Here is a 72,089-nt window from a genome sequence, read left to right on the forward strand (position 1 = left end):
GATGTTCTGAACTGATGGTTCAGATATTCTTTGTTATGTACGTGGATGTGAGAACTGGATGTGTGTAGCATTCATTTTAGATTCCTAGCATTCATGTGTGGTATTAATCTCCCCCTAATGCCTGGAATTGTCCTCAAAGTGTTATCAACATACAGGCTTGTGTGCAAAATCTGCATTAGAGACCTAAAGTATTATATGAATGACGGATAATAATACCTTTTGTGTGGGTCTCCAATACCCATGATGTATGTTGAGGTGGTGATATCGGTATGTGCAAAACATAACCGACACATAGATGGGAAATATTTTGGTTGTAGCCATGTTTCCATGTACTAACTGCAACGGATGGAGTCGTATGATTGCAGTTTTATGAATTTAGATTTATGTGGTGTGTAAGTCCGCATATTACCAATTTGATGTTGATAAATGCAATTCTATTTGATGATCATGCAAATGAGTTATCTCAACAAGAGATTCATTTAAGCCATAATTGGTATGAACATAGGGACTTAGTGATTTAGTTCTCAAAACCAAATAATTCCATATGAATGGATTTGATCCTATGTCCAGGTAACGTTTGCTCTTAGTTGAAAAATTAGAGCAATGAATTTGGTAAAATTGTGATGCCTTATGATCAATAAGGGACATATTTTGGACTATTTGCAAATGCATTCATGAGCACTTTGGTTGAATATGGCCAACTTATCTTGAATGCATTCAAGAAATTTAGTGGCTCATTATTTAGAATTTTAAGGTAAGAGGGCCTTAAAATTAATTCCCTTGTGACACGTGCGGTGCACAAAATTTGAGGATTTAGGAAATCTATTCTATGACCAATAGAATTGATAATAATTTTTCTCATCATCCATGAGTTAGAATGACCAAGGCTATCATGCCAATTCTTGATATAATCAAGATTGAAAAATTATTTTATATGCAACATGTCATACGTGATTAATGTATGTACACATAACATATCCCCATATGATATGAAAAGAATTTTATGAATATTGAACTTCCATGTCCATTGTACCAAGTTGCGTGTTGATATTTCATCATTACTCTTAGTAATAAGTTTTGATACGAAACCATACAAATGGATTGCATGAAATCATATGTTGGGTATTTGTAGAATACATGAGTGCATTTACGATTAAAAATTGAATACCCGTGAGAAGAGTATATATCTCCCATAATTATGATAGTAGTTATATGATCCACTAAATAAAATTACTTTTCTTTCTGATTGGATCCCAAATAAATACCATGTATGTGGTACATGATATTAATGATGGACAATATACTACACGTAGTAGTATAGTATTGAATTAATGATAATTCCATGAATTATATGAAAAACTTATGGAGATCTAATTTATTGAAGTGAGCTTCAAATTGCTTGCCTTGAACTCACTTTCCTCCAATAGAGTGGAGGTATTTTTTGAACCAAATATTTGATTTGGAAATCATGTATACATGAATGTACAACCACACTTGAGACAAACATGAGATTTATCATTATGATCACTTTTAAGGAAAGTGACATTTTTATATATGGGATCCATTGTGTTGTAAATTCCATGAACTGAATGTTCTATTCTTTGTTGATAACTCTATTGGGAGTGTTGGTGCTAGAAATCGGTCAACCGAATCCAAGCGTCCGACACACGACCCGGGAGAATCTGCTTAGCTCCTGTTCGGGTGATTGCCCTGGTGCGGTTTGCGCGGCGTGCCAGCCAATCTGACCTGTTGATTGGCAAGGAAGAATACATGTCAGGTTCAGAAATCACGATCGGCTAAGTTTCCGATCATCGAGAGAGCTTATCAGCGAATCGGCCGATTTGCCTTAATAAAGGGATCGGCTATAAAGCAGCCGATCACTGTAGCCTTGTAGACAGAAAACTACTGGAGTAATCGATACAAAGCTATGATAACAACACTAGGAACAGATCTAATCGGCAATAGATGAAGTTGACAGCAAAACGCAAAGAAAGCCGACACTACCGATTCCTAGCTGGATAACTGGTGATAAAACTAGAAAAACAGGCAAAACCCTATGATTCTAGTAAATATCGATAACTAGTGAATAAATCTAAACGAAACAACAGTGATACGCCCGAAGTTAAAGCTTAGATGTTACTCGATAAGCAGAACTTACAGAATCGGCCGGAGATCAAACTGATGCAGCCCTGCCAACCCGCACGAACTCGTGAAAAAGAGGAAAGTATTGGCGAAGTCGCCTGCTCGAAAGTAAGTACGAGGAAAAAGTAGTTTGTTGTATTGATTGGTTGATGATTACAGATTTACAAAGGTAGCTGTTTATAGCCCCGTACAGATGACTTCTTAACCGACTAGAATTCTATCCCTAATTTAAACAGAAAACGAATATTCACAAGCACGATTCGTGCTAAGTTGGTTACTCCACGCTTCGTGGGCTGATCTCCTCCTCATCCTTTTATTCCTTTCCAAGCCCATACAGGCCCAATTAACCCATCCTCCTAATCGGCCGATTCCTCATCGGCAAAAGGCTACCGATTAGGACTTCGGCACGTTCGACCCGAAGCGAGACAGAAGTTACCGGCCGATCTCACACTGTAGCACCATTCGACCGATTCCCAACTGTGGTTCTCCGATTCCCTCTCTTCTTGGCACCGATTTTACTAGTGACGAAATCTGGCGTCAACACATGCCCCCCAGTTTCGGAGTAAAACATAGTCTTTTACTTCGAAATTCTTTATAATCTCCCCTCCGAAACGGCCGCAGTGAAAATATCCTTCTGTTTTGCGGTCTTCTAGCTGATGATTGCAATCTTTTCGAAATGGGCGCCCACGACAGCCACTACTCCCGAAAAACTCGAAACGCCGGCATGGTGAAAATTCCGTTTTTACCCTCCTTCAGGCATCCTTTAAATAGCACTTCACCCCGCACTTCATCTTCAAGCTCACGTCTCTCTTTCCAAGCGCGCGCGCCCTCTTCTCTCTTCAGCATCTTTCCCTTGCCGCCGAAGCCTTCTAGCGCCATCCTCCTGTTACTTTTCCCCTTCTCTTCCAATGGCGGCTCCTTCCGACAGCTCTCCAGCGCGTGACGTTCCAGAGGTAGCACCTCCGGCGGTAGTGGCGACGGCCGTTGCTCCGTCCACAGAAGAAGGAGCTTCATCGAAGATCCCAATGGCGATCCCCATCGCGGTCCCATCGTCCGCATCTGCACCGGCGACCACGCCGATCACTCAGAACTTCATCCCAGAGGTAAATACCGAATCCTTCTTCTATCGGCAATGCATTTACTTTAGATTTGTTTCTTACTTTTTTACACTCCCCTTTCCTTTTTTAGGCAGTTAGGCATCGCATTACCATCCCTCTTACGGGAAATCCCGGCCTTGTTTGTCTCGGACCTATGGGGAACCCAGATCCAATAGATCTTATCAATTTGGAAACCCACAGGATACCCTTCAAACTGTCCGACATGGACTTAGATCAATGGTTGGGTACTTTTAGGTCCTAGCCGAATGAAACCCCAGGTTGGAGGGAATGGTACCAACGGGTAGCCGCGTCGAAAAGCGTCTCATGGGAGGAGCTCAAAATCGGCCAGTGCATCAACCTGTCCTTGTCCCAGATGGAGAAAAATGAGCCGTAAGTAATAGCGGCTTCTTATTTTTGGTCTGATGCACTTAATGCCTTCTTATTTGGGCACGGACCTATGACCCCAACACTGGCCGATGTGGTCCTGTTGACCGGCCTTGACATTTCTTCCCCGGACACACCTTTCCACCTTTTAGCCGTAACGTCACATCGGCTAGACACAAGGGGAATCGGCGGGTGGAAGGGATTCATCAGAAGCAATAAAAGAATCGGGTCTGTCGAGAATAGGGAACATACGGCCTTCCTGATGATGTGGTTAGAAAAACATTTCTTTTGTGGAAGAGCCGCTGGCCCGTCAACCAATACCCAGGCTTTAGCTGAAGCCCTGTCCAGGGGAAACCATGTCCCTCTTGGGAAACATTTGCTAGGGGCGGCGTACCACATGCTTCATCAAATCGGCATCAGACTATCCAAGGGAGAGCCGATTGGAAATCCAGGCGGACCCTGGTGGTTCATCAACTTGTGGCTGAACCTTTACATGAGCAAGATCACTCAGCAGAGGGTAGACCGTATGATGTTCCCCAACATCGAATCGGCAGAAGACCCTACCGAATGCCGCCGATGCATGTCCTTTGGTGAAGCGGCATCAGCTTTCCCAGGTTGCATGTATTCTGCTACAAAGGTAGCCGAGTACTTTCGATGCTTCTATAATGGCTTTAATGAAGATGCAACCATTTGCTTTCCTTATCAGCGGGATGACCCGGTCTTTGAACTCCCAACCTGCTTTGATTCGACCACTGGCCGATTTGATGAAGAGCTCTATGATGAGTTAATCAAGCCAGGAATCTTGCCAGCCAACTTCTTCTCGGGGAAGGATGCTCCTACGTATGAGTTCTACAACCCTTCCGTTGCAGCATGTCAGTTCGGCATGGGTCAGCTGCCGATTCAAGTGTATTTTGCTGGCCAAATCAAGTTTAGAGATGAGCTCACATCTGGCCTGGATTATAGTCGGTTACGAGACCGAATTCCGGACTCCAGTACCATTGACCTGAACAACTGGCTAGTAGCTCCCTTTGCCGTCCAGCTGTTCAAACTCTGGTGGGCCGATTGGAAGCAATTTCTCTTCTGCAATTCGGCATCGGCATACTGCAACCTCCTGGACCCAGCCAACACCGACCCAAACACTGAGGTACTTTCCTTAGCCGATTTTAATTCCTCTTAACGTGACTGAGCACTAATGATTTTACTATTTCTTCAGGCCGAGAATCGAACTCTTCCAACACACAGCCGGAGCGGACGGCTAATAGAGAGTCATCCATACACCACTTATCCTCTTATTGGCTATGATGCTCCGTCCGTAGACGTGATTGCTGGCCGATCGAAACAAGTCCAGAAGAGGATCATCAAGAAGACCAGTCGCCGAGTCCGAGCTCGTATAGAATCGGCGGATCCTCCTGTGCCCGTATCGGCAGAGACTCCGGCCGCACCACCCTCTCAGGTCATCCAAGATGCCGATACTCAAGCCGTCGTGCAAGCTGGGGCAGCCGCCGCGTCATTGTTATTGGAGGCCGTTCAGGTAAACCTAAGTTTTATCCCTCCCGATTGTTGTTCTGATATTAACCCTTCTTATCTTTAGACTGCACAGAGCACACCTGTGGACATACAACAATCGGCAGCAACCCAACCGGCCATCGGCGCACCCCCGCTTCCATCCATCGAGGTATAGTACTATTTTACCGATTTTCCTTGGTATTTGCATAATGTACTTATTCAATCACCGCGCCGATCGTTGTGGAATCTTCTTCATCTGATGAACCCATGGCGCAGGCCCCTGAGCAAGGCGTGACGGCTTCCCAAGTGCAACATGAAGAAATTCGCTTCAAAGCGGTAAGTTATGTTCCGGCTTCTACTCAGCCGATTTGCTTTTACTCCCGGCCGATTTATTCTTCCTTTTTATTATCTCCAGGAACAAGACACCCCCGACAATAGCCTCTTTTCTTTTGCGGTCGCCCTTTCCGACGATGAAGAAGTTGCTTCTCGCCAAGTTGCCTTGAGCTCCGTTCCTGATGACGTTCGAGCCAAACTTGCTAGTATCCGATCCCTCCTTCAAGGGGACATCGGCCGACTAGTAGAAGACGCTTCACCGATTCGGCAGCTCTTTAGTGACGTCAGCGGACGAGTACCAGAAGAGGCAGAGGAGGCCCTGGCGCCGGCAGCCTTCATCGAGTCTATGAGGATCCCGGTCTTCAGAGCCCTTCGTCACATGGCCGATCGCGCCAAGCTGGCCAAGACTCGTGAGGAAGAGGACGCGTTCAAGCGTCAAGCTCAAGAGGCGCATCGGCGCATCCATTTTCTGGAGGATTCCCGCCCGGGGATCATCGGTGAGATAGACCGCCTCAAGCGTCGGAGGGCGGAGCTCGCCAAGGAGATGGAGCAAGTGACCAAGGCAATCAGTGCCGAAGAGAAAAGGCTCCAAGAACTCCCTTCTGTCATTGCCGATTTGACACGGGAGAGGCAGCGCTTCGCACATGAGGCCCTAAAACTCCACTGCAGTGCATCAGAAGTCCCCGGATCGGCGGATGAAGACCAACGAGTCCTTGACTCTGCCGATCAGATCCGGCGTCGGGCAATCACGGCTATCGATACCCTTCTGGGTAACCTGTAAAACACTGACTATTTTGTACGAACATTTACTACCTACTTTGACCGTCCTTCGCGACGCCCTTTCTATTTATTGCCTTTCTTATTTCCGATGGGACGTAGCCTTACCAAATTTCCACGCACCTTTTTCCTATAAATACCGGCCTAGGCACTTCCTTCCGAACGTACCAGTTTGGCTTTCGGTTTTCATTTCCTTATTCCTCTCGTCGGCGCGGCTTTCCGTCATGTCTTCATCGGCTTCCTCTTCTTCTGTCAACCAGGTGAAATCTTGGTCTTGATTTCCCTTTCTCTTTTTAGATCCTAGGAAGAAGATGTCCCTTCTTATTTCTTTTTTGTTTCAGCCTCAACGTCTTAACCCTGGGCTCATACGCGCCATCGAGCTCATACACTCCGAGGACCCATTGTTGTCAGAGGACAAGGAGCTGATCAGGGCTCATCGTGATGAACTCCGAGACCATGTCACCGCGGAGGCCCGCGTGGTTTTGGAGTTTGTGGAGAGTAATGGTAGTCGGCAATCTTCAACCGACAGGAGTCATCCGCTTGCTCCGCGAGTCGTTCTTGAAGACGCTGCGGCGGGAACTTCGCGCCCGCCCATGGATCGGAGCCATCCTCTCCCTCGTCAAGTTGAAGTGGAGGCTTCCATGAAGGAAATAGAAGAAGAATACCTCCGCATCATGAACGAGTTGGAATGGAATGGGAAGGCGCACAAGAAGAAGAATAATTAGTTTTTTGTATTTTTTGTTCTAAGGGCGACTAATGTTTTGTCGGCCATGTAACCCATCGCCCGTACCGAATGAATACAATCGGCCGATTTGGACGACTATGTGTTTGAACCGTTTTGTATCGGCTATGTGTGATCTTGTTACGGTTAATTCCTTATGCTCCGACCCATATACTGGGGTAGTATCTTTTTAAGTACCTTCCGTTCAGAGCTCTAGTAAATTCTTCTCCTTCTATTGTCTCCAAAATGTAAGCATTCCCTGGAGCGCATCTGCCGATTTTATACGGCCCTTCCCATGTAGGGGACCATTTTCCGAATTTAGGATCTTTCGACCCAATCGGCAATACTAACTTCCATACCAAGTCTCCAGGGGAGAATTGTTTGACTTTGACCTTCTTATCGTACCACCTGGCTACTTTCTTTTTGTTTTCTTCAATGCTTATCAGAGCCCTCAATCGTTGGCCAGCCAAATTGTCAAGTTCCCTTTTCATAAGCGATGAGTAGTCATCGGCCGTTAACTGGTCCTGGAGCGAAATACGCCTCGATCCCGCCCTTGATTCCCATGGTAGTACTGCATCGTGACCGTACACCAACTGGTAGGGAGACAGCTTGGTAGCTCCATGACAAGCCATCCTGTACGCCCATAGGGCCTCAGTCAAACATAGATGCCACTTCTTTGGCTGTTCCTCGATTTTCCTTTTGATCAACTTGATTATCCCTTTGTTGGAGGATTCTGCCTGACCATTGGCTTGGGCGTAATACGGAGAAGAATTCAACAGTTTGATTCCCATATCGGTTGTAAATTCCTCAAATTCCCCCGATGTGAACATTGTTCCCTGATCGATTGTTATAGTCTGAGGGATACCGAATCGGTAGACGATGTGATCTCTTACGAAGTCGGCCATGATAGCCGATGTCACGGCTCTTAACGGGATTGCCTCTACCCATTTGGTAAAGTAATCAGTAGCCACCAGAATAAATTTGTGCCCTTTGCTTGATGGTGGGTAAATTTGGCCGATAAGGTCTATTCCCCATCCCCTGAACGGCCATGGCTTAATGATAGGATTCATGGCCGATGCGGGTGCCCGCTGGACATTTCCAAACTTTTGACAATCCTGACAACCCTTATAATATTTGAAACAGTCTTCGAGGATCGTTGGCCAATAGTACCCATTATTCCTGATCATCCATTTCATCTTATGGGCCGATTGGTGTGCTCCACATACCCCCTCATGGATTTCTCCCATTAGAGTCTTGGCCTCCTCTGTCCCAAGGCATTTGAGAAGAACTCCGTCGATCGTTCGGTAGAACAGGTCATCTTCGAGCAGTACGTATTTAGTAGCATGAAAACGTACTCGTCGTTCCACCTTTTTAGACGGATCCTTCAGGTAGTCGGCAATTTCTTTACGCCAGTCATCGGCCGTGAGTTCTAGAGCCATAGCGCCTAGAATTGGCCGATATCCAGATGCGTGCTGGGCGAGTTTGTTGGCATCTTCGTTGCGGTCCCTTGGGATGTGCTCGATTATTGCCGATCTGAATTCTTTTAAGAATTGTAAGCAATCTTCGTAATAAATTCTTAATACGTCATCTTTGCATTCGGACCTTCCGGTCAGTTGATCCACAATAAGCATGGAGTCTCCGAAGATTTCAACAGAATCGGCCTTGACTTCCCTTAATAGTTGTAGGCCTTTTAATACAGCTCGGTACTCCGCTTGATTGTTAGTAGCGGCGGTTTCTATCGGTAGAGAAAAATCATAGCTTGCCCCCCGAGGCGATATGAGAATGATGCTGATTCCTGATCCGACCCCACACGATGACCCATCGAAATATAATGTCCAAGGTGCAGGCTCTACGAGGGCAATCTCCAGTCCGCAGTGCTGGGCGACGAAATCGGCCATGACCTGACCTTTGACGGCTTTTGCCGATTCATACCGCAGGTCAAACTCTGACAAAGCTAAGATCCATTTGCCGATTCGGCCTTTCAAGATCGGCAGTGATAACATGTATTTTACTACGTCGTCTTTGCATACGACCACGCACTCTGCCGACAGTAGATAGTGCCTGAGTTTGGTGCATGAAAAGTAAAGACATAGGCACAAACGCTCCACCGGAGGATATCTTGTTTCAGCGTCCAAAAGTCTTGTACTGACATAATAAATTACCCGTTCCTTGCCTTCGAACTCCTGGACTAAAGCCGACCCAATAGCTTTTTCATCGGCTGATAAGTATAGTTTAAACGGCTTACCAGTTTGAGGAGGAACCAATACTGGTGGCGAGATCAAGTATTGCTTGATATCTTCCAATGCTTTGCGCTGCTCCTCCCCCCATATGAATTCCTGGTCAGGCTTTAACTGCAACAGTGGTGTGAACGCCTGAATCCGCCCAGATAGATTAGATATGAATCTTCTGATGAAATTCACCTTGCCGATTAAAGACTGCAATTCGGTTTTGTTTTGCGGGGCTATGACTTTGTTGATGGCCGCTATGGTTTTCCGATTGATCTCTATTCCTCGTTCGTGCACCATGAATCCTAAGAACTGTCCGGCGGACACGCCGAAAGCACATTTATTGGGGTTCATCTTAAGACCGTGTTTCTTGGTGCACTCTAGCACTTTCCGCAAATCGGCTAGATGCTCTTCGTGACCTTTGGACTTGACTACGACGTCATCGATGTAGATCTCTACCAGAATACCAATGAGTTTGTGAAATATGTAATTCATGGCTCTCTGATATGTAGCGCCAGCGTTCTTCAAGCCAAAAGTCATTACCACCCACTCGAACAAGCCAAGGTGACCTGGGCATCTGAAGGCCGTTTTAGGTATGTCCTCTTCGGCCATAAGTATTTGATTGTATCCAGCGTTCCCGTCCATGAAGCTAATGATTTTGTGCCCCGCGGCAGCGTCGATCAGTACATCGGCCGTCGGCATGGGGTAACCATCCATCGGTGTGGCCTGATTAAGGTTCCTGAAATCAACGCAAACGCGTAGCTTGCCATTCTTCTTGTACACTGGTACAATGTTGGAGATCCATTCGGCATAACGGCATTGCCGAATAAATTTTGCTTCGATTAGCCGAGTTATTTCAGCTTTTATGTCTGGCAGAATCTTAGGATTGCAGCGCCGTGCGGGCTGTTGGTACGGCCGATACCCTGGTTTTATGGGTAGCCGATGTTCAACAATAGATCGGTCTAAACCGGGCATCTCATGATACTCCCAAGCAAAACAATCCTTAAATTCCTTTAACAAATTTGTCAATTTACACTTGTATTCTGGGTCTAAATTTGCACTAATATAAGTCGGCCTTGGTTTGGTACTATCGCCTAAATCTATCATTTCTAATGAATCGGCCGACGTGAAACCGTGCCCTAGCTTCCCATCTTCTCGTGCGAACTGATCCATCTATTCTGAGTCTTCGGAGCCGACTGCTCGGATCGGCTGTAGGCCAAAATCGGTGACCTTCAGGAAATCGGTCTCCCATACTCTGCCGGATATGCACCTGACAGTTTCGCAGCTCCACTTCTGCGTGTCGGCTGTCGCGATGCTGTATGCGGAATCGGCTTTGACCACCTCGATGTTATCGCCGACCCATTGTATGAGACATTGATGCATTGTTGATGGAATACAACAATTTGGATGTATCCAATCCCGGCCGAGTAGCATGTTGTAGGATCCCTTGCCATTAATAATAAAGAAGGTGGTAGGAAGGGTCTTACTGCCGATGGTGAGTTCGACGCAGAGAGCGCCGCGAGCGGTTGACACGTTGCCCTCGAAGTCCTTGAGCATCATGTCTGTCTTGGTCAAGTCGTCATCGCTTTTTCCAAGCTTCCGGAGCACGGCGTATGGCATGATGTTGACTGCAGCTCCTCCATCCACCATCAGTCTAGTGAGGGGGCGGCCGTCAACATGCCCTTTAAGGAACAGCGCCTTCATGTGTTGTCGTTCGTCATCTTTGGGCCTCTCGAATGTGGCCATCATTGGCTCCAAAGCCAACTGTGCTGTCTGTTATTCTATTGCCGATACATCCTGTTGATCGGCGGGAGTCATGAATTCCATCGGCAGTATGAAAACCATGCCGATCTCGGCTGCCGATTCGTCACCCGCCGATTCGTCGTCCCCTTTATCGTTTCTTTTGGGGCGCCACACCCGAGGCCTTCCTTCCTTCTTGTCTATCGTGCTCTGTTGTTCCTCTTCTTGCTGTTCCCATTGGCGGAGACGTTGGATTCTTCATTTTTGAGACTTGGTCAATCCATCGGGACACCACCTGGGGTTTATTGGTCTGCCCCCTGACTTGGCGCGTTCCCACTCCGGTTCGCGTCCTAACAGGTTTTCGTCTGTCACCCGAGCATCGGCCATCTCTTCGAGCCGGCTGTGAATGTTGGCTTTGTTTTCTGACCGGTCATGCCGATCAGTCCTGCCCCCCTGCCTATCATGGCGTCTATCTTCCGACCGATCATATCGGTCACTTCTGCCCCCCAGCCGATCACGTACGGGAGGGCGCTGGTCATCTTGGTTGCGCCAATTCCTGCTGATCGGTTCTGGCCTTCCGTCTCTGGAGCGGGACCTGTTGAATGGCCGATTGCTACGATATGGACCGTTGCAATCTGGGCAATTATCGGCCGAAGGTAGCCTGAGGTTGTTTTCCCAACAGTGGATGAAAAATGGGCACCTCCAGTGATCCTCGTGTCTTCGCATTGCTTCTTCCCGGGACCTTGAGCGTTCATGCTGACGTTGGTATTTTTGGAGCAGGAACTGGGAAGTAATGCATGGCTCTTCTGATTCACCATCATCATCCTCCATCCGCCGCTTCCCTTTGACGTCTTCAGGCGTAGCTTGATTTCTGGGGTCGACGGCGCCACTCTTTTTAGCCGATTCGGACGTCAGCACTTTTGTTTGGAGTGAATTCTTCCCCGTGTCAACCATGTTGGTGGGGAAGGGGTGCTGGTCGATCTTCATTGGCTTGGCCGGTTTTGTCGGCACTTCAAATTTAAGTCTGCCCTGCTCAATGGCCGACTGTATCTGCTGCCTGAAGATTTTGCACTCATTAGTATCATGGGATGTGGCGTTGTGCCACTTGCAGTACTTCATCTTTTTTAGTTGTTCGGCAGAAGGTATTGTATGATATGGCGAGAGTTTGATCTGTCCTTCCTGGAGGAGAAGATCGAAGATTTTATCGGCCTTAGTCGTGTCAAAACCGAACACCTCCGGCTCCTTTTTGCCGAAAGGGCATGATATCGGCTTCTTTCCTTTGATCCACTCTGCAAGTCCGACTTCAACATCTTCCTCATCCTCTAACTCTTCCAGGAACGTCACTTTCTTCTGGAAATTCCTCCGTGGATCGAAGGAACGTACCTCCTGTCCAGACAATCGGTGGACAATCTGGCTCAAACTCTCGAACTCCTGTGAGGCGTATCTTTCTTTGATGTGGGGCAGAAGGCCTTGAAAAGCTATATCGGCCAACTGCGCGTCGTTTAGAGCCAAGGAGTAGCACCTGTTCCTGATTTCCCGAAACCTCTGTATATACGAGGATATCGGCTCGTCACTTCTTTGCCTGAGGCTGGTCAAATCAGACAGCTTCATCTCATGCACCCCGGCGTAGAAGTATTTGTGGAACTGTCTTTCTAAATCGGCCCACATGATAATCGAGTTTGGCGGCAATGTCGTGAACCACTGAAAGGCCGAACCAGACAAAGATGATGAGAACAACCGTACTCGTAGAGCGTCCTGCGTAGCTGCCTCTCCACATTGGATGATAAATCTGTTCACATGTTCTACGGTCGAAGTGTCATCCATCCCCGAAAACTTGGTGAAGTCAGGAACTTTATACCGATGGGGAAACGGCAATAGGTCATATGTAGACGGGTACGGTGTTCTGTAAGTGTAAGTTTGTACCTTCGGCTTTAAGCCGAATTATTCTTGCTTCACCTCCGCAATACGTGCCGACCAATCTGGCTGTTGCTGGTGAACCGTTGGCTGAGGCACGTGCTGGTAAATCGGAGGTGGAATAAACGGAGGCTGATTGAAAACAGGAGGTATCTGAGTGAAAGCCGGCTGTGTAGTAAAGGTTGGCTGTTTGAATGAGCCACTTGTTTCATCATATAGCATGAGCTCTGCTGTCTTGTTGACCTCCGGAGCGACAGGCTGGTATGGCGGTACGGTTGGTCGAATGGCTGCCTGGAAAGATGCCTGGAATGGAGGGTTTCCTTGACTGGCCGATTGATTCTGACCGGCCGTAGTTGAGGGTGCCCCCTAGGGTGATGGGCTAACTGGAGGGAATGGTGCAGAGGACAGTTGGATGGAGCCATATCCCATAGGAGTTGATGATGAGGAAGCACCTGAACTCCCGACAGAAAATTGGATCGGCTGTGAAACCGAATTTGAATAATTCTGGTTTGGTGGAATCGGCTGAAAATATGCCGGTCCCCTGTATCCTTGAGGTATCCCACCAGCGAAGGAATTGACAACGGCGTTGTGCACCATATTTGAAAGTACTGGGGATTGATCAACGAAGGCATGATAAATGAACTGTTGGATCATATCGGACATTTTGTCCGAATCCTCAGAAATTGTGATCTGGCGGGGAGCAGGGAATGGATTCTTCTTGATAGTTTCCCCGCTTCTGGAGCGACTGAAAGATTTTAGGCAAGCTTTTCGGAACTGCGTCGTATACTTATCCAATTCTTCCTTCTGGTCGTCCTTCAGATCTGCTTCCGTCACCTCGATGACGTTATCTTCGGAGACTTCAGCAGCTTTCGACATGATCGCGGTTGTATTGGTCCCACTGGGCGTGCCAAAAGTGTGTTGGCGCTAGAAATCGGTCAACCGAATCCCAGCGTCCGACACACGACCCGGGAGAATCTGCTTAGCTCCTGTTCGGGTGATTGCCCTGGTGCGGTTTGCGCGGCGTGCCAGCCAATCTTACCTGTTGATTGGCAAGGAAGAATACGTGTCAGGTTCAGAAATCACGATCGGCTAAGCTTCCGATCATCGAGAGAGCTTATCAGCGAATCGGCCGATTTGCCTTAATAAAGGGATCGGCTATAAAGCAGCCGATCACTGTAGCCTTGTAGACAGAAAACTACTGGAGTAATCAATACAAAGCTATGATAACAACACTAGGAACAGATCTAATCGGCAATAGATGAAGTTGACAGCAAAACGCAAAGAAAGCCGACACTACCGATTCCTAGCTGGATAACTGGTGATAAAACTAGAAAAACAGGCAAAACCCTATGATTCTAGTAAATATCGATAACTAGTGAATAAATCTAAACGAAACAACAGCGATACGCCCGAAGTTAAAGCTTAGATGTTACTCGATAAGCGGAACTTACAGAATCGGCCGGAGATCAAACTGATGCAGCCCTGCCAACCCGCACGAACTCGTGAAAAAGAGGAAAGTATTGGCGAAGTCGCCTGCTCGAAAGTAAGTACGAGGAAAAAGTAGTTTGTTGTATTGATTGGTTGATGATTACAGATTTACAAAGGTAGCTATTTATAGCCCCGTACAGATGACTTCTTAACCGACTAGAATTCTATCCCTAATTCAAACAGAAAACGAATATTCACAAGCACGATTCGTGCTAAGTTGGTTACTCCACGCTTCGTGGGCTGATCTCCTCCTCATCCTTTTATTCCTTTCCAAGCCCATACAGGCCCAATTAACCCATCCTCCTAATCGGCCGATTCCTCATCGGTAAAAGGCTACCGATTAGGATTTCGGCACGTTCGACCCGAAGCGAGACAGAAGTTACCAGCCGATCTCACACTGTAGCACCATTCGACCGATTCCCAACTGTGCTTCTCCAATTCCCTCTCTTCTTGGCGCCGATTTTACTAGTGACGAAATCTGGCGTCAACAGGGAGTTTAAAGAATAAATGGATCTTGCTCCTTTCGATAGTCAAATTTGTAAAATCTGAATGGAGAAAATGTAGTAACACGCATAGGTGCACGTGTGGAATTTCAATAATGGATTGGATAATTTGATTAGGGTAGAACTATGGTGGCAGTGGTGCCATGAGTCTCTTGATGATAATATCATCGTTGATATCAAGTTCCCATGTTGGAAAGTAAATCCCATCGAATGCAAATTTGGAAAATTCCATGTTGGAAACATTAGTCATGTCCTACATGAGTAGATCATGTATTTTAGTGAATTTACTCGAGGAGTAAATTATATAGCACAAAATATATAGCTGTGCAATATTTTTAATCAAGTTCATACTTGATTATAGGTGGACTATTCTATAATTTACAATTGACAAAAGTCACTGCACATGTTCTGGACTCCACTCTTGTGAGAATAGATGATCTGATGATCATTTCCAGAACAGTCTCTCTATATATATATATGATAGAAGATAGTCACCAAAATATGTTGCATTTTTGCTGCTATTTATTTAAGCAAAATTTTATGCTTAAATTTTGAATTCAAGATGTACCTTGAACTATTCTATGCAAAATCTTACATTTAAAATGCGACTTGAATTACAAGTAGTGTGAACCTCATCTTTGATAGGCGATGAAATCGCTGCTATTATCGAGTGTGACTCGATCATTTAAGTAGTGGACGAGAAACTCATTGCTATAGGCATAGTTTGCATGATTGCAATAAATACCTTAGACTGCACTTATATGTGTTACACTAGTAATATTAGGAGGTTATTTTGGAAGTAATGACCATGTTGGTGTTATGATTATGACAAACTAGTGAAGTCAAGATGATTCTTGCAACAAAATTAAGGTATATGTCAATGAGCATTGCAATTGTTGTAAATATATTATTTTTATTCCTGTGGGAATGGATGACTTGATAGTCATATTGAATACAAATTTTCTATTGTATGAATCTTTGGATATACACATTGTTGGTAATCATCATAAGATGTAGATCTTTTAGTGATGAGCAAGTAATTTGCTGCCTAAAAATGCGATCTCGGAGCAAATAAATTCATAGATAAGAACTTATCGCAGCCAGTGCCTAGGTCGCATCACCTTGTGTTATACCAAAATTATATTTATACACCTTAATTTTAATTTTTCATCACCTTCTACATGATGTAGAATATTGATTAAGTATTAATTATGCAAACAAACTAAATTGCATATGTAAAGATTGTTCAACACCAACGAAAGATCTGCGGATCATGATGATGCTCAATTACTACAATAAGTTTGGCATCCTTATTCATTGGTGCTAATACCTCATGGTATATTTACTAATGTGAATGACAACATATAATTACAGAACAATCCACAGAAACATGCAAAATAGAATATTCTAAATATGTAATTATGTAAGCCTGGAGGCTTTGTTGAAAAATTTGGAGGCAATTTTAGGCTGACATTGCACATTAGAGAGCAGCTAGCCTCAGTTGACCCGACCTGTAGGAGTCCTTGATTCTTCTCCCGGCTGCAGCAAAGGAGATTCGTGCATGGAGGCACGGTTAGTGATGGCTTGTTCCGGAGCCGTTGGCCTTAGTTGCAAGCAGCGGAGACCATCACTGCTGCCACCTGGATGGCAATGTGAGGGGGCCGGTCGTGTGCCGCTCCCCCTAATGCCGCGAGTGGTGGTTCATGGCTTCACACATAGGTGACCGTCATGGAGGCGGATGTGCCAGTACAAGGATACGTGATAGCCTGTGGCCTCCAACCTCATTGGGGTGTGGATGCTGGAGGCCCGGTGGTGATCCACGGCCAAGGAGCTGGCCGTCTGTGCCGCCGCCGGCTGCTGCGACAGTCGCAGCCCACCCATATCCACCAATTCAATGTGCGCGGCGGCGCTACTAGCAAGCGGTCGCATGGGTACAATTGAAACGCCCCTATTGGAGATGCGCGCAAAGACACTTGTAAGCTTGTTAGCGGTGCCGTGCACCTGTCGTTTGCCAGTGAAACATTGGGTGAGTCTGTGTGGCAAAGTCGCTATCCACGTGCGCTCGGAGGAGGCACAGGAATTGCTACCGATGGCCAGCGACCCTCGACGTGTTGGTGGCATTGAAGGATCAGGCCGCTGGCCTAGAGTTGGTGGTGGAGGATTTGCATCTTCCATTTTATTGAGCAAGGTATGAACATGTTCGTTCAATTTTTTTTACATTGCTTGTAGATGAAGTGGAACCTCTTTGCCACTTCTGTGTTTCTTCCTGTGTGCAACCGTGCTGTTGCAGTGGCCAGTGGATCGCTGTCGGTGATGTTGCACGTGGTGGTGCAGCATTGTCCGTGCGGATGCGCGGATGGTCGGCACTGCATGCACAGCTATGCCACTGCCTCCTTGAGTGGAGGACTGCCGGCTGGCCCATACACGGAGGTGCATTGCATATTTCCGGTGATGGTGCCACTAGAGATGGCAGCAATCATCCACAGTATAGCTGCTGGATGAAATCGCAATCGTGTTTCAATGCAGGACTAGGCCGCTGGCTCTGTCCTTGTGGTGCAGCAAGGAGTCGGTTTCCATGACTTGGAGTTTGGTGACTGCGGCCACTGAAACGACGACCACGACGGGCATGTCGTCCTTGTTGTTGAGGCCTTTGGCCTTTGTTCCACCTGAGATGTGGCGGTAACCAGGCCATGACAAAAGCCATTGTCATGGTAAAGAATCTCAATTAAAGAAGAACTCTTTGATGCTTACTGTTGTTCGATAAACTCCATCAATGGAGTTCTTGATTGGAAGGCAAGAAAATGCCTCTGTTGACGCAGATTTTCGCGTCTTCTATTTTGCAGAGCGCCAGCAACAGAAATGACATCGTGTCCATAGCTGGCATCGACATCAACTTGCTAGAATGCCTGGTGTGGTGCAATGCAACCACCGTAAAAGATATTGCAACCGCCATAAAGATGGTCGGTGTGCTCTGCAGGTGATGAAGAAGGCGAAGAACTGTATCCTCATCATAGTGGTCGAACTCAGAGCGGGTAGAGGCTAAACATGACTGGGATGTGTTGATAGTTGAAAAAGAGACGGAGAGAATGAATCTAAGGATTCTCTTTATTGATTGAAGGATTGGTGTGGTTACATATTTATACATGGGTGGCCCCTTCGAGGGTTTGCTCTTTCAAGGGTTGGCTCATGAAAGGATCACAATTATCTACCTAATTGATCACTGATATAAAATGTTTCACAACATATTTGTGCGCTAATGTGAGGGTGAGAAGGAGGCGGGCAAATCCTGCACCAAAACGTTGTTCCGCCCTCGTATTGGCGTGGCGGACGTGGGCAAAAGCCAAACAGCCCTACGATGGCTAGACTAGTCGTCTGTGTTTGAGCGGCCTTGTAGTCCATTTAAATGGTGGTTTAGCCCATGTGCGACCAAGTCTTTAGAATTTAGATGAGCAATGCAACCAACCACAATAATCGTTGGACTTGTTACATATCAGGTTGATTGTTAATTCTAGTGTTTACCATTAGAACATGTTATTTTTGTTGTCTGAGTTCCACTGGTCGTGATGAAAGTGTGGTTCCCACATCGCTGTTTATGTAAAGTTAATGTCAATAAGAAAGCTTTGTACTCAATATACTTGACTGTAGCTATCAAGTTTTTCAATTTTAAGTTAACGAACCAATTTAACTTAATTATAATTAGTTCATGCACTATAATTAAATAATTTTTATTGTTCTCATTAATTAGTTAATTGGTCATTCCTTTCCTTACACAACACATGGCTAATATTTACTCCAAGATGGTTATAATTAAATACTAAAGAAAGAAAACATTTCACTTTACTCATTCTTCGAGCAATATATTAGATGCATTGCTTCGTTGTTCTATTCTTGCTACTCCCTCCATTTCGAATTGTAGGTCATTTTGGCTTTTCTAGATTAATAGATGCTATTAAGCATCTAGATATACACTATATCTAGGTGCATATATAGCAAAAACTATGCACCTAGAAAGATAAAACAACCTACAATTTGGGACGGTGGGAGTACCCATCAATTAGTTAATTGCTCAATAAGTAAGAGAACCAATACATAACAGTTAACACTGTGTAGCCAGGGATGGAAACAGATATGACGGATTGAAGCATTGTATCCACATTTTAAAACAAATTCATATATTGATTCGAATATCCTCAAATACAAATACAAATCAAATAGTTCGAATTAGAATCCGAATTCTTATTTCATATGCCTCCAATGATAAATATAATTTTTATTTCTAAAACTAAAGAATTTATTTATTATATATCAAACTAATATTAGGAACCAATGTTGAGTTACTATTATTTTCATACTATTATGAATATTTGTTTTAAAAAACAACATTCAATCAAATGACAAGATAATATTTTAATCAAATATTGATTTTAATGAATAAGAAGGCACTATTAATATTTCAATATTTATACATTTTCAAGATTATATTTATATATTTATTAGAACCATATTTATGAATACAAAATTAGTGTTTTACCTAATATCATGCTAATATTTGAACCAAACATCAGGTTACATGAGTAAAGTAATATGTAACTTATATTTCAATCTATTTTTTAAACTAATTCTCATAAAAACACATGTAAGTAGAGGTGTGGCTATTTGATACCTTGTTTTAGTCGGATATGGTTATTATCTATATCTAGTTTCCATCCCTATTGTAACCATGAAACTATGCAAATGACCAATAACAAACATCCTATATTCTAGGATTAATAAGATTGGGCCTTGTGACCATGAGGCAGTTATTGCCCATGATCCACTAGATAAGCCTGTTGGGATGAAGTGGGTTAGGATTGTTGGGGAAATGGCCCAGCCCATTAGCAAAATGGTGGTCCATGTAAGAGTCCAAGGACCTAGTGTAAATATTGTACTCATCAGGAGCTTGGGGGCTAATTGTCGCCCCTTCCTCCTCTATATAAATGACCCAATAGATCATGAGACTCACTTTGGGCACTCCACACTTCCCCTAAGTTGTGACTCCACCTTCTTAAGGCTCCTTCTTCACCTGTCTGGCGGATTCAAATCCCCAATAAGAATAAAAGCTCACTTCTTTTAAGCAATAATGGTATTGTTGTTCGTATTGTTATGCTTGACAAATAACACACTAGTGACCATTTGGTGAGAACTTCAGCACCAGAAGGTCATCACTAGATAGAGGACTTTGGGTGGATGAGTGGACTAGGGTTGAAAACAGCCAGGATTAATCCCGTACCGTCCCTACTGTCCCGTACTATATTCCCCTTTTGACACGCCAGTTTTTGTATTTACGGGAAAGTCAGATAATATGAGAGGGGGTATCCCGCTGTATTTGCGAGATCCCATTCTGATACCATGAGTTTGCATTTTGGTGGAGGTTAGAGAATTATATAGATATTTGGTTGATATTTGTTAAACTGATGTGGGGATGTTAAATGCCCCAGTTTAGGTAGTTAAAGGGTTGATTTGCACCAAATGAAATATGAGGGATGAATATCACACTTTTGCAATACTTGAGGGATGAAAAATACACTTTTTCCTAATTTTTATACCAACATATCCCGCTTCTACTTCTGTCCCGCTTTCGGTGATAAAATATTGTAACCAAAAAAGAGAGGATGTTTCCCAACCATTCCCATTCATTTTTATCCTTATAGTGGACATAGCACCAGTGAGGATATGGGTATAGAGACAGACCTAGAATTTGAAGAGTGTATTCAAAAATGCAAAAGGTAAAAAAAAACTAAATGTTTCAACCTTACTTTTTTAAATGTATAATTGATTATTATACCCTTAAATACTACCCAGGTCCGTTCTTATGTGGGCTGGTGAGTGACGAGAGTGTTACAGCTAGTACCGCGGTAATGATGCATTAGCACAAAATTAGGGATGCATTCAGATCGGATACGCATGGAATCAAATTCGGATAGGACTATTGAAAGAATCGTGTGATGCCTAGAGGGGGGTGAATAGGCTTGATCTTTAAAACCTGTAAAATTTTTCGCAACGGTGTTAAATAGGTTAGAACTTCAGATGCTGTGACAGAACTTCCGACAGAGTAAAAACTACTCTATGGAATTAAAAACAAACAGGTTTCGACAGATTCTATTTGAATCAAAAGTTTAGCAATGATATATAGAAACTACTGCAGGTGATCTTTATGAGAGAAACTTCACCAAAAAGTAGATCGACACAAATCAATCTCTAGGTCAACAAGAACTTGAAGAACACAATAAGCACACGAGACAAATGATTTATTTAGCAAAGTTCACTCCCACAGGAGCTACGTCTCCGTTGAAGAGCTCACAAAGAGCTGGATCCTCACTAACCCTTTACCTCTCTCAATCAACCACAAAGGAGGATTGAGTCACTTACTATGAATCCTCCAAGAGGATGGGCAATACAAACTTCTTGGGCGTACCAAAACGAGAGGGTGCTCAAACGGATGATGTCGAACCATCTAGAAGCAAGCTTCAAGAGTAACAAACGCGAATCGAAGACCAAAGATGCTTCAAGTGCTTTTGAGATGAACTTGGTTGACCTCTCACTCAAAGATTGAGTCACGCACCTCAAATCCTTCTCTCACCCAAGCCCTAGCTCAAAACTCTCAAAGATTTAGCTCAAGGAGGGAGTGGGGAGGAGTATTGAATGCTTGAGGAGGAGTTTGTCTCGTGGTTGGTCAGCCACAAATGAAGGAGGGCTGAGGGGGTATAAATACGCGAACCCCAAAAACTAGCCGTTGCAGTTTTGTTAAGTGCATGTCAGAACTTCCGACACAGTTCAAATAAAACGGCTGGGAACCCTTTGCCGGAAGTTACTGAAAACTTCTGGCACCTATTATTGGAACTTTCAACATAGGGTCAGAACTTTTGATACTGTTCAATTAAATCCGCTAGGGACCCTGGTCGGAACTTCCGACACTCACATAAACTGTGAGAAACTAAATGTGCAAGTGTGGGAGTGGTATCTCTCATAGGTGGTTAGCATCTCAAATAAGCACTTTGACATCTTCAAGCTATCCATCCACGTCTCCCTTTATAGTACGGTGTTCCTATACTCAAATTCAAAAATAGAAAGTATAAAAAGATCTTCTTTTATGCTTCAACACCGTTCTTCAAACAAATTGGGGTCCTTTCTTGCACTTTTTCATTTCTTAAGATTTAAACCTGTCAATTTCTTGATAAATTTATTAGTTCCTTAGTTGTACATGTCATCAACACTAAAACTCACTAAAACCCACTTAGGGGGCCAAATGCACTTTCAACTATTTACCATATTTTAATTCGAATACAAATACAAATATTATTGAATACGAATACAAAACATTTTTGAATTTGGATTCGCATTCGGATACTAACTCGACTTATAAAATAGCGTTATAATAAGTATCAATTTTGCTTTATTGATGGTTTTATAATTGATAAAAAATCATGTTACAAGTAGGGAGTAAATTATGAGCACAATACATAATAGATATCTTATTAAAATGGCATATTAATTAACAAATAATTAAATGTATCAAAATAAATATAAAAATAAGTATTTCCATAAATTTATATCATTTAATAATAAAAATAAGTTCATCGATACATTTAAATATGATTAGTCATATTAAAACTAATTAAACTTTATCATTATATATCACTAGTAATATTAGGTTAACATAATTAGTCATTTGTCATATAAATAATTTTTAAATAGTTTGAATGGTGTAAATAAGTATTTTATTAGAAATATTAAAATTAACATCATTTGCAATTAGTATTGAGCAATATAAATAAGTTTTAGATGGTTTCATTGGGTACTTTATCCCTTGCGGATACGGATAATGTCGGATATTTCACATTTTTGTCAAATACAACTCTAGAACCGGATAGAGAAAAATACTAAAAATCAAATCCGGGTACATCCATTTGACATCCACATTAAAAACGAATACGAATGCAGATATTCATATTGACGTTTTTAGCGAATACGAATTCGGATAATTCGGATTTCCAGATATCCATATGCATCCCTACACAAAATACAACATTATGGAAAATGAAGTAAAGAGTAGAATAAAGTAGACGATCTACTGTCCATGATTGGAAGATATTAGCATCAACAATAGCATAAAAAATAAACTTTCTTTCTTTTGAGACGGGGACAAGGAACTTGGTGCGAGATTGTCATGGCCCATTTCTTTTGGGGGCGACAAATTATCCATTCCGAGAAGAAAAGAAGCCCAATCAATATGAGCCGTTGATTTCCCAATGGACGGCCTCCGCCCTCCGGTCCGTGGGTAACGAATCCTTCCACCCTACCTGAAGCCGCCCAGCCAACAAGAGGAAAGAAAGAGAGCAAACGACCCCATCGCCTCCTCTCGCTCCTCAGCCTTGCGTGTGCGCAGCCGCAACTTTTCCTCCTCTCCATCCTCTCCGCGAGGGCGAAACCCCCAAACCCCCACATCCGCCCCACCCGCCGCCGGCCGATCCATCCATCGGCGATGACGCTGGGCAGCTCCGGCGCCGGATCGAGCGTCGTCGGTGAGGAATCTGCTCCCCTTCTGTTGCTCTTTTTCCTGCCGGGGATCTCAGCCCCGAGATCTCCCGATCCGATCCGTTTTTGCTCCATTTTTGGCGTGGCTTGCCCGCCCCCGATCTGGCCCCGCGCGATCCGATTCCGGTAGGGGGTGGAGATGAACGGATGGGCGGTGGCCTTATATGGGTTGGGTCGGACTAATAGTTTGATTGGATGGTTCGGCGTGGATAACCTAGATGTGTGTGTTTAGGCGGGGCTGGAGAAGCGGCGGGTGCTGCATGCATCCGGGATTATCGGCCCTTTGAATGCTTTGCGCTGGCTTGGAATTAGTGTTATTCTTGCAAGGAATATCCCGATTGATTAGATTCAGTGATTCTTTCTACGAAGTAAAATGTTTTTAGCATTTCGAGTCTGTACAGGTGGATCAAGTGCGAATGTTGTTTGGTGGCCTCAGGTGTTTTTGCATCGATTGGTCTGGTTTCCTGATTCTTTTGTCAATTTGTGGGAGCCCTTGCCTGATAACCCATTGAATTAGAGTCTATATTGTGATAAGGGATTAGGGGCGGAGATTGGGGGTTAGTGCTACTGTGGTAGCACTGCAATTGGACTTCTTAAGTTTTTATGAAAATAGATAAGCAGCTGTCTTCTCTTGATCATGAAAATGGCAACACTGCTTTGACTTTGTGCGTGATGCTTGGCAGTGGATGCATTTGGCATTCTTGTGCTGCCATGTCATTGTCATATCTAGTATGGGATGATTTTCTTTTACTACTGGTGTCTGTTCTATTCAATATGGATCTTGGTTTTCTTAAAGTGCATGGAAAATGTGAGTAATAAGGGGTGAAATGGAGATAATTAGGGTAACCTATATATCTTTTGTTTAGCCTGGTTTCCATCTAGGTCTGTGAATTACATACCAGAAGATGGTTTAGCCTGGCCTCTGTATTTTCTTTGAGGAAAAAGTTGTTTCTATAATACAACCCAAAGTTGAGCATTGAGATAAAGAATTTCTGTTTTTCTTTTTGGGGTCAGTCGTGCAAATGTTGTGGGAGTATTGATTCCCCTTCTCATTTGCATTTATATTTCTGTTCCATTTTCTTGTCTGCATACAGATTATGTGTCAATTATCTCATTCTACCTTGCCCCATGTCTTTTCTAAAGTTGAAGGGTTTTCTCTAGTGTTGTTTGTTGCTTTTTGTCAAAAGGTCTTTGTTACTGCAAACAATGACAAACCTAGAACGGAATTAGTTGGCACTGTAATTTTTAAATTAGAAGAAATAAGCACCCAAATTCGAATCCAACAGTACTTGTTTGGTGGTGGTGTTCGCCCATTTCTCCCACCAACTGAGCTAGGCTCAGGCTCAGTTCCTATCTTTTTTTAAGAGTATAAGATTGATCTAGTAGATTAATAGTAGAATCTATTGCATTATCTACTTGTGTAATTGACAAATGATAAAAATTGCAGTTCCTAGGAACTTCAGGCTATTGGAAGAGCTCGAGCGCGGAGAGAAGGGCATTGGTGATGGGACAGTGAGCTATGGAATGGATGATGCGGATGACATCTACATGCGGTCATGGACTGGTACCATCATTGGCCCACACAATGTGAGAGCACAATCTCATCTATCGCCTTTCTTGAAATATGATATAAGACGTGACCAACATTTCAACTAGTGCTTGTTTGTAATCCCCAGCTGCATCCTTCCATTATACCTAAGCGATGTCTAATTAAAGTTGTTTTAATAACCCCATATTGCTGTTCAACCTTGAAAAGTGTGGGAGAAATGGCTGGTTACAACAAGTTGTAGAAATAGGATTTAACTTGATGGTTCTTCCTTCAAAAAGCTGAAAAAAGCATTTGTAGCTCTGATCTAATGTTAGCAGAAGATACCAAGAAACACGTTGTTACGTGCCATGCAACTTCTTCCATTTACTTGTTTTTGTCTAAGTTGACTCTCCCTTCTTTCTATTTCTCTCTTGTCAGACTGTACATGAGGGTCGCATCTACCAGCTTAAGTTGTTCTGTGACAAGGATTATCCTGAGAAGCCACCATCTGTCAGATTCCATTCAAGAATCAACATGACATGCGTCAATCATGAGACAGGAGTGGTAAGATCGCCTTCCTCTCAGGCTCTTGGGAGCATGCAGAAGGAGACACAACTGCAGTGACTAAATTTCTGTTTGGTATATACATGTAGGTTGATCCGAAGAAGTTTGGTTTGCTGGCAAACTGGCAGCGGGACTACACAATGGAAAACATCCTAACCCAGCTCAAGAAAGAGATGGCTGCCTCACACAATCGCAAGCTAGTGCAGCCTCCAGAAGGGACATTCTTCTAAAGAAGTGCTGGGCGCCCCATCTTGGGATTCAACAACAGTAACTGATAAGCTGTTTTATGGGGGGGAAACAACTTCCTACATCTGTTGCCCGTGCTTGTGTTTTCCAGTTTCGTATGCTATGTTCTATCTGTGAACGGCTGTGAACAATCAAAGTATCTCCCTTGCAATCAGCATGGTGGCTGTTGGGGATGTTGCAAGTTCCAGGGATGTATCCAGAAACTGTCGTAGTGCCCTGTTTAAGCAATAGACAACATCTTCATGTTACCTATAAAATATAGCTTCTGTGTGCGTGCGCTTCAAGTATGTTTCTCTTGAAACTGTTGCAATGTCTTCTATCTTGTTTTGATCCTGATTTGGTTGACGTCTTCCGTATCTTATCGCAGAGGATTTGGGCCTCGATACCCTCCTGCCGGTTATATTTAAAGCTAATGCTTGTTGGAAGCCTGTTACAAGAACTCTATTTAGCAATGAAGAACTGCATGGTCTCGTTTCTTTCCTCAGATTCCTGAAAATCTCGTTATGTTGAGGAGATAAGGATGTCCCAGAACTGGGCCGTGATGCTAACCCGATCTCAGCACTTTTGTCATGGGCCGGTTGCCCCACATGTGAGGTTAGTGTGACGCGACTGACCCATCCATGTCTGGAGTACAGTGTCAATGGATCACACATTGTGTACAATAGTGTGATGCGTTTTTGTGAAATGACGCTGCAGGAATTTTATTTTGTTGATGGACGCTGCAATTTTTTATCCATTTGGTCGTGTGATTCTGTCGTGTCTGAAGACGATTCTGTTGTGTCTGGACAATGGCAGTAGTGTCCCGCTGAGCAACCAACGGTTTTGTGCCTTGCTAACCATGTGTCAAATCATGGTCTGATGATATAATGCAACGGAAATTTGAGGGCTGCGGGCTGCTTACAGACAAGGTCCTGCTAACTCCTTAAATTGCAGGCTAGTTCTTCCCTTTTTCATCGTCCCCTTTTTATCCTACAAAAAGAAAGTCATTACCCTAAAGAAGTAACTTCTCATGTTTGCAAAACTAAAATAAATTTAACTTTTAAAGTAGGATACATAGAACGTGGGCACTGCGCTTGTTTGGTAGACAGATGGAACCCCACTGCTCATGTGGTTGTACTTGGATGTACACCTCGTGATTTATTTCCAAAAAATAAGAAAAAGAATCAAACGGATTTTTTTTAATGAATCGGGCAAAAGAGCTGCAATTTATATTAAAAAGAAAAATAAAATCTAGGTTTGGCGATATAGCAAATGGGGGGATGCACCCACTGACCCACAGGCCACAGCAAAAAATTTAAATGTTAATCATCCGAGATTCACCACATGTGCACCCCGTTGGCCCGTTCAGCCTACGGTCATGCACCCACCACCGCTTGCCTACTAATCACCCCTAATCGGAGCACCAGAAACCCCTACTTCAGCATCAATGGCTTAACTGCATCTTGAGATATATGCCTTACAATACTAGTACTCGTGAAAACCCACCTTGGTACTGTCTAGGGAAAGAAAACGCTAAAGACTAGGGACATGTGATCAGGTGCTAGACACTTGAGAACACACAACTTAACAGAGGTTACAACTTACATTCTAAGATTGACAGAAGAGGGTCTGAAAGAAACAGTATCGCTAAACATTGCATATCTTTGGCAGTGGCGGAGCCAGAAATTTTAGAGAGCCTGGGCAAGACAATACGCCGAGCTAGCAACGACAAGCAATACACATGAGTATATTATATAACATACATATAATATAATATTAGAAAACCATGATAGATTCAAATTAAGATATTAAAATAATTTTTCAGTACAATTTCAAGACTTAGATAATGAAACACAAAGGATAAACCTAAATGCTATTTGGTAACTACGGCTGCACACGAGCAGGGTTACGAGGCAGCTGCATCTTGCAACTCTTTAAGTTTTGAAACCATCGAAGAATAGTAGCTTCATCAAGTGAATTGAATAGTTCTCGCTCAATATAGCACACCATCAAGTTGTTGAACCAATCATCAGCAATCTTATTGCGAGATTTAGACTTGATAGTCTTCATAGCTGAGAAAGCCCTTTCAACAGTTGCTGTTGACACCGGCACCAACAATGCCAATTCAATGAGCTTGTAGACCAATGGAAAAAGCAAATGTTTTTCAGTTTCAACCATTTTCTGGGACAAACTTGCAATATCTTTGCAATTAGCAAAGGCAGCATGTCTCCTTACATGAAGAATATAGGTCTCCAATTGTCCCGTTATGACTCCACGATCATGATTTAAGAAATCCTCATCATAAATTTCAGCAAGCCGAGCAAGCTTGTTGACATCAAAACTAGAGAAAGAGCCTTTTGGATCAAGACAAGAAAAGCACATCAATAGCTCCGTCGTCACTTCACTGAACCGATGATTCATCTTAGCACATATTTTATCAAGAACAACATAGAAAATTCCAACACGATAATGATGAAGATTAGTAATGGTAAATCCATCACGCCTTGAACGACCCCTCACTGATATTTCCTCAGCCATATTTGGAATAGGAATACCATTCACATCACAAAATTGTCTTGCATCATCAAATAAGTTATCCCAGCCACTTTCTCTCATGGTGTTAAATTGAGCTTTTACATCATGGATAAGCTACAATTGAAGTATATAGTGCAATCAGATTAACAGCAAAAGGAACACTAATATTGTGAGAAAAGCAATATGTTAAGAAAGGGAACAGCTGAATAAGAACTAACCTCAAGAGCATTAACAATATTGAGACCTTTTGTTTGTTTGGCGTGTGAGAGCTCATTTATGATGCCAAGCAACTTTAACATAAGCACCATAATAAAAACAAATTCAAAGCATTCCATTTTTTTATCAAACCAGCTGCTTGATTTGGCACTCGTGCATCTTCATTAACTATTTGAAGGACCTTTATCACTGAGTCCCACATTTGGGACAAGCGAACCAAAGTAACATGATGCGAACCCCATCTAGTATCCCCAGGCCTAGTAAGGACAGTTTCTTGATTCAAGCCTCTTCCTGTAGGTACCTCGCCAGTTTAAATAGACTACGGAATATTTTGACGCTGGCTTTCAATTAGTTTGTCCCTTCTCTTGCAAGATGTACTTGTTGTGGTCACAATCAAAGATATATACTCAAAGAATCATTGACAGATGAGCAACAATTTGCAATAGAAACAACAACCAGCTGTAACTGATGGGCAAAACAGTGGACATAGAATGCATATGGGTTTTAATCTAGAATCTTTTTTTGCAGTCCATTAAATTCACCTCTCATATTCATAGCCCCATCATATCCTTGCCCTCGTATCCGAGAAACTGATAATTTGTGCCTATCAAGGACCGCAAGCAATGCGTCCTTTAATGCACCAGCTGTAGTCTCTTTGACATGTATAAGAGCAAGAAATCTTTCAACAACATTCCCTTTATAATTCACATACTTGCAGCAGTGCAACAATTAAACAAAACACTAATAAAACTGAATATTGTACAGATTACACAACTATAATAGAACCGACACAATATACTAGTTGCTAACCTTAAAATAACAGCCATTTGCTCTTTTACTAATATATCACGTGATTCATCAATGAGAACAGAGAATGGCCTGTTACCCATCTCTTCCATAATTACTTCAGTTATTTCTTCTGCACAACACCTTGCAAGATCCTTTTGGATATCAGGGGAAATCATCTTAGAATTTAAGCCACCTCGATCATAGGCATTCCTGACTTCTTCATTGTTATCTTTTAGAAAATCTATCAACTCTAGAAGATTGTCTTTGTTCAAAGAGAAAGAAGATTCATCATACCCATGAAAAGCTAGGCCTTGCTTTAAGAGATATCTTGAACATCGCAAAGTAGAAGTTAAACGAGTTTGGTATAATTCTTCCGATTGTTTACTAGCTCTGTTTGATACTCTCTGCACACTCTGTCTTTGATTTTTAAAGTCATCATATTTCTGAACACACTTGTTGTGAGCACTACCTACACCACCAACATATTTAGGTAATGCTTTGTATGCATGTTTCCAATCTCTCCAGCAAATTTTGTTAAATACATCATAACCAAAATGTTGTGCCCTCCCCGGATGCTTGAAAAGGAAGCAATAAAAGCAATAACCAACATCTTTGGATTCACTGTATTATAACCAATTATATTTCTTATACCAACCCACGGAAAAGCCCCTTGAACCTGGATCTTTCAATATATTTGCTGGTTGTGATGGACCTTTCAATATGTATGCTCTCCTAACTTGGTCTTGGTTGTGATGGACCTTTCAATATGTATGCTCTCCTAACTTGGTCTTGAATTTCAGGGGCATACTCATATATTTGTTTCTAAGAGCTGGATCACATACAATTTCATTAGGATTAAACTCACTGGTGAAATTATCCATGTTTGGATTTCTTTCAGGTTGATTACTTCCACCACCACCTAAAAACGCCTCATCCCTAAATAAAAAAATGTAACTTGTACATATTAGATAACTGAAATTAACCTATGCATATTAGAATCTAAAATTATTCAAATTAATTACCTGTCAGTCTGTCTCGCTCCCTCGCCGAACTTCGACCACCGGGCGTCCGGGTACCAGTCACCGCTAGCCGCCCAGCTGCAGTTCCTCTCTCTCACTAGAGCGTAGACGCAGCGTCGCAGTTAGCTTGGGGAGGTGAAATCGATTGGGGATTGGAAAAGAGACAGAGACAGGACAGAGAGAAGAGATAACGAAGAAGCCAAGAAGGGTTGGGGAATGGGGCGGACGAACCTGGGAACCGAATGGGATTGAGGTCGGCGCCAGCGCGTAGTGCGTCGCTTCGGCCTCCCCGCCATGGAGTAATGGCATCTCCTCAATCTCCCATCCTCCGTGCGACAGCGCAAGTTCGGAACCCTATAGGCTCGAGCGCTGGGGGCTTCGTGTCGCTCTGCCTCCGTGTGTCCGTGAGACTGGGAGCCAGGAGCAGAAGCAGCACTAGCGCCTCTCAGGCCTCAGTGCTGGGCTGCTGGCCTTTGGGCCTTAAGCGCAAGAGCCGGGCAATGGCCCAGGTGGCCGGGCCTTGGCTCCATCAGTGGGCTCGAGCGCTGGGGGCTTCGTGTCGCTCCGCCTCCGTGTGTCCGTGAGATTGGGAGCCAGGAGCAGAAGCAGCACTAGCGCCTCTCAGGCCTCAACGCTGGGCCGCTGGCCTTTGGGCCTTAAGCGCAAGAGCCGGGCAATGGCCCAGGTGGCCGGGCCTTGGCTCCGTCAGTGGGCTCGAGCGCTGGGGGCTTCGTGTCGCTCCGCCTCCGTGTGTCCGTGAGACTGGGAGCCAGGAGCAGAAGCAGCACTAGCGCCTCTCAGGCCTCAGCGCTGGGCCGCTGGCCTTTGAGCCTTAAGCGCAAGAGCCCGGGCAACGGCCCAGGGTGGCCGGGCCTTGGCTCCACCGGTGCTTTGTGGTGATGAACCTAGTCCTCTTCTTCCTCATCTGAATGGTCGTTCACTTCCTTTCCTTATCCAGTCTGAGTAATGGCAGCAATCTCGGAGTCTGCAGCACCATGTGTTGACATTCAGCATCTCATCACATATGTATGTTCCTTGCTTTCCATATTGGCCAACAACTGGCCAAAAGTTCGATATTTTACTTGCTATTATTACTGTTGTAAACTGGAGTTGCTTTGATGATGATGAAGGGTTCAAAATAAAAAAAAAAGCAAGATTATGATCGAAGTAACAAGTATATATAATTTCAAGCAAGCTGACAAAAATACCATTACTAATACCACATATGTTTTTACATAGATACCCGAAAAAAAATGTTTTTACATAGATATAAAAAGCTGCAACAACAATCATAGCGAACTGGATTGTCTGGCTGATGATTGCTCTTTCCATGTTCTGCGGTGTCCCTAGTTCTATCACCGCACTAGTGTTTTACTCTAGCGGTGGCAACTCTTGATTTTTCTTAATTGTATTTGTAGCACATTTTTTCGCACTATGGATGCATCTCTGAAAGGTGGAGATGGAATTAATGACCATAAAATATTATTTGAATTGTATGGATACTCCCTCCTTCCTAAAATAAATGCTTATAAATGTTCGCGTAAATGCATATAAATGTTCGCGTAGTAGTCTTAGGGTCTTCGTGGTTTTACCTACTGACCTTTCAAGTTCTAGACTAAGCATGAATACTAGTAGTTTCTTGAGTTTATGTTAGCAGACCTACAATCTTATTTAAACATGTACTAGGATGCATCCGCGTCGGTGTCCCACATTGCACTGTCTAAAATATGCTGCAAGCTGACAGGCCTCCTAACTGCTGGGCATAATTTTCACTATAACCGAAAAATTTCATCACAGATCGTTCAAAAAATCATCATAAAGCAGTGTCTATGATGATTTCACGTATCGTCACATATTAAGTGTCACAAATTACGCCACGTGACATTTCTTGTGTAATCGTCATAGATCAAAACAATCCATGACGTTTCTAATTCGTCATAAAATAGCCTTAGGCCCGCTTAGCCCAACCCAAACCTAACATTAGTGATGAAAATAAACGTCAAAGACGGATAGACAACATATGTTAATATTCGTCACGGATCAAACAGCCATGTCAGCAATAGATAACGTGGCTGCTGACAGGGACACTGACATGACTGCTGACACGGGTGATGACGTGGCTGCTGACATCAGCATCCAAACCCATTTTACATCGTCCTATTAAAATATGGCCCATTTTTCTAATCAATCCATTATCATTTCAGCCCAAATCAAGATATAAACTAGTCCATATAAACATAGCAAATTAAACATCTCATTATATGGATAAATTCTAATCCAGCATCTCATCACATACATTCAACATCAAAGTTTTTCAAGTATCTCATCAGCATGAAATCAGTCTAACTCTAGTTAATCTAGCACAAGATCTCACAATACTGTAAAAAAAAGTAGCTTCAAGCACGAGCTCAAGTTTTGCATCCTTCTCAGCTTTTAAGTGCAGACCTGTACATGATATAGCACACATGGTGAGTACAACTACTGCATTGCTTTTCTGCTAACAGAATACAAAATTTCAACTGGTATCAACATATCTGGAGTTGTGCCAACTTGAATTAACATTAAAAAATACAGTACTAAATACAAACATGTAGAAGAATTGTAGATTTTTTACAAATACATGACAATGACAATACCACAATTGATTTGCTTAGAGACCATGTACATAACAAAACAGAGGAAACAGTAAGGCACCTGTTCACTTGGTTGCAAATAAATGTTTTGCCTATTTGCTTAGAGACACTTGGAGGCATACTTATTATTTGATAGAAAAGGCAGCAGCATATTGAGATTATTTGAAATTCTACCTGCATGCTCACTTAACAAACATATGGTCTGGTCAAAACTTTGCATAAATCGCTTTTGTATTGTGTTCTGCAAGATGAGACCATAAATCAATAAGAGTTTTGGCCAAATAAACTACAAATGCATTAATCAGCTTAACTGTTACTATTAGGCATCTACACTTATTACACAAATTGTTTCAGAAATCAAATGGGCAAACAGCAGTAGTATTGCATCATTATTGGAAAATTGGAGGCATACTAATTTGAAGGAAAAAAGAAGCATATTAAAAGCCCATGTAGTATCCCTTCATGTGAACTATTCTCAGTTATGTTATAGTGGCTATTTGCAAGTAAACTAGAAATCAAAGGTATACTTTGACAAGGAAGTTATACCTGCATCCTCACTCAACAAACATATGGTCTGTTTGCAAGTAACGCATCTTATTTTCTTTAAATTAAGCGACATATTTATTTTGTTAAAATTGTGGTTGAGTACAATATCAAATTCGTGACAATTTTCATTTTCAATCTATGACGGTTACCGAGGTTCGTCACAGAAATCGGCCCCGAATTTGAGCCTGGATGGGCTATTTGCAGATTTGTGACAAAAAATCACAAATCATCACAGATGGTGCATCATTAATGACGTTCTCTGAATTCGTCATGAAAAACCATCATAGATTAACAGGTTTCTTTTAGTGTTTGCCGTTGACGAGATGTGTTACACCAACATTTCACCAAAGTAGTAAACTTTTAACCGGCCGTGAAATGGAAAAGAAACAATGTAAAGTGATCCATTCATCAACTTTTAACCGGTGAATTGCCATGGTTGCTATTAATAGGCACACTAGGATTAACAGAACCCCTTGACTCAGTGATTTCCTAAACACAATTCCACATGTATTTGTTTGCTGCATATCTTGTCATGTTAACATATCCACGGGAAGAGTTGAGCTGAAAACTCTTTCATTTGCCTTCAATGCCTGGAAACCAAAGTAAGAGCTGTGAGAAGAAGATGAAAATAAGCCAGTATAATAAATGTGTTATACTGATTCTTAGATATAACCTCACCTCTTTATCCCAGTTGGTGCAAAGAGTAATCGAGAGATGTAAGAGCATCTGCACCACCATTCCACACATCTGTCCAAACCAAAGCCCCTGCATAGAGTTCAAAACCGGATCTATTTATTTCTATATGGAACTCCAGTTGGTAAGCGAAAAACGACTGAAAATTACCGCATTCTCAAGCAAATCATAGAAAACCACAAACCTTTCCACCAACAAAGAAAGGCGAAGAAGAATGCTGAAGGAATGCCAACAATGTAGTAGGAAGCAATGCTGATAAAGGCACCGATCTTTTGTTGGCCACAACCCTTATGACACCTACAAGTAAAAACAAAATCAAGTGGGAGAATAGGGGTCTTCTTTTTCTTCCAGCAAAATGTCCAAGAGCATACTGTAAAGGGTCCAGGTAAGTATCCTGTTTCTTGGTTCCTTTATTTTCTTTCAGTCTAAAATTCATGTGGCTTGTTCTATTGCATTCTTTAACCATCCTTGACAGCAGGTATGAAATGGTAAGGTACCACTAATTATAACATAGGAGATAACTTGGTATCTTATTAAGTATCAAATTTCAGTACTTGAGTTACCAATGTCAAGTTATAAGTTTGGTATCTCTTGTTGGTATCTTTCCGAGATATATAAAAGAGCTCATTAAAATATGTATACATATTTGGTCGCTTGTTTACCAGAAAGTACACCCTGCAAGCCGTCGAGGAAGATGGCCATTGCAAGAGTCGGCGTAATTCTAGCTGTTTACTTGGTAACTTCCTCGTTGTTGCTGTATGCAAGCCCCCGTATATTCTGCACTAGTAGCACTACAAGCTCTTATGCTGCGCTATACCGAGAATGCAACGATCATCATCGCCCGGGTTGCCAGACGGGCAGCTTCAGGCTGACCAGCGCCAAGCTCATTTGATACCCATGTGCTGTAAAAAACACAAACAAGAATAATTAGTAGAGAGAGTACTAACAACGGTCACTAGTAATTGCAACACCGGAGTAAGAGAGCAGGCACCGACCTTATGGCTGCACTAAGTCCAAGTGGTACCATGAAGGCGACGAAGGCAATGTTCATGCTGCAAGAATGATAACAATCAGCATAAGATTAAAGAGCAGCAACATGGCAAGTCATACTACTATTAATGTTGACGCAAAATCTAGACTTTAGGCTTCTACATTGAATAACACGGAGGACCTAGGAGATCTGCTTAACTCCAGTACAGGCTCCAAATCGACTTGCAAGTGGTGCAAGGCGTGCCAGTCAATTTGATCTGAAAACTGACAAGGTAAACATTAAATTCCTGAGCCGATCGGCGGTGAAGCCTTTCGAACTCATGGGTAGGCGTTCTTGGAATAAAAACCACAACAGATAGATTATTCAATGTAATCATGCGGTGTAAATAAATAAAGCATTAATAGCATGTGCTATCGGCTATATGAACCGATGGGCTAAGATAAAGCATTGTAAAACAACATCCATAAAAGGAGACCTTGCTAACAATGCGCACACCGGATAGACTAACAGATCTAGTCAATGTTTTGATAAGTGTAATTGAACTTCGAACAGGTAACATGAATGAGAGGGCATTGACATCAATCTATTAACCTAAAATGTTAGAACACAGCAGCAAGTGTCGTACATACATCTATGGGCCCACCAGAAGATTTGGACAGTCCTATATATAGGACTGAATACCGAGACGCATCTGACATGGAGACCATGGCATAGGACTGCGTAGTCTACATGGAAAGGTAGGTACTAGTTGAGCATTAGGAAATTACTCGTTGTAATAAGAGTAGAACTCATCTAGTCGTATCCAACTAGTATTCTTGTAACCAACCGACTTGTAATCCTGCCCCCAGCAATATAAGGTAAGGCAGAGATCCCTCCAAGGCAATTCAATCCAACCAATACAAAGGACGTAGGGTATTACGTAATCTAGTAGCCCGAACCTGTCTAAATCGTGTGTCAGCGTTTACCTTTGAGTTACTGATCTTGACGAGGCCCACTAACTAAAACACTACCTCGGGCACTCCCCTTGGTAGGTTGCCAGGTTTAAACACTGACAGCTGGCGCGCTAGGTAGGAACTCTCGTCGAGAATCCACTGGCGAACTCAATGGCACAAGTCATCATCAAGCCAATTGTTGCGTTTGAAGCAGGTGTGACGTCTGTCTTCGGCTCCTAGGTTTGCATCGCAGACGGCACTGGAAATTTCCACCGCCACATTGCGCCAACCCCGGAGAATAAGCAACAAGCCATGAAGCTCCAGCGCCAAGCTCTAGAGGATCTCGTTGAGAATTTCGGTAAATTTTCAATTTCTGACCTAGTTAGAGGCTGGAGGGACGAGTATGACTACAACTCGACTTCTTCCGCTGGTCAGCTGGCGCATAAGCCATCATGCGAGTCGGATTACCACTAGAGTCGATTCCTGTTCGGACTCCACAAAGTGACCATTGTTTATCAGGCGGCCCTGTCCAGATCACAATCTGATACAGATGCGATCAAGGACCTCGACTACTACTCAGATCCGGACCAGGAGACTCTTTTATCAGGTCCACAGCAGGGCCCGATAATCACATCAACCCCTCAAGGTAGATTTATCTACTGGTCCAACATGAAGCTACCCACTCTTGTCAAGGACGACGATTCGCGCCTCATTGCCTACCTTGACACTCTCTCGTACCAGGAGGGAGCTCCGCTGTCACCCATTTATGAGGAAGGTAGCACCACGGAGGTCATCACTTCAAGCTCGGGAAGCCACTCTCCAGAGAGAGAACTCTTCGCCCTCATTACTAGACAAGAGGACGAAGAAGAAGAGCAACAGGATAGAAACCTGCGACATGAGTGTCACCCAGATGACGTCTCGTAGGACGAGCTCACCACCAACGTTGTTGGAGAAGAGACTGAAGCTCAAAGAACTCGACGACGAGCAAGGAACGCCGCAAGAGAAGAGCGTCGCCGCCGCCTTGCAGCGGACCTACCAATCCAGAACTTGGATAACACCTTTGAAATAGTTCAAACGTGTCACCATTATACTCCCCTGGCTACCGTCGCGTCTATTGATCTCATCACCCGCGTGATGCCCCAGAACAAGTACCCTAGACAAATGGCTGAACTGGCAGAACTCGCGTACGAACAAATTGATCAGCAGAATCCGATATAGTTAGTCCAATGCACTACATCCCAACGAAGTCAACATGGCAGTAGCCATAGAGGTCCTTTGTCCAGATCAAGTCAACTCGAAGGCACTAGACCAAGCCAAGTTGAAGCTGAAGCTAGTCGGGCAGGACTCTCGGGAGGCCGTGACCACCGTGGGGCTAACCTAGAGCCTGAACGCCCGGCTAACCAAGAGCCTGAACGCCTAGTAGAAGACCTCTGCAATAAGATCAACGCCAGCTGCGATGCCCGTAACATCATCGATAGACGACACCGCGAGCACGAGCAAGAATTCGAACACCCAGGAGATGATACCGACAGGTTCCCTGCCTTCTCTAGATGTGTGAGGAGGACAACTCCACCTGAAAAATTCAAACCTTCGAGCATCACCAAGTATGATGGCAAGCAAGATCCAGTCCAATGGCTCTGGTGCTACTCATTGTTAGTACAAGTAGTTGGGGGAAACGATGACACCAAAGTCATCCACTTCCCCATCTGCATGGAGGTGGTGCCACTCACATGGCTCGAATCGTTGGACAAAAACTCTATCGACTCACGGAAGGACCTCAAGGTGGCGTTTTCCACCGACAACTACGTGGGGGCAATGCAGCGTCCTAGCAACAGGATCAACTTGTCTCAAGTTAAACAACAAGAAGGCGAGACCCTGCGGAGCTACTTACGTTGCTTCAAGAAGGCCACAACCATAGATGTCACGGAGTGCGATGTCATTGACTACTTCGAAAATGGCCTCCACGACCGCCGGATGTTCCAGGACTTCGGCAGAAGACGCCCCGCTGATGTCAAATTTCTCAAGATCATGGTACAGATGTCGGCAGATGAAGAATATAGGGAGATCGAAAGGTTTGAGTCCAATCGCAAAAAGGGTCAGAACAACAAAGATCAGAATAATGGCCAACACAACGATAAGAATCGCAATGATGACAACTGAAATAACTATTCGGGAGGTCACAACCGTAAGCGCAAGCTAGACAATATTGTTGTGGCAATTTTGTAGTCGTCCAAGAAAAGTGGCGGCAAGAATCAAGATAGGCCCTCGTTCAACGAGCTCTTGAAGAAATAGTGCCCATGGCACCCATAACACAAACACTCTGCAATAGATTGTTTCAATCTACGCAGAGTCATGAAGGACCTGCTAGAGCCATTCGGCACCAAACACAAGGGCAAGGCCAAAGAAGATGAAGACGATGGTGACAATGGCAAGTTCCAAAACCCATCCAACACCATCAACATCATCTTTAGCGGAACCCCGGGTACTGCTACTAAGCGGTCCCAAAAGCTCACTCTTCGAAAGATAATGTCCATTGAACCTACGACGCCAACGTTCCTCAAATGGTCCGAGGTGCCAATTACCTTCTCTAGGAAGAACCAATGGACTAGTTTCTCAGACCCAGGACGGTATCTCCTCGTACTAGACCCGGTTCTCACTGGCTCCAGACTTACAAAAGTACTCATCGACGGCGGTAGCGGCCTCAATGTGCTGTTTGCCAAGATGCTGAAGAAAATGGGCCTCGATGTCACTAATATGCTCACCCCAACGAACTCTCCATTCTATGCAATCATCCTGGGCAACGCGGCTATACCCGTCGGATAGGTGGTTTTGCTATTTACCTTTGGGACCAAAGAACATTACCGACAGAATACATCCGATTCGAGGTGGCGGACTTCAAAACATCATACCACACCATCTTTGGAAGACCAGCGTTGGCCAAATTTATGGCCTTCCCACACTACGTGTATGAAGTACTCAAGATGTCGGAACCCAAGGAAGTACTCTCCTTGCGGAGACTCGACGATATCAAATGACTGCGACACAGAAGCTGTGGAGCTAGTAGCAACTGCTCAAGTACCAAATTCGATGATGCAAGTCTTCGCCGCATCCAAGGTCAAGCCGGCAAGTGAAGTTGACATCAAAGCCATTGACCTTGAGACTGGTGATAGCTCCAAGATAGCCTTGATAGGTACAGGGTTAGATCCTAAATAGAAAAGCATGCTCGTCAGCTTCCTTCGGGCCAACCGAGACATCTTTGTGTGGAAACCAACAGACATGCCGGGGGTGCCTAGGGAGTTGACGGAGCACTCATTCAACGTGAATCCAAAAGCTACACCAAAAATGCAATGCCTACGACGATTTGCCCAAGACAGAAGGGAAGCCATCAAGAAAGAGCTAGCCAAACTACTCGCAGCAGGCTTCATAAAAGAAGTCTATCATCCAGAGTGCCTCGCCAATCCCATCTTGGTGTGAAAGAAAAATAACAATGAATGGAGGATGTGTGTCGACTACATAGACCTTAACAAGCACTGTCCAAAGGATCCCTTCGGGCTCCCTAGGATTGATCAAATCATCGACACTCCATAGCTAGATGCACCCTACTATGTTTCCTCGATTGTTACAAGGGATATCACCAGATAGCTCTCAAGAATGAGGATCAAATTAAAACCGTGTTCATCACTCCATACGGAGCTTTCTGCTACACAACAATATCGTTTGGGTTGAAGAACGCAAGCGCCACTTATCAATGGGCAATCCAGGAGTACTTCAAGAAATAGCTACACTGCAATATTGAAGCATACATGGATGACGTGGTCGTAAAGATCAGAAATCTCGACGATCTGATCACTGACCTGGAAGAAACCTTCGCCAGCCTGCGAGAATTCTAGTGGAAACTTAACCTGAAAAATACTCGAGTTCATCATTAGTCACCAAGGCATTGAAGCTAACCCCGAGAAGATCTCTGCCATCACTGATATGCATGCCCCATTAGGCATCAAGGATGTCCAAAAGCTGATGGGATGCATGGCTGCCCTCAACAAATTTATCTCAAGGCTTGGAGAATAGGGCCTATCCTTCTTCAAACTACTCAAGCGGCAAGAAAAGTTCTAGTGCACCGAGGAGGCAGATCAAGGCCTACAACAGATGAAGGACTTCCTATCAAAGCCACCGGTTCTCACGGCACCAAACCCCAACGAAGACTTGCTACTCTACATCACCGTGAGTACTAACATCGTCAGCACGGTGATCGTGGTTGAAAGAACAGAACCAGGCTATGTATACAAAGTATAGAGGCCCATTTACTTCGTCAGTGAGGTATTGTAAGACTCAAAGGCCAGTTACCCACCGGTCCAAAAATTGCTAACGCAATACTGCTAACCTCGCGAAAGTTACGACATTACTTCTAGGAGCTCAAGATCTCCGTCGTCACCAACTTCGCCCTAGGAGAAATTCTCCACAATAGGGATGTAAATATCTAAATAGGTGGTAGAACTCAGAGCATTGTCCCTGGAATTCAAGTCAAGGACTACAATCAAATCCTAGGCACTAGTCGATTTCATGGTAGTGTGACGGGAAAATCAACCACCAATGCCAAATAGAGCCAGACGTAGTCATCGCATCACCAGTAATCGGTTGCTCAACAACTTGCACCTCTTTAGGTACTTGATGCTCGGATGTCGAGATATCAACATTGGTCGCCGCACTAGATGATATGACATCTCGTATCAACACTACAGCAAATGATACAACACCTGGACTACTTGTTGTCGCGGGGTGTTCCTTTGGCTGCAGATTTGCTTGGGCCACGGCAGCTGACGAGGATACATCCCCAGTACCCGCAAGGAAGAAAGAAGTCAGACTCCTATTAGGATTCCCCTGTAATCCGACTAGGACTAGTCCCGAGTACTCCTACTAGGACTCCTCCTTGTAATCTGACTAGTACTCTGCCCCCTAGACTAAATAAAGGAGGCGGGGGTACCTAGCTCGGCAGGTCAGACCTCAAGGTCATACCTCAAGATCCCCAAGATCAATACAAACCAACACACAGGACGTAGGGTATTACGCGATCTAGCGGCCCGAACCTGTCTAAATCGTGTTCCTTGCGTCACCATTGATTCCTTGATTCTCGACGACCCTTACCGCATAAAAGACCACCTAGGGTACCCCTAGGCGGGTTGCCGGTCTAAAACACCGACAGCTGGCGCGCCAGGTAGGAGGTCTCGTCGAGTTTCTCAGCGCGAATTCAATGGCGAAAGTCATCATCAGGCCCGTCTTCCTCATCGAAGCTGGCGCCACCTTCGTTTTTGGATCCTGGCTTTGCATCGCCGAAGGCTCGGGGTCGTTCCGGCGCCAGATCGTCGACATTCATGAGAAGAAACCAGAAGATTTGACCAGAAAAAGTCAAGATTTCAAAGTCACCGAGTTCGAGTTCGACTACGCGTCGGATTCAACTTCGCCTCGGACTACTCCAACGTCTCGCTCAGGGGTCAGGCTCTCCCGACCCCAGGACTCGGGGTCGGGTGAGGCGGAGCTACCCTTCCCAAGGGTCGGGCCCCGCCGACCCCAGAACTCAGGGTCGGGCGAGGCGGAGCTACCCTTCCAAAGGGTCGGGCTCCGCCGACCCCAGGCCTCGGGGTCGGGCGAGGCGGAGCTACCCTTCCGAAGGGTCGGGCGCATCCGACCCCGGGACCAAGGGTCGGGCGAGACGGAATGAACTACTCCTCGCCCGCGTCAAGACAACCACGATCAGCTTGCCGACCACTCCGTCAACTACGGGCAGCTCGTCGACGACTTCAACTCGTCTCGACTAAAAATTAGTCGGGGCAAACTTTGCATCACCGACAACTAGTCCGAATCGCCTCTGACTAGTCGACTTCGTCAACAACCATTACGGCTTCATCAACGACCGTCATGGCTTCATCAACAATCATCCACGAATCAAGCTAAGTCACTTTTCTAAATTATTTTCCGGCTTATTTTCCGTTTGCATGCAACACGCGCTCTACTCACCGGAAACTCTTGCGCGCAACGCGCGCTCTATTCGCCGGAGGGCAGCAAACTCTTTCGCGCTACCGCGCTCCCTTTTTATCACAACAGCGAATTTTCCTTCTCTTGAGGTCACTACTCTTCTCGAGTAGCACACGCCTTAACTCGTGAAAGCCTCAGGTGCATCTGTCACGCCTAAGCCCATACGCGTATACGAGGCCGATCTCACACACGCAGCGGCAATGGCTACCCAGAGACTGAGAGCCTAAGCGTAACAGGCTAACTACTCGGGAAGAGTATGACTGAAACAAGAGTTTGACTCACAATCATGCAGTCTCTTTCTTGTCGCAGCAGCGACTTCTCTCACTTTTGTCTTCTCTTAAGGTCACTACTCTTCTCGAGTAGTACACGCCTTAACTCGTGAAAGCCTCAGGCGCATCTGTCACGCCTAAGCCCATACGCGTATATGAGGCCGATCTCACACACGCAGCGGCAACGGCTACCCAGAGACTAAGAGCCTAAGCGTAACAGGCTAACTACTCGGGAAGAGTATGACCGGAATAAGAGTATGACACAGCTTTCATACTGATCACTGGATAAATTTCAGCAGTTTCAAAATCCTACAAATATGCTACATAAGGTACGCATTTTTTCTTTCAGGTCAAGCTTTGGCGACGACGCTTGTCGCGATGCCCACTAAGCATGCCTCCAACGGCACAGGCTAGTTCCCGAACTCGGGGGCTAAGCACCAATCAGTACTCCTAATATCTCCAGTGGCTCAGCTAGCTCCCAGGCTCGGGGGCTGGACACCGCAAAACCACTCGACGTGGCTCTAACGACTTACCTGGCGCATAAGCATGGGGGTTGGACGCCGCATGACTACTCGAATGATGACCTAAGTGAAGATTCAAGACCCTCGGGTTGATTATTCAACCAATCCAAGGCTCGGGGGCTGATAAGTTACACTCGACAATCGATTTTTTCAACTCGAAAGAGGAAGATTCAAGATTTTGACCCTCAGCCTGATTCTACGATTCAACCTAAGGCTCGGGGGCTACTCGATATGGAGTGCGACTTTCGCCGCCCTCCATACACGAAGACTACAATATCATGTTGATCAAGACTTTAAGCACACCATAGCCTCATGGCAGCTTTGAGAAGCATTGAAAGATTCAGCCTGACAAAGTACTCGAAGAGCACCAAGACTACTCGGCGAATATCTCAAGACTACTCGACGACTGCTGCATTTGACTATGAAGCGCTCGGGGGCTTGACGGGGATACATCCCCAGTACCCGCAAGGAAGGAAGAAGTCAGACTCCTATTAGGATTCCCCTGTAATCCGACTAGGACTAGTCCCGAGTACTCCTACTAGGACTCCTTGTAATCCGACTAGTACTCTGCCCCCTGGACTATATAAAGGAGGGCGGGGGTACTTAGCTTGGCAGGTCAGACCTCAAGGTCATACCTCAAGATTCCCAAGATCAATACAAACCAACACACAGGACATAGGGTATTACACGATCTAGCGGCCCGAACCTGTCTAAATCGTGTTCCTTGCGTCACCATTGATTCCTTGATTCTCGACGACCCTTACCGCATAAAAGACCACCTAGGGTACCCCTAGGCGGGTTGCCGGTCTAAAACACCGACAGCAGCATCCTGGACTTAAGGGCCATCGCCATCAGTCACGGGTCTTGAGCCAAGCCCTCCAAGTTCCATATCAGAGGATTTCCTGCATAAGACAAAGCTTTAGAGACACAACAAGTCTATTATGAGCTACAATTAGTACTAAAAAAGAACACATAGATTACTTTAACGATCGCCTCAGCTTTATCGTGGGTTCTCCAAACAACCACAGCAGCTTGACAGCTAGAGACGGTGCATTCGGCGTGGCCTGCACATTCACAATTGGATCTTGGCCAGCTTTGAGCTCCGCCTCTGCTGCTTGAGTTGTATCTGCGCCAGTGGGGTTCATCATCTGAGGATCACCCTGAGTGACATCTTGAGGTTCTGGATCATCCTCAATTTTGATTGGCGATTTGTTTTGAGCAGTTACAACAGCTGCCTTCTCCGCTTCGATCGCCTCTTCGTGTACCTACATCCCACCAAAGCCATCTCAAGTAGATATGATGGTGGTGTTGTATACACCTTGCGAGAGTGCATGATCCTTAGGATCCTATTTTTCTTCAAAAGTAATTACCGTGGGAGGCACAACTTCTATGGTTACAGACTTCTTCATGGACTTCTTCCCAACTGCAGTCTGCTTCTTCTTTGGTGGTGGAGGAATTGCAGCTTCAAGCTCATCATCAGCTAAGCGCTTCCTTGATCTCGAGGATGATCCAGCCTTAACAGATGGCCGGGCCTTGACTTCAAAGTCCTCCACGACATCGGAACTAGTGTTACTGGAGGCCTTGAGTACTTCCTCTTCCTTGTCAACACTCCTTGCGCTCTCCCCCGTATACACGCAAGGAGCAACTTTGCAAGTAACGTCCGATCTGGGAGGAGGAGGAGCAGAGAAGTACAAGCCAACATCTTCCTGCAGACAAAGACAAGTTAGCGGAGAGCAAAAACTTCAAATAGGTACTCGGGGGCTACGGCCATGGGTACTTACGAGCTTTGGTGGGCACAAGGCGCTGAATTCACGCACAATTGTGGGGATCTCAGTCACATGTTTAAACATCTACTTTAGCCTTACCATAATTTCATCTGTGCTGAGCTCATAAGGAGAAAGTCTGGATGGATCATTGACACTAGTATACTCATAGCCCTAGTGGCATTACTGTTGTAAGGGCTGAATTTGTTGCTTCATAAAGCTGAAGGCTACTCCAACTCCAGTGAGCCCTTCTTACTTCAGCTTGGCTATTCTATCAATGAGATCGGGTAGTTGGAGGCAATCCCCATGTGTTGGCTCATCAAGCCACCGATTGCTCTAGGAAGGGAGATATCCTGTCAGCTTGGGTAGTTTCGGATCATGATTGCTAATGTAGCACCACTTTTCGTTCCATCCAGCATTGGAGTCTATCAACTTATAATCTAGATACAAGCTACTAAGTTTCTCCCGCATTTGGATATCGGCGCCTTCGACTACTAGAGTGTGTTCCCTCATCGGTTGCGGCTTTACACAGAAAAATTTTCGGAATAACTAGAAGTGCGGCCTGATTCCCAAAAAAGCTTCGTAGAAGTGAACAAAAATGGCAGTGTGGAGAATTTCATTGGGGTTCAGATGAACCAACTCCAACTTATAATAATCCAAAAGATTCCAAAAAAATTCAGATGTTGACAATGCAAGACCGCGCTCGATGAAGTGAGCGAAAAATATCATTTCATTGGGGTGTTCTTCCAATGGCCACGGATTGCCGTATGCGGATCTCCAACTGATGAAGTCTTGATTTTGGAGCAGCTTGGCAGCCACAAGTGCCTTGATCTCCTCCTCTTTCAAGGATGACTGCTTCCAAGCGCAAGCGGCAGTTGGCTATGGATGGCAACAGGCACAAATTACCCGCGTGCCCGCGGGCAAAAATCCTGTAGGACGAGGATACATGTTCTATTTTGTGCCCACGGGCAAGGGTGTGGGTTTGAGTTTGTGCCCGCGGGCAAAAAATTAGCGAGCATAAAAATGTCTTACCCGTGCCCGCAAACCCACGAACCCGCTACATAGTGCCTAACATGTGGACCCCTGTACAACTATATAAGTGATTTCTAGGATTCCTCCTTCATTCCTCCAATCCTCCCAGGCTCCCAGCCGCACGCTCGCATCCCGCACACCAAGCAGCCACCGCCACCGCCGCTCGCCCTCGCTCCCCACCGCCACCACTCTACCGCCCACCCTTGTTCCCCGTCGCCACCTCCCCGCCACCACCTCTCCACCTCCCACCCTCGCTCCCCGCAGACCGCTCTGCCGCCCGCCGCTCGATTCCACTCGACGCCGCTCTACCACTGGAGCGGGAGGTGCTGGTTGCTTGGCGGGCACGGGTGTGCCCACGGGTAGATTGTGCCCGCGGGTGATAGGCACGGGCACAACTTCTTGCTCGTGATGGGCAGCGGGCGCGGGCACGGGTATAGGGTTTGCCTCGCGGGCGCGGGTCTGTAAACCCTCTGCCCGTGGGCAATGTGCCTGTTGCCATCCATAGAGTTGGCGGCGTGATCTGATCGGTTTTCCCATACTTGGGCACCGACAACTGAAGATCTTTTCCCTTGCTAGATCCTTTCTTCTTCGTTTCCCCCTCAGCAGGCTTGACAGTAGCAACCTTCCATCCCATCCTTGATGTTACGAGCTTCTTCTATCGCATACACTCGGGGGCTGAGTGGTGGTGGGCGGCGGCGCTAGCGCTTGGAGATTAGGCAGCGGCGGCACTAGGGCTATATTACCAGAGTTGGAAAGGCAGATGGCAAGGGTAAAATAGAAGGGATAACTTTCTCCGTTATTTATAACATTGGCACGGTAAAAACTGCACAAATGAAGGGATTTCGAATCATACCTTTATTTTCGGTAAGAGATAAGATCTCTTTCCAGAGATCTTCATGTGTAACCAAAGGTTGACCCTTATACCCACCAAACTAGTCGGCTAAGGCTTGGGGGTTGTGTGCCATGTGTGCATCGACAAAAAAAATTTTCTTCGGATTTTAAGGGGAAAGTGATGCAAATTATAGTTTTACACTCAGCTTGATTCTTCGATTCAACCTAAGTCTCGGGGGCTACTCCATATGGAGTGTGACTTTCGTCGCACTTTCATATAAAATTCATGGTTGAAAGATAGAATACTAAGTTAAATGAGGCTTAAGCACATTCTAGTCGTATGACAGTTTTTGAGTACCTTTGAAGATTCAACCAGATGAAGTACTCGAAGAGCGGCAAAAACTGGTCGGTAAAGTCTGCAAAAGTACTCGGAGCTGCTGCATAGTACTCAGACACTTATCGTACATATATCTATGGGCCTACCAGAAAGTTTGGACAGTCCTAGATATAGGGTTGGACACCGAGACGCATCTGACATGGAGACCATGGCGTAGGACAGTGTAGTTTACATGGAAAGACAGTACTAGTCAAGAATTAGGAAAGTACTCATTGTAATAAAAGTAGAACTCATCTAGTCGTATCCGACTAGTATTCTTGTAACCAACCGACCTGTAACCCTGCCCCTAGCAATATAAGGTCAGGCAGGGACCCCTTCCAAGACAATTCAATCCAACCAACACACATGATGTAAGGTATTACGCAATCTAGCGGCCCCAACCTGTCTAAATCGTGTGTCAGCGTTTACCTTCAAGTTCCTGATCTCGACGAGCCCTACTAACTAAAACACTACCTCGGGCACCCCCCTCGGTAGGTTGCCGGGTTTAAACGCTAATAGCAAGGATCTCCTGCCTACCGCTTACTAGCTAATTAAGCTAATGGAACCTAATCAATGCCATGAATGTGTAATTGAACTTAGATCAGGTAACACGACGAGAGGGCATTAACTTCGGCTCACTAACTTAATCAGACAAGCTTGCGGCAGCAAGACCTCATACGCGCCCCTATCGACTCGATGATATCATCACACTCCCATGAGATGTGGATAATACCCAGCCGATGCATCAGCTCTCAACCGTAGCATTATGACGCCAAGGATCCGACGGCTAGCAATACGAGGGGTAGGAGTAAAGATCTATCAAACCTAGCATATGTAAAGCAATAAAAGCATGCAAGATCTAACTAGCTGATACGATCAGATAACTGGTGAACAATTAAACAAGGTCAAGGAGCCGCTGAAGACAATCTAACCAGATCTAAGCCGTTCAATAACTATGAGCGCTTGATAAAACTAAGAGATCGATACGATGCAATTTAATAAAACCAAACAACTCGACAACTGTGAGCAACCGTCGAAGACAAGCAAAATATTGGACAAAGCCTAGAAAGTTCCACTTGCAATATAAGATAACTCGATAACTAGCCACATAACTGAATATCAGAATATAAGACTTAACTTAGAAAGTTCTGATAGAAGCTGTAATGACGGGGTGATGGTACTTACAAGCTCGCCTGAGATCGAAGCCGATGCGGCCGTGCGCGCAGGAAGGAACACGTCGAAACTACTCTACTCCTACTTCTAGGGTTTTGACCGCGTGATGTCGAGTTGTATTGATTGATTGATGAATATTCTTCTTACAAGCCCTACTAGTATATATTTATAGTCTGAAACTAATAGAGTCCAAACCAAACTTGACTAAAATAAAAGAAATATTAAAATATATGAACTCTATTTTTCCTTATAGGAATCCTTGCTGACGAAGCTTCCTCGGCCCTGTCCGTGCAAAGACCAATTTGCATACGTGATTAATCCGGACTTCTCCTTTCCACGCGGCAACTTGATTAATCACCTTTGCTCGTACAAATAAATCATGCGGAGGGTCCATGTACAGGGTACCATGCCTCACGCATATGGATATGCACCGTAATTGTCGGCCAAACCAAATATTAATTGGCCAAGTCATTGAAATAATCACCGCCGTCATTCCTTTCGTGATATCCTCTTCCCATTTAGCTAACCGGGCCAGACAATTCCTTTTTATCTTCTTTGCTTCCTTCTTCATGCATGTAGTCCGATATTATATTCCAACTGGACTCCGGTCTAGCTAGTTAACCTGATCAAAACAGCACAAAAACATGTGACTCCTGTAGACGCATGCCAGTAGCCAATTGTCTCTTCTTACTCCTAATTATCTGGATTTATTGGCTAAAATCCGGTGTCAAAAATTAATTATCAGAATCTCCTATTGAAGCCTCATTAATCCTCCACATTAATCATAACCAGATATATAGAAAAATAAGTCTTATAAATTCTTTAGAAAATCAGAAACACTGATCATCCATTCGGTAGACTAATAATCATCAATAATAATAGCCATTAGATCTAATTTATTTTCTTAAACAGTTATACCCGTTTTCCATTATAAAAATAGTATTGAGTGACATCTAAATCTATATCTAAATTACTCAACTACTCATTACGAAAAATAATTTAAAACAATCCTCTAAATTTACATCTAAATTATCTACATATGACATAATTAAAAATAATCTAAAGTAAACCTAAATGTGCATCTAAAAAATCTATAAATAATGTTGACGGAATGACGGAATGACATAAAGACTAAAGAGTAATATGTAACTAGAGTCTATCACAATCAAGTAACCATTACAAAGTATCCATATAAGATTGTATTAGATGCGAAGAAATGAGAGATGAAAAGAGCTAAGACGAGGAATTTTGATCAGCCAAGCCCGTGAGGAGGTATGAAAGAGAATGTTCACCTGACGGAAAACACTGCTGTCTCTAGCTTGGGATTAGGAAGAAGACCAGAAAGCAGCACGACGAGCTCAAAGGACCACCACGCCATGCTGCAGCCAGCGCAGGCGCATTTGACAATTATGGTCAACGACCCAAATCACGACAAAACCACATGGAAACATGGATCTTCGTTCCTCACCAGACCATGAGAGCCGACGGCACGGCGAGCTTCAGGAAGTCGCCGATGCCACGGAACGCCTCCCGGGAGAACCCCAGCCACGTGGCCTTGCAGGACGGGGAGAGCCTGACGTAGAGCGCCAGGATGGACAGGTTGACGAGGTAGGATACGGCCGTGCCCAGCGCCGCGCCATTGCTGACCATGCTGAGCCTGTGCACCAGCAGCCAGCAGACGGCCACGTGGATCGCGGCCGTGGCGCCGGAGCTCAGCATCACCGGCACGACGACGTTCTGCGTCTGCAGGAACCGGCTGTGGCACTGCAGCGGCCCGTACACGAACAGCGCCGGGATCAGCCACCGGATGTAGCTCTCCGCCGCCGCGGCGATCTCCGGGTCCAGGCCGCACCACGCTAGGATCTCGCCGGTGTAGGCCCAGACCGCCGCCGCCGGGAAGGCTCACCAGAGAGAGCACCACCATGGCACGCTGCTTGTACACGCCGAGCAAGTGGTGCCGCGCCGCGCCGAAGGCCTGGCCGCACAGAGTTTCCAGGCTGTACGCCATGCCTCCCTGGCAAGAGAACGCTCGTGCGGTGACCAGTAGCATTACACAGCACATTTGGAAGGAGTTCCTTCTTCCTTGGGTACTAGGAAATGCTTACCAGCAAGCTAAAGCCGGTGACGGTGGCGAAGGAGCTGGCCACAGAGGCTCCGGCGAGCGGGAGCTTGCCGAGGTGTCCGACGAACATAATGGAGATCATCTGGACGATGTTCTGCAGGAGCTGCCCGGTGACGAGTGGCCCGGCGAGGTACAGCTGCTTCTTGACCTCGCTGAGCACCAAGCTCTCCTTGCCTTCTCCGTGCTTCTTCCCCGTGCCCGTGAGGGTGACGAGCGGCGCCTCCATGCTTGCCTTGCTAGCTTCACTATTTGCGGCAATGGCAGTGGATCGTCTGACCTTCCCTGATCCGATCTGCTTCCAGTTGGCCTCATTATATTGTATACATGTGAGGGTCATAAAGAATAGCTTCCAAACTATTTGTATTTGTGCAATCGGATAATGATGTAGTAAAGTCAAACCTTTCGATTTTAGCTCCTAAACAATGCTGCTTTCTGCGACTAAGACCTTGCTGTCCTCTTCTTTCGGTTATGATGATTTTGTTGGTTCATGCCTCTCTGCTAGTTGACATGGTACAATTAGTCCTCTTTGTTTTCAAATGTTAGAATGTGCAGTTGACATCATAGCTTTGTTTCCGAAGTTCTGATGTTCAGATTTCAATACTGAGACTTACAGGCCTTATGGCCACACCAAGTCCTACCGGGGGACGTGAAACCATATTTGATATTTTGATCTGAGGAAAAAAAATAAAGATGAGTGCCGACGTCTTGAGCTGAAGATCCACAACTATTATATAGTTTAAAAATTTAGAAATTCACGTTTAAAAAATCTTCAGATCTCAAACTGTTTATTGAATTAAATGTTGCTTGCACCATTATATATTTTACGACAACAACTTTAAAATAAGATCATACTTGACCATACTTTTTCATGATAAGTTTTTACCAAGCTAGAACTATGACGAACAAATACTGGAACAACATAACAAATGATTATTTTCTACGAATAAAAGTTTAAACATGCCGTAAAATAATAGTCCATTGTGAATAAAAGAGATTGAATATCGCAAACATTTGATTATAGAAGATAAACAATAGAAAGTAAACATCATGCACAAATGAGTCCATATAGCCAACCAATTAGACAATAAAAGTAGACAAATGATTTTTTATTACTAATAAATTAGTATACAAAGAGAATAAAATGGCATCACGCACCAACAAAATTGTTTTAGATGGTAAACTAATATAGTTAGATCACAACTACAAATGTTCTTATAGGTGAATAATATAGTGTACAAAGCAGAAGATGATTTAACGCCGTGAACAAATTAATCTACAAAAGTGAATAAATGGCTCCACACATGAACACATAGTTCTACATGAAGGACAAACATGTTCACATCACAAAAACAACATATACACAAGACAAACAAGTTGATTTTACAAAGAAAAAGGGAAGGAAGAAGAAATTAAAGAGAAAGAATAGAAAATAAAAGGTATTAAAAAGTTAAAGAGAATGAGGAGAAGAAAAGGAAATAAATATAAAGGAAAATAAAAATAAAACAAAACAAAGTAAAGGAAAAATGGAGAGGTTAGAATTATCGGAAAGTAAAGGATATTGACAGTACATGTGGAAAAAATATATACAAGACAACTGTAAGGTAAAAATAAAAATAATGAAGGAAGAAATAGAAAAAGAAAAATAGAACAAAAGATATGAGAAATAAATAAACAAAAATAAAACAAAAATAAGATAACAAAATAAGTAGAAAAATAATAAAATTAAATAATAAACTAATTACAAATAAATAAAGAATATCTAAAGGAAGGTTAGAAGTAGAAAACTAAAAAAGTAAAACAATAAGGTGAAGGTAATGGTTAGAAAAGAGAATTATAGCATAAGGAGAAGAGAAAAAAGAAAGGAAAGTAAATGAAACAGCTACATCGACCACAAACCCATTGTTGGACCAGCTACCTCTCGCACTAGGGCCAAATTCACCCCATGGAGCTCTTCAGATGGGAGAAGATGTATTACATATAGAAAAGAAATAACTAGAATGGATTGCAGACCCATTACTAGGTTAGTCTACTTCGAGGTGTGGCTATACGTTGCAGAAGGCGACACAATTGCAGTTGTCGCCTCCTATCACTGACCTGCCAGCCCACGATCATTGTTGGGTCTCGTAGAGATTGTTGGGTTGTGCAACAATGGGTAAAAGACTCATTACAACTCATGGTGACATCATCTACATGCAAGAGTGTCTAAAAACTAAAAAAGTCATAACTCTTGAAATGAACATCGAAATTAATTTTTGATTGCATCACTATATTTTTTTGCGACAACTAAACATTGAAATTAAATTTTGATTGCATCACTATATTTTTTGCGACAAGATTCTAAAATAACACAACACTTGAATATATTTTTGATGATCTTTTTACGAAGCTAGAACAATTATGAAAAAAACATGAACAAATGAATAATTTTGGCAAGCAAAAGATTAAACAAGCTGAACAAATAATTTAACACCATGAACAATCTAGTATTCAAAGTGAAAAACACAAGAACAAAAATCATTTTGCATGAAGAACAAATGCATCTAAAAGCATGAGCAAATTATTCTTCTGTGCGAAAAATTTCGTCCACAAACAGAATAAATAATTAACATCATGAATAAATTATTCTACATGACAAACAAACATTGCAAATAAATTGTGTTTACATTATGAACAAACTGACTTGAAAAGTAAATAAAATGGTTCTAGTTGCAAACAAATTATTATACATGGAGAACAAACACACCCACATCAAGAACATATTTGTAACATCTCACTTTTTAGAGCACTCAAAATACATACTTTTTAAATTTTTTCTTTAAATACAACATAAACTCCTTTCCTAGAATATTCAAAATTACTTTTACAAGTAAACTATGCATTTAAAACTACATATGTGTTGCACTTGATTGCTTCCCTTAGAACCTCCCTTCTAAATCCTAAAAGATAGAATTTCTAAATACTTCGTTTTCCAAATCTTAGGATTAATATTCAAATTTCATTTGAATATTAATTACACCCAAACCCCTACAAGGCCTCCCACTCAATCCTAAATAATTCAATATTTCCAAACCCTGCCCGATGGTGCCATTTGCATACCTAAATCTAGTCTACACTTCAAATCCCCCTCAAATTTGAAATCTATTTCAAATTTAAATCCAAAACCCCATTCAAACAAATAATAAACCCACCACCCTCTATTGGGCCACCAACCCCCTCCCTCCCCCTTTCCTCCAGCAAAGCTGGCCTCTCCTCCTCTCTTTTTTTTCCATGCTACCCGCCATCTCTCTCTCCGCCCGATACGGCCTGCAGCCCGTTTCCATCCCTATCGTACATACATCTATGGACCTACCAGAAGGTTTGGATAGTTCTAGATATGGGGCTGGACTCCGAGGCACATCTGCCATGGAGACCATAGCGTAGGACGATGTAGTCTACATGGAAAGATAGGGATTAGTCAAGGATTAGGAAAGTACTCATTGTAATAAAAGTAGAACTCCTCTAGTGGTATCCGACTAGTATTCTTATAACCAACCGACCTGTAATCCTGCTCCCGGCAATATAAGGCGAGGCAAGGACCCCCTACAAAGCAATTCAATCCAACCAACACACAGGACATAGGGTATTACGCAATCTAGTGACCTGAAACCTATCTAAATCGTGTGTTAGCGTTTACCTTCGAGTTTCTGAAAACGACGAGCCCCACTAACTAAAATACTACCTCGGGCACCACCCTCGGTAGGTTGTCGGGTTTAAACATCAACAAACCCTGGCCCATCACTCCGCCCACATAACATAGCCCTAAACACCACGGCCTTTCAGCCCAACTCGCGTCGCCCTAGCCCATCCTACCTCTCTTCCTTCGCAGCCCACCTACGCGCGATGGCCCGCTTGGCCCAGCTTGTCCGCACATCGCAGCACCACCGCTGTCCAGTACTTGCCTCCCGGACGCCGCTGCCCATCGAAGTTACTGCGCTGCTGCTCTACTTTACTGCGACTCTACATCCCTGCACTCATGTGCACCCCTAAGCTTGCCTCGCCCCCAAGAAAGACACCCCCTGGCCACCTTTTCCTCTCACCGGCTGCCTAATCCCTGCCACCGCTAGCCGTTAATGGCTGCCATAACCCTATCCTTGCTAGTCGTAACCTTATCATCCCCTCCCTCCCTTCCTTGGTTGCCAAGGGAGCTCCAGCATGACGTGGCCACCTCTCTCTAGCCGCTCCGACCTATAAATACCCCCCACTCCCCTCACCGAGCTCCCCGCACCTCACTGTCAGGCTGAGCCACTACACCGTAGTAGCCGCGACACCCCAACCCCTCCCTCACCTTCCCATCATGCTAAGCGTGCTCGCTGTCTCTTTCTCTCCCTCCCGGTACCCTCCGTGGGGCCGGAGACGACCGGAGTCGCCTTCCCGGCGCAACTCCGGCGCCCTGCGTGACGGCACCTATGGCGCCCCGATAGCACCGCCCGGCCCCGGCATAGCTCTGGTGTGCCGTCTGCCTCCGTCAGCCCCCCTTCCATCTCCTCCTCTCTATGTAATCCTAACGGATGGTCTCGCCAGCTAACGCCACTACCCTCCGTTGTCCACCTCCCCACTCCTCCACCCCGTATGCCTAGTGCACATACTCCGCTTGCACAATCCACTCCCAGTCTACAGGCCCTGGTCCACGGGACCACAGCATAGTACAAGGGAACCCTACCCCTGTGTTAGCCTACCTAAAAATGCTATGCTCACCCTGCTTTTGTACCCCAAAACCTACTTCAAGCCCATAGACACCTCCAAAAATCCCCAAAAAATCACCAAAAATCCCATAAAATCCCAAAAGCCTACCATACCTTTCTTTTCTATAGTTCACCCCATATAAACCCCTTTTCCATCTTTTACTAAGATTTTAGAGCCCAACCTCATTAGGAAAGATGCCGCACCGCCTCCACCCATCATAAGGCCGAAGGCCTTGGGTCGAAGCTGAGTGCGTTGTGTGACCTTTAGTTACTATTACCCACGTTGCTAACAGTACCTAGCCAGTTGTTCCTCACTGCTCTATCGTCACCGCTAACCCCTATCGCTGCCACACATCTGCTTAATCTTGCCCGACCCTACCTGCCACCGTGTGACTATCCCCTAGGACTAGGTTAGATCGAAGCGGTGTCCATCGAGCAAGCTCTCAAATCCTACTTTTATCCTAGGATAAGGAAACTTGGCTAGCTCCACCTGTCGCGGCGGCGCACGTCGAGGAGGAGGAGGCGCAACGACGCTCGTGGAGGAGGGAGGCGCGACTGAGGGTGTCGGGGAGGCGTGACGAAGGCGGTCGGGGATGGGGAGGCGCGAGGGCCGTGGTGGCCGGGAGGAGGCTGCAGCGGCGCTCGGGGAGGAGGGGGCAGCGTCGGGGAGGTGTGGTAGGAGGGCCACGGTAACGCACTGGGAGGCGCATGGCAGCATCGGGGAGGGGGCTGCAGTGGGGCTAGTGGAGGAGGGCCGTGGTGGCGCACGGGGAGGGGGCCGCGGTGGTGCTCCAGGAGGCGCGACAGCGTCGGGGAGGAGAAGGCAGTTCTTGGTGGTTCCAGCATGAAAATTTGGCAGCCTGACGGCATCGTGAAACATTCGGGCCAGGACTTGGAAAATTTTAGGCCTAATCGCACCTATATATGGCAAGGAGTTGTGCTGGCGGGCGCCTGCCAGCACAAAGGGTCTATGATGGTGGGCACTAATGCAGCCCGCTAGCACTGATAATCCACTATAAAGCACGGGAAGGCCTTGAAAATTTCTAAGTCCTAACAAACTGATCCTTTACAGGTCGTCAGGCTGCCTTACTCCACTGCGGCTGGATAGCACCACCGGGCCACCTCCAGATCTTGCCCGCCGCGCCTCCTCCACGCGGGGATGCTGCTGGAGCCTCCTCCTCGAGCATCACCTCCTTCCCGCTCGCCATCCTCCTCCACAAGCGCCGCCTCCTCCCTAAGCGCCGCCATCCTCCCGACGCGCCTCCGGGGCACCTTCTCCCGACGCGCCGTCGGGGCACCGCCTCCCTGCCGCATTGCCTTCTCCCAAGCCAATTGTTTTTTTTTCTTTTTTCAAGTTAATTATTTAAGGAAATTGGTAAACATTGACTAGACAAACCTTAAAAATGTATTGGATTATTAAATCTGATGCATATCAGATTATGTTTTTTTATAGGATAGGGATTGTGGTAGGAATTAAAAATTGTTACCTTTTTTCATTTTTAATCCATGCAATTGCAATATGATAATAAATATGTTATGATTAGTTATAACAATGTACATGAGATCTATACCAACAATTGTAAATTTCTTGTATTATTTTGGACAATCTTTTATTCTAAGCATTTCGTGCATTGAAGTTGATGTTTGTGGAATAATCTACCTTGTTACAATATTATTTGGATAGTTTAGGCTAACTATGGCAAGTGAAAGTTCTTTTCCCCATGGTGGTGGCGGCCTTGGAGGCGGCCGTCGTGGCGGTGGCAGCCGTGGAGGTGGTAGGGGAACTTACATCTCGGAGGAGCAATCGTCGTCTCGTCGTCCACGATTTCACTTCACTAATGCCGTCTTTGACTTGCCACAAGGCGATCGAAGCAAAGGATCAGTTCCCAACATAATGATATTATTTTCTTCTTGTAATTGATTTTATTACTACCCATGAATAATTTATAAATTTACTTACATACAATGTAGCTTATCGACCGTTTTAGATGGCTCAAAGATATTTTCGAAGCTATAGGTGGTACTCCTCTTTTAGTGCAAACTGAGGTTGTTTGTGAACCTCATTTTAAAAGATTACATATGAAGGACCGGAAAGGCGACCAGAGGGGGGTGAATGGGAGCCGATTCAAATTTTCTTCAACAACTTCGGCTAAAAACCCACAAGCCTCTTTTCTAGCAAAATCAAGTCCACTTAGCTATGCACAAGCTAATGGACCTAGGAATGATGCTACGAACCCAATTTGAGAGTAGCGGAAGCAAGAAAGGCTCCAAACAAGCTCCGGAAGAGTAACTTTGAAAATATCACCTCTGTGCGGAAAAATCCGGAGGAACCTTCAGAAAATTCCGGATGTGTCCGGATGTGCGGAATTTTCTGAAGCAATCTCTGGAAGTTTCCGGAGGTCCGGAAATTTCTGGAATTAGGTCCGGAATATTTCGGAATCCCAGATTTTAGCCTGCGTGAAGATGGAAGAAAAATCCGAAACTCAATCAAACGACCTCCAGAAATCACGAAATTTGAACCATAGCTCCCAACAACATAACAAACATATTCCCAAAATATATCCTCAAAAAGATTAGCGAAACAAAGGGAATTAACATTCTTGTGAAGAACACCGCTTTTTCAACCCTAGAACTTGAATCGACCCAATCTATGAACTCGTGAGGTTCCAATCAAATCCCTTCAGTGAAAAGGTTCAACTCATGTCCTAGTTCATTTCCAAACAACCGGATTGACTCAAAACTCTCCACAAAATACGAATCGACCAAAAATGTGAGAGGGAAGAAAAGGGAGAAAATAAGAACGCGAAGAACACAAATGGAAATTGCAAATCCAAATGGGATGGAACAAGATGGCACGAAATAGATCTTTGGATTACTTCACCATGTCCGGTTACAAGCCACTCCTTAGCACAATCAAAGCTAGGATGGCGAAAAGATCAAACAAAGATCCTCTCCTCTCTCGCCTCACCTCTCTCCCAAAGCCTCTCACAAACAAATGAGTAGACTACCACCTACTAGCCCTAGAGATAGCTGCCCCAACAACCTCTCCTCATATATATAGACATTTGGCAAATGTCAAAAATGCCCTTACATTAAGCATACAACCCAAATACCTCTAGGGGTAAAATTGTCCAACGTTTTCCTCGTACATCGGACGGACCCGACGCCTTCACGACTTAGCTTCATCTCGACGCAAGCTTCGCGATGGTGCCACGTGTCCTCCGACTCGACGCCATCTGGCCGCACCGAACTCGCCCCCGGTTTTGAGGCCCAAACCGGCAAACCTGCCTCCGTGGTGGTTTTGAGGCCCAAACCACCCAAACCCTCTGCACACCCACCTGGCGTGACTCACCCTCAATTTTGAGGTCAAACCAGTCAAACCCTCTGCACACCCTCCTGGCGTGACTCACCCCCGGTTTTGAGGTCAAACCGATCAAACCCTCTTGCACGCCTCGCAAGGTGTGACTCACCAATGTCGACGCGTGTCCAGCCTCCGCCAAGCCTTTGACGCCTCCAAGTCTTTCACTCCTGGCTTCCAGACCGCCAACTCGACTCGCCTCCGTCCTGCTTGACTCGATCGACGCTGTCTCCATCCCGTCCATGTACTCTTGCTCTTCCGTGCACCATGTGGATCGCCCATGACTCCGCCCGGACTCCTCGGGTCCCTCAGTCGAAGCTTACTCGTATCCACCCTTCACAGCCCTAGTACATCGGCATGAACCTTTCGCGCTTGACCTTCACCTCATGCCGTCGACCGCCACATCGCATCCTACACCTGCACATCACAAGCCAAGAGACACAACACACAACATACGGTATACTCAAATACCACAACACAACTCACACAACACACAGCTCCGGTTAGCCGTTAGCATAATCAAGCATATATGGAATATGGACTCAACCGGTAAAGCTTCAAATCATCTAGTCAATCACTCATCACAAATAGACCAAGGCACTTCTCAACTTGGTCTCTCAATCTTCCCCTTGATAAGTGCATTGACAAAAGATGATTTGAAAGCAAAAGAGAACTCATTCAAGTGCCCAAAAGCCAAGTAAAGCAAACACATGGCAACGTGATATGAGAAAAGGATCCTGCAAGATCCAAACAAAAACTCTATGTTGCATCAAAGCCATTTTTCAATCTCCCCTTTGATGAATCCCACAAGACAACCAAAGAGTCAAGCGAAAGACACAAGAGCTTCATGAATCCTAAAACTTTATCAAAGCCATTTCAACATTTGTCAAATGCTCATCACTATAAAATCAAGATTCATATCAATTTGATTTTCTCAATCTCCCCCTTGATGAGTGTGTTGACAACATTCAAGCACAACGAAATGGTTTGAGAGGCAAAAGCCGAAAATCTCATCCAAGTTATTAAAAGCCAAGTAAAAGCTAAGATCAAAGTCACTCAAGATGAGAAGAGCTGTAAAAGCCAAGTTGTGAAACCAATTAGGCAAAACTCTCATCAAAGTGCTTGAAAGCCATGTAAAGGCAAAGATTGGAGTCACTTGGCATGAGAATCATCACAAAGGCCAAATCAACTTCGAAAAGTCTCGGTCCCCAAGGACACGGGCAACGGCTCGACACAACCGAGACAAAGAGCACATGATCCCTCAAGAAGAGGTAGAAAGGGCTCAACACCAATCATGTGACGATCAAAAGCTCAAACCAAATGCTGATTCCGCAAGACGAGGTAAAAACTCAACACAACCGGCCAAAAGAGCAAAAGAGAGCACAAAACTAGCACAAAGCTTAGAAGCTGCCACTAAACACAAGCAACATAGCAAAAGAGCACACAAAGCTTACAGGCTCCCCTTAAACACATGCACTCCCCCTAAAAATATGCCACAATGAAATGCATGCACAAGAGGAAAAGAATGCATGCTCCCCCTCAAATGCAAAACTCCCACTTAAATGCAAGACTCCCCCTTAAATATAAACATCAAGATACACATGGGAGCACAAAATATATGTAAGGAGATGTAGAACCTACCAAGCTTCTCAAATATATCACAAAGCACTTACAAAGACTAAAAGTGAGATAATGCAAGGTAGATCATAAAGAGCAATTGCATCGCCATCAAGAGGATATTATGATACAAGCAAAAGACGAAGCAAGTTGACAAGTTTTGCAGTTTATAAAAGTATCACCACATGAGCAAGCACCTAGTCATGAATCACTCAAGCAAAAGATCATTGCAAATACCCACATATGCATCACAAGTCATGTCAAGGCTTGTTGAAACCATCTGCCTACTTCTTTTGGTAGACATCATGTAACAACTAAGCAAGCAAGGATATTACCATTAAGCACAATAACTTGGTGAATTACTGAATTATTTTCTATCATCATTTTTCATCATACACATTAAACAAGTTACATGAAGTGCCTTTGCGGCACAAAGAAGCCATGCTTCCCCAAGGAATGCATCATGGGCTAAACATTTGCAATGATTCCTAGATCTTCGATCCAATTGAAAAGAACATGAATTCCAAGTAGAAGCTAAATATGGAGCTAGCATTCAAGCAAGAGCAATGCATAAATAGGTAGCTAGTCATGGGTGATAAGCATTTCAGAATTTATTCAAGATTAACATTTGATTCACAAAAGCATTTAGCTCAACATGGTTATATGACAATATCATCAAGAGCATATGCTGCACATTGCTACATAATCACCAACCAATGCACTAGCTCACAAATAGCATAAGGAAATGCTAAGGATACATAGGAGAAGCTCATCTAGTGCAAAGTGTACAAGGTGCAATATGATACAAATGCAATGCGATGTTAAAAGAGACGGGGTTCGACTCAAATCAAGAAAGCTCAAGAGGGGTCAAATCAATCTAGGAAAAGCTCCGTGGCGAAAGAAGAACTGCCAAGGATCCCAATTGAGTACCATATAAAAGATACCAATTGAAGGATCAAAAATTGATATCACTTGAAGAAAATGAAATCCAATTGAAAGATCAAATGTGATACCAATTAAAATATCAAAAGCGGATATCAAAAACCAAAGAAAGTCTTGGTCCAAACTCCCCCTCGAATGAAGCTGAACTCCACATCAACCAAAGACACCTAGCAAAGAAAAGTTAGAAAAATAAGGGGCAAAAAAAATCTCTAACTCCAATCAAAAAGAAGAGAAAATGCAATCCAAAGACAAGGCAAGCCCAAAAGCAAGATAAAGCTCAATTCATGTCACACAATGCAATGATGATACCAATGAGATGAATTAAAGTATTGCAACATGATTCTACATTTATGAATTAAAGATTGGGCAAGCAAACATGTCAACAAGGTGCAAAGGATTATACAAAGATACCAAGCTAAAATGATACCAAATGAACAATATGCCATACCTAATACAAAGACTAAGATAAAGCATGGCATGATATTCATGTGGATCATCCACCAAAATATATTACAAAGCTAGCATGATAAAATATACATGAAGATCACACATGCTAACATGAAAAGGTGTCTAGCCTACCATGGTATATTCACATCATGATACAAGTATAAAACATGCAAAAGAGTCCACAAGTGAGTAGTATATACGAAAGGAAAAACTCACTATACAAATGTACATCCAAACGGTGTGGAGAACCATCAAGTCTTGATCACCTTAAGCAAAAGATCAAGTCCCTTCGAGCTCATGTCCGCCACCCGCATCCCCGTATCTACACATGAGGGGACAAAGAAGACAGAGTCTTGGATCCCAAAGGGTTAGCAAGCATATACTTGGGAATCCAAAACTTAGTCACACGGGTAAAAGATGCACTCAACTTATCATGTGGGTTAGCATGATGCAAATGCCGGTTCAAATGAGATGATTTTGAAATACTCTTGGAACCATGCCTCAAAGGAGCAACTCGAGAAGAAGAACGAGTGCTACCAGATGATTTTAAAATACTCTTGGAACCATGCCTCAAAGGAGCAACTCGAGAAGAAGAACGAGTGATACCACTAGCAAAAAGGCAATGATCCTCTAAGGTCTTAAGAGAAGAACCAACACAAGCACCATGAGAACCTTGTCGTGGACCAACATAAGAATAATTAGAAGCATGTCTAGGAGCATGACCTAACTCACTAGAAAAGAAGTCATAAAACCCATCAATGAAATGTGGCTTCTTACTAGGCTCACAAGTGCTCATACCATGAGATGGGCTATGAACAACCAAAGGCCTAGAAACACAAGTTCGCCGCATTTGTCTTGCACGACGATAACAAAAGCTCTCTTGATGCCCATCTTTCTCACAATAAGAGCAATGGTACAAATGCCTTTTTGTAGGCACGGTCCGGGAGGACGAATCATCATTCTCATTCAGGTGAGAAGTCCCTTGGGACTTAGAGCAAGAAGCATCAACAACACCATTTGACTCGGTGCCCACATTAGGTTCACACGTGCCATGGGAAAGGCTACGTAGCTTCCTAAAAGCTTTGGCATGCACACGTCGCTCGTGCTTGACACGACAAAAATAAAACTCAACGGTATGCCCATCTTTCTTACAAAAGGTGCAACGGACCTTCGGTTTGGGAGTATGAGTTCCAAAAATATGAGAAGCACCCTTTGCCACTTGAATTGTCTTGGGCACTACCGGAAGAAGCAACAAGCTTAGGAGTAGCTATAAAAGAGCTATCCAAAGCACTAGCACAAGTATTACCGTCCAATGACTCACGCTCAACAGAAGAAGCCAACTCCGATTGAGAAGAAGCAATTTTGGAAACACCAATATCGGAGTGACAAGAATTGCGAGAATCAAAAGACTTAGCACAAAGACTATTGCATCTTATGGCCAAAACCTCATTTTCATGTTTGAGGCAATCACAAGTACCACATTGAGCATTTCTCAAATTATCCATCTCCTTTTCAATGCACTTAGCATATGTGGTACGCAAGAGTTCATTTTGTTTCTCAAGGTTGGCACTCATCTCAGTGTGCTCAACCAACTGGACGCTCATACCATCGCGCATTTGCTTCAAAGCCAAAACTTCACTTTCCAATTCAATGCATGATGTGCAAATAAGACCGCATGAAGAAACATCATCATTCACATCAAGTAAAGCATCATGATTATCACAAGAAGTAAGGCAAGTATCATCATCAAGAACCAAAGAGCACATGCTACAAGGCATAGACTTAATTTCACAAATTTTAGCCCTAGCATGCTCAAGTTCATCTACACATGTGGTGTGAGTCAATTTTAGTTTGTTAATTTCAGCAAGCAAAGACTCACATGAAACACAAGGTATAGAAGCATTCGACTTCAACATTTCATTTTCAGATTTTAAAGCATCATAATCAATTGAGACCTCATCAAGTAATCTTCTACGAGATTCAAGTTGCTTGTCACCAAGATAAACATCTCTTTTCAGTTTCTCATTTTCAATGTGCAAAACATCACAAGATTTGCATGGTAGAGGTAAGCTAGACTTGCATGAAGTTGAATCATTCACATTATCAAGTCTAAATATGTCCAATTTTTTCTTAAGCTCAGCAATCGTCTCGCCATGAGCACAAAGGCAGGTGAACAAACCAATTATACCTTGGGAGAGTTTACTCTACTCATCTTGTGAAGCTTGCGTCGAAGATCATCTTCTTGAGAAATCTCATCCATCAAAAGACGAATCAACGACATCGCTTCATCATCCTTGTTTAGCTCATCCCGCTTCTTTCTCCACTTGTGGCCGTCCTTGGATGCGACTACACCACCTAGGGACAAAGAACCAATAGAACAAGAGCTTGGTGGCATAACTCAAAGCACCGGTTAGGATTAGCCAAAAACAAGTTCAAATTGTGAAAATGAAATCCACAAGGAAAAGCGCACTTTACCTTGTCGCCCCGTAGATCACAAAGCTGATTAAGGTTGTGTGATCCTTAATCAAGCTCAGATACCAATTGAAGGACTGGAAAGTCGACCAGAGGGGGGTGAATGGGAGCCGATTCAAATTTTCTTCAAGAACTTCGACTAAAAACCCACAAGCCTTTCTTCTAGCAAAATCAAGTCCACTTAGCTATGCACAAGCTAATGGACCTAGGAATGATGCTAGGAACCCAATTTGAGAGTAGCGGAAGCAAGAAAGGCTCCAAACAAGCTCCGGAAGAGTAACTTTGAAAACTAACACCTCTGTGCGGAAAAATCCGGAGGAACCTTCAGAAAATTCCGGATGTGCGGAATTTTCCAGAGAAATCTCCGAAAGTTTCCGGAGGTCCGGAAATTTCCGGAATTAGGTCCGGAATATTCTAGAACCTCAGACTTCAGCCTGCGTGAAGATGGAAGAAAAATCCGAAACTCAATCAAATGACCTCCAAAAATCACAAAATTTTAACCATAGCTTCCCAACAACATAAAAAACATATTCCCAAAATATATCCTCAAAACGACTAGCCAAACAAAGGGAATTAACATTCTTGTGAAGAACACCGCTTTTTCAACCCTAGAACTTGAATCGACCCGATCTATGAACTCGTGAGGTTCCAATCAAATCCCTTTAGTGGAAAGGTTCAACTCATATCCTAGTTCATTTACAAATAACCGGATTGACTCAAAACTCCACACAAAATACGAATCGAACAAAAATGTGAGAAGGAAGAAAAGGGAGAAAATAAGAACGTGAAGAACACAAATGGAAATTGCAAATCCAAATGGGATGGAACAAGATGGCACGAAATAGATCTTTAGATTACTTCACCATGTCCGGTTACAAGCCACTCCTTAGCACAATCAAAGCTAGGATGGCGAACAGATCAAACAAAGATCCTCTCCTCTCTCGCCTCACTTGTCTCCCAAAGCCTCTCACAAACAAATGAGTAGACTACCACCTACTAGCCCTAGAGATAGCTGCCCCAACAGCCTCTCCTCATATATATATAGACATTTGGTAAAATGTCCAAAATGCCCTTACATTAAGCATGCAACCCAAATACCTCCAGGGGTAAAATTGTCCAACTTTTTCCTCGTACATCAGACGGACCCAACACCTTCACGACTTAGCTTCATCTCGATGTCATGGGGATACATCCCCAGTACCCGCAAGGAAGGAAGAAGTCAGACTCCTACTAGGATTCCCCTGCAATCCGACTAGGACTAGTCCCGAGTACTCCTACTAGGACTCCTCCTTGTAATCCGACTAGTACTCTGCCCCCTGGACTATATAAAGGAGGGCAGGGGTACCTAGCTCGGCAGGTCAGACCTCAAGGTCATACCTCAACACCCAAGCCCAGGACACACAACAACAACTCCAATTCATCAATCCCCAAGATCAATACAAACCAACACACAGGACGTAGGGTATTACACGATCTAGCGGCCCGAACCTGTCTAAATCGTGTTCCTTGCATCACCATTGATTCCTTGATTCTCGACGACCCTTACCGCATAAAAGACCACCTAGGGTACCCCTAGGCGGGTTGCCGGTCTAAAACACCGACAGCTGGTGCGCCAGGTAGGGGGACTCGTCGAGTTTCTCAGCACGAACTCAATGGCACGGTCATCATCAAGCCCATCTTCGCTATCGAAGCGGGCGCAACCTTCATTTTTTGATCCTGGCTCTGCATCGCTGATGGCGCCGGATCGTTCTGGCAGCAGATCGTCAACTCCGACGGCGACCTCGGGTTCCACCGTGATTCGAACTCGAACTCCGACGGCGACTCCGGGTCCGACTACAACTTGGAGTCCGACGGCGACTCTGGGTCCAACTACGACTCGAAGTCCGACGGCGACTCTGAGTTTGACTACAACTCGAAAGTCCGACTACATCGCAAGCTCGCCGACGACTACGGGCAGCTCACCGATGATTTCATCGACTATGTCGTAAGCACGCCGACTACTCCAACCAAGCATGGTCTACGCTCAAAACGCATCCTTGTCTCGAGGTCTTGGATTAGTCCAACCCTCTAAGCCGGGGGTCGGGCGATTCGAAGCCTTGCGGCAAGGGGTCGGGCGCATCCGACCCCGGGACCAAGGGTCGGGCGAGGCGGAGTTCCACCCTCAAGGGGTCGGGCGCATCCGACCCCAGGACCAAGGGTCGGTCGAGACAGAATGAACTATTCCTTGCCCACGTCAAGACAACCACGATCAGCTTGCCGACCACTCCATCAGTTACGGGTAGCTTGTCGATGACTTCAACTCCTCTCAACTAAAAATTAGTCGGGGCAAACTTTGCATCACCGACAACTAGTCAGAATCGCCTCCGACTAGTCGACTTCATCAACAACCATTACGGCTTCATCAACGACTGTCACGGCTTCATCAACAATCATCCACAAATCAAGCTAAGTCACTTTTCTAAATTATTTTCTAGCTTATTCTCTGTTTGCGCGCAACACGCGCTCTACTCGTCAGAAACTCTTGCGCGCAACACACGCTCTATTTGCCGGAGGGCAGCAAACTCTTTCACGCTACCGCGCTCCCTTTTTATCGCAACAGTGAATTTTCCTTGTCTTCTCGTGAGGTCACTACTCTTCTCGAGTAGTACACGCCTTAACTCGTGAAAGCCTCAGGCGCATCTGTCACGCCTAAGCCCATACGTGTATACGAGGCCGATCTCACACACGCAGCGGCAACGGCTACCTAGAGACTGAGAGCTTAAGCGTAATAGGCTAACTACTCGGGAAGAGTATGACTGAAACAAGAGCTTGACTCGCAATCATGCAGTCTCTTTCTTGTCGTGGCAGCGACTCCTCTCACTTTTGTCTTCTCTTAAGGTCACTACTCTTCTCGAGTAGTACACACCTTAACTCGTGAAAGCCTCAGGCGCATCTGTCACGCCTAAGCCCATACGCGTATACGAGGCCGATCTCACACACGCAGCGGCAACGGCTACCCAGAGACTGAGAGCCTAAGCGTAACAGGCTAACTACTCGGGAAGAGTATGACCGGAATAAGAGCATGACACAACTTTCATACTGATCACTGGATAAATTTCAGCAGTTTCAAAATCCTACAAATATGCTACATAATGTATGCATCTTTTCTTTCAGATCGAGCTTCAGCGACGCTAAGCATGCCTCCAATGGCACAGGCTAGTTCCCGAACTCGGGGGCTAAGCACCAATCATTATTCGGAATATCTCCAGTGGCTCAGCTAGCTCCCAGGCTCGGGGGCTGGATGCTGCAAAACCACTCGACGTGGCTCCAACGACTTACCTGGCACATAAGCACAGGGGCTGGACACCGCAAGACTACTCGAATGATGACCTAAGTAAAGATTCAAGACCCTCGGGTTGATTACTCAATCAATCCAAGGCTCGGGGGCTGATAAGCTACACCCAACAATCAATTTTTTCAAATCGAAAGAGGAAGATTCAAGATTTTGACCCTCAGCCTGATTCTACGATTCAACCTAAGGCTCGGGGGCTACTCCATATGGAGTGCGACTTTCGCCACCCTCCATACATGAAGACTACAATATCATGTTGATCAAGACTTTGAGCACACGATAGCCTCATGGCAGCTTTGAGAAGCATTGAAAGATTGAACCTGACAAAGTACTTGAAGAGCACCAAGACTACTCGGCGAAATATCTCAAGACTACTCGAAGACTGCTGCATTCGACTATGAAGCGCTCGGGGGCTTGACGGGGATACATCCCCAGTACCCGCAAGGAAGGAAGAAGTCAGAATCCTACTAGGATTCCCCTGTAATCTGACTAGGACTAGTCCCGAGTACTCCTACTAGGACTCCTCCTTGTAATCCGACTAGTACTCTGCCCCCTGGACTATATAAAGGAGGGCAGGGGTACCTAGCTCGGCAGGTCAGACCTCAAGGTCATACCTCAACACCCAAGCCCAGGACACACAACAACAACTCCAATTCATCAATCCCCAAGATCAATACAAACCAACACACAGGACGTAGGGTATTACACGATCTAGCGGCCCGAACCTGTCTAAATCGTGTTCCTTGCATCACCATTGATTCCTTGATTCTCGACGACCCTTACCGCATAAAAGACCACCTAGGGTACCCCTAGGCGGGTTGCCGGTCTAAAACACGGACAGCTGGTGCGCCAGGTAGGGGGACTCGTCGAGTTTCTCAGCACGAACTCAATGGCACGGTCATCATCAAGCCCATCTTCGCTATCAAAGCGGGCGCAACCTTCATTTTTTGATCCTGGCTCTGCATCGCCGATGGCGCCGGATCGTTCTGGCATCAGATCGTCAACTCCGACGGCGACCTCGGGTTCCACCGTGATCAACTCGGTGTTTTAGACCGGCAACCCACCTAGGGGGTACCCTAGGTGGTCTTTTATGCGGTAAGGGTCGTCGAGAATCAAGGAATCAATGGTGATGCAAGGAACACGATTTAGACAGGTTCGGGACGCTAGATCGCGTAATACCCTACGTCCTGTGTGTTGGTTTGTATTGATGTATGTTCTGGTCTTGAGGATTGTTGTTTGAGGGGGGTCCCTGCCCAGCCTTATATACACGGGAGGGCAGGGTTACAAGTCTGAGTCCTAGTCGGGTACTATTACAGAGTTCTACTTGGTATCGTCCCGAGTAGTTTTCCATAAACATACAAGACTAGTCTGAGTTGCATACGCCCATCCTTGTTCTGATCACGTCCAAGTACGTCCCTTAGTGGGCCGTCTGAGGCCTACTTGTGGGTCTGGAGAGTAGTCCCGACAAGCCCCCGAGTACTTTGTAGTCGTGCGCCATAGTCTTGGGCACTGCAGGCACTACCCGAGTAGTTTTGCGGACTGAAGTGCCCAAGTACTGTCGCGTGGCTGGAAGGTACTCTTTCTGCAGCTTCGAGTTGTCTCTGTTCCTGTGTAATTTTATATGGTAGTGCGATGTCAATCGCACTCCATATGGAGTAGCCCCCGAGCCTTAGGTTGAGTCGAAGAATCAGGCTTAGGGTCAAACCAGCTTTTGTCCATTTTACCCTCGGAGATCTTAAAAAAGAAAAAACTGACCAACGGGTACGGTACCCGCAGCCCCCGAGCACTTAGGCGATTCCTGTCATTGAAGTGGTCAGCAATCCGTTGAATGTAGTAACCGTTGGGTGTTTATTGCGATTAATACGCGATTTAATCTGTCCGTTGCGCAATTGACGTGTCAAATCCGGAGCCGGCGGAGATAAATCTGGAAAGCCCCCTTTTCGGTTGCTGTGACGTCGTACGGGCATTAGATCTGTTTCTTCCTCCTCCTCTGTGCCTTCGCTCGTTGTGTCGCCGACGCCAGTGCTGCCACCTCCGCCATTGCCGCTTTTTGAGAATAGATCCGAGTGGAAGCCTCTTTCTGAACTTGAGGTCGAGTCCATCGAATGCGCTCCAAGAAGATGGGCAAGAAACCTGAGAAGATCCAAGGCAAGGCTCCGGCGACGGCTAAGGTCAGATCCAAGAAGGGGAAGGAATTGGTGCTGCCGGCGCCGAAGGTGGGGCCGACGAACTAGACTGCTCCGCCGCCACCTGGGGCAACTTGGCAACACTCGGTGATGAAGGAGGAAGCAGTCCAAGCGCTAGTCGATCCCAAGCTCCTTCAGCCAAAAGAAATCGTGCAGTGGCGCCCCGCATTTCCCAATGCATGGCAGTTTGAGGAACATCCGGCGGAGACGGTGATGCTTGCTTACTTCGTGGAAAGGGGACTGGCCGTGCCTACCTCCGACTTCTTCAGAGGTATTCTCGAGTACTACAATCTTCAGCTCATCCACTTGAATCCCAATGGAGTACTGCACATGGCTATATTTGTACATCTGTGCGAAGTTTTCCTGGGAGTACCTCCAAGTCTCGAGCTATTCAGGAAATTGTTCTGTTGAAAGCCTCAGCCGAATACCCAGCGGACGGAGGTCTTTGGAGGCGCCGGGTTCCAACTTAGGAACTCGAATGCATATATTGAGTATAATCTGACCGACTCCCATGGGGATTGGAAGAAAAGGTGGTTCTACATCGGGAACCATGATCCTCGCCTGCCTGTGGTGATTGGTCACGCGCCCAAGCATGCGGAAAATTGGATAAGCGAGCCTGAGGATACCTCGGAACTTGATCTTCAGATGCAGCAGATCACCGAGTTGAAAGCACTCGGTCTGACTAGGATCAATGTGGCAGCTAGCTTCCTGAAGAGAAGGGTCCAGCCACTTCAGAAACGTGCTCACCCGGGAAGTGAGTACAGAGGTCTGAAGGATCCATCACGTATGTCTGAGGAGGACATTTCTGACGATGACGTGGAGGCGCTGCTGGCTAAGTTTTTCAGAACAATGAGAGAGTACCAGTAATCCCTGCAGCCCTTCGTCAGTATGAATCCTGGTATGAGCCAGAAGTGGTAAGTTTTTCTTCCTGACTTGTTCTTCTTCAACTTGGGATTCTTGTTGCTGACACCGATTTGTTGTTTAGAAGTCCCGAGTTCTTGACGGCTACGTGGCACAGGCGGAAGAAGAATCGGAAGCCATCATCGAGGAGTCGGAGGACGAGCCTTCTCCTCCTGTCAAGAGGCGTAGAGTAGTCCGCAAGATGGCTGCGGCGAAGTCTGCTTCAACCACTGAAAAGTCTCAGGGTACCAAGGTATGTAGTCGATAACTTGTATGTTACTGAGGAGGTTGAAATGCGTTATTGATGTGGTGAATCTTGTTTTGGTTCGCAAAGGCTGTAGATGAGGCTACCTCTGAAGAAATAGCCGCGTCCGACCCTGAAGTCGGTGAGGAGGCTGTTGACACGGTGCCGGAGAAGGTACCATCAACAGGAACTGTGGTAGCCCCCGAGTTAACTGCGCCAACTCCTCCGGCTGCCATGCCACCCATTGCCGACCAGGCGGTTTTGGGGCTACCTGCTGGAGTAGCGAAGGAGGTGTCAGCAGTACTTGCTACTGGCACCTTGCTGTCCAATGTGATCGCCATTGGTAAGCGTTGCCTCTTTCGATTGTTTTCAATTGAGTAGTACTGTTGGTCTTGACTTCGATTTTGCATGTCTTGGTGAGAAGACAGTGCCAGTGGCTGTTCCCGCGGCTCCTAGTACTCGGCCACCTGTCGATGAGAAGAAACGTGTGCAAGTGCCGCCACGTTCAACCTGGTGAGCCTCCTTGTCTTGTTGGATGCCGTTGGATTGTCTTAAAATCAAGTAGTGACACTTTGTTGGTGCAGGGACGTAGAGGAGACTATCCCTGTGGAGACAGGAATAGTGCCGAAACCTGTGACTACAGCATCTATCCCTTTGGAGGACTTCATTGTTGAAGAGATACTCGAGGTTGACGATGGTCGTCTTGGAGCTACTATGTCGATGCTTCAAGACGTGATCCGCTCAGTGGAGGTACCTGCTGCTACATCAGGCTCGGGGAGTGCCGGCCTACCATCATCCTCTGGCGGAGCGCTGGCTGTGGTCGAGAAATCCAAAGAAACGACTCCTCCAGGTAAGTGCCTGTAATTTGTTATTGTAGTCGTAGTCGGTAGCTGATATGGTAAATGTTTGTAGGTGCTTCTCTGGGTACGATTCCTCATTTTGTGGAGAGTACTCAAAGGCCAGTACTCAGCCCGCCTTCTGACTTAGAGCTCCAGACTTCCTTGCGTGTAGGCCCTTCCTGCGGTCGGCAGACCTGAGTGGCCTTGTGATATAGTAAAAGCCTGAGGCTTAAATCCATCCCGCCAGTAGGCAGTTGCTTGTAGTCTTTGTTGAGCCGAGTCCTTGTACTCGCATGTAACTTGATGCACTCTTGTTTCAGTAAAGATTGATATGAAGAGTTTATATCAAGGTAAGTTTCCTTGTTGTATTGATAGCGCGTTAAAGTGAACACCCCTTGAAGTCGGTAGTCGAGTAGTCGTCCTGAGTACTCGAGTGCTGCTATGGGTAATAGCGACAGAAGTGTTCTATATTCCAGGAGTTTGGCACCTGTTCTCCTGAGAGCTCTTGGAGTCTGTAAGATCCGGGTCCTGTAACCTTTGATACGATGTAAGGACCTTCCCATGGTGAATTGAGTTTATGTAATCCTGACGTTTAAGGACCATATCGCCCGAGTTAAAAGATCTTCCTTGACGTTCAGTCGTGATAACGCCTTAAACCGTCAAGATATCTGGTAGATTGCACTAGAGCTGCGCATCTTGTTTCTTCCAAACTGTCTATATCCGTTCGCCGTGTTTCTATTGCAAGCTCTTCGTCGTATTGTTCAACGGATGGTGATTGCCACATGATGTCGGCGGGTAGTATGGCTTCTGAGCCATATACCAGAAAGTAAGATGATAGTC

The 72,089-nt window shown here is 44.9% G+C and overlaps 2 protein-coding genes and 1 pseudogene across 3 annotated transcripts; 1 reads left to right on the forward strand and 2 right to left on the reverse strand.

The window, feature by feature from the left end:
* Positions 1 to 23,201: 23,201 nt before the first annotated feature.
* Positions 23,202 to 26,026, forward strand: LOC117866762 (ubiquitin-conjugating enzyme E2 variant 1C). Its single transcript, XM_034751045.2, has 4 exons — positions 23,202 to 23,391; positions 24,852 to 24,991; positions 25,371 to 25,496; positions 25,586 to 26,026. Exons 1-4 carry the CDS (start codon positions 23,352 to 23,354, stop codon positions 25,724 to 25,726), a joined length of 447 nt encoding a protein of 148 aa, XP_034606936.1. The 5' UTR covers positions 23,202 to 23,351; the 3' UTR covers positions 25,727 to 26,026.
* Positions 26,027 to 27,487: 1,461 nt separating this feature from the next.
* LOC117862674 (uncharacterized) lies at positions 27,488 to 30,696 on the reverse strand. Of its 2 annotated transcripts, none has more exons than XR_011897746.1 (5): positions 30,512 to 30,695; positions 30,284 to 30,377; positions 29,283 to 30,197; positions 28,475 to 29,125; positions 27,488 to 28,370 (listed from the first exon to the last, which is right to left on the reverse strand). XR_011897746.1 is itself a non-coding variant. In XM_072292688.1 (5 exons), the coding sequence occupies exons 3-5, from the start codon at positions 28,589 to 28,591 to the stop codon at positions 27,606 to 27,608; spliced, it is 780 nt and encodes a 259-aa protein (XP_072148789.1). In that variant the 5' UTR covers positions 28,592 to 30,197; positions 30,284 to 30,377; positions 30,512 to 30,696; the 3' UTR covers positions 27,488 to 27,605. The 2 variants fall into 2 exon arrangements, 1 of the variants encoding a protein (XP_072148789.1); XM_072292688.1 differs by having other exon boundaries at positions 27,488 to 27,854; positions 27,957 to 28,370; positions 28,475 to 30,197; positions 30,512 to 30,696.
* Positions 30,697 to 33,989: 3,293 nt separating this feature from the next.
* Positions 33,990 to 50,536, reverse strand: LOC117863665 (protein DETOXIFICATION 16-like; annotated as a pseudogene).
* Between the last annotated feature and the right edge of the window lie 21,553 nt (positions 50,537 to 72,089).

The sequence above is a fragment of the Setaria viridis genome, chromosome 1 (assembly GCF_005286985.2).
Source record: "Setaria viridis chromosome 1, Setaria_viridis_v4.0, whole genome shotgun sequence".
Classification (NCBI taxonomy): domain Eukaryota; kingdom Viridiplantae; phylum Streptophyta; class Magnoliopsida; order Poales; family Poaceae; genus Setaria; species Setaria viridis.

Excerpts from the sequence above, each read along its gene's own strand:
- LOC117866762 (XM_034751045.2), top strand. The coding sequence starts at position 23,352 with ATGACGCTGGGCAGCTCCGGCGCCGGATCGAGCGTCGTCG. Across the intron at positions 23,392-24,851 it reads CGCCGGATCGAGCGTCGTCG|TTCCTAGGAACTTCAGGCTA; the intron begins GTGAGGAATCTG and ends TAAAAATTGCAG. Across the intron at positions 25,497-25,585 it reads TCAATCATGAGACAGGAGTG|GTTGATCCGAAGAAGTTTGG; the intron begins GTAAGATCGCCT and ends ATATACATGTAG.
- LOC117862674 (XM_072292688.1), bottom strand. The coding sequence starts at position 28,591 with ATGGAATGCTTTGAATTTGTTTTTATTATGGTGCTTATGTTAAAGTTG. Across the intron at positions 28,371-28,474 it reads ATATTGTTAATGCTCTTGAG|CTTATCCATGATGTAAAAGC; the intron begins GTTAGTTCTTAT and ends CTTCAATTGTAG. Across the intron at positions 27,855-27,956 it reads TGGAGACCTATATTCTTCAT|CTCATTGAATTGGCATTGTT; the intron begins GTAAGGAGACAT and ends TTGGTCTACAAG.